This window comes from Mirounga angustirostris, unplaced genomic scaffold, assembly GCF_029215605.1.
Source record: "Mirounga angustirostris isolate CCGP_5_RB_7025 unplaced genomic scaffold, mMirAng1.0.hap1 SCAF_6, whole genome shotgun sequence".
NCBI classification, from domain to species: domain Eukaryota; kingdom Metazoa; phylum Chordata; class Mammalia; order Carnivora; family Phocidae; genus Mirounga; species Mirounga angustirostris.
In genome coordinates, this window is record NW_026991714.1 from 45,781,730 (window position 1) to 45,853,818 (window position 72,089).

General features: G+C 39.7%; 1 long non-coding RNA gene across 1 annotated transcript; it reads left to right on the forward strand.

Annotated features, from left to right (window-relative positions):
• Nucleotides 1-18,429: 18,429 nt before the first annotated feature.
• Nucleotides 18,430-38,092, forward strand: LOC123846182 (uncharacterized). The gene is made up of 4 exons (XR_010412321.1): nucleotides 18,430-18,619; nucleotides 22,317-22,491; nucleotides 34,774-34,889; nucleotides 36,100-38,092. It is a non-coding gene; the product is annotated as an uncharacterized LOC123846182 (long non-coding RNA).
• The last annotated feature ends 33,997 nt before the right edge of the window (nucleotides 38,093-72,089 follow it).

Sequence of the window (72,089 nt, forward strand, 5' to 3'; positions counted from 1 at the left end):
AGGCCAGTCTTGGAGAGAAGGTAATACCTGAGCAGGGTCTTGAAGCACGTGTTGGAAGGCGGAAGGAGGGGTAGAGGGAGGTGTTTCAGGCAGAGGGGCAGTGTGGACAGAGGCGTGCGGTGTGAAGGCACATGGGACTTCTGCCCAGTGGTGAGGGGAGGATGGCTGGAGCAAGAGGTCTCCTGTGCGAAGGGCATCTGTGTACAAATTACACAGTTTGGACTTTGTTCTGGAGACAGGAATCTTCAGAGAAAATGACATAATCAGATCCAGGGGCCATCTGGGATTTTACATGTGAGGAATCCAAGCATTTGTTAAATGCTTATAAACCAACCTAAATGTAGAAATGGATACATATACTGATTTGTACATTTGGGTAATGGATTAGTACAAGCCAATTATTCCTTAGAGATTAAGAAAGTTCTTAGTAATTAAAACCCTTGGCCTTGGGATATGTGAAGAGCAGGTAAAACTAACCAGGGTTAGCATGTGTCTCATGAATACCAGCTTGAGCCCAGATTAGACCTGTCAGTGGTCAGACCTTGTCTCTTCAGAGCAGCGACAATGGCATCAGAAGACCCAGGTGTGAGTTCCAGGGTCTCATCACAGCCGCCCAGCCAGCTGTGCAGTCTTTGGCAAGACACTCGACTTCTTTGAGTCTCAATTGTTTTACCTATAAAATGGGGGAGATAATTATATCTACTTATCTCAGAGGATTATGGAATTAAAGGAGCTAAATTAAATTAGTTAAATAAGCTAAATATAAGCAGAATTTTTTGGAAATTGTAAAGCATCACATACAAAAAAGTTTGGGATTATGGCTATACTATCAAAAGTGGAAGTCCATTTGATTATCATACCAATAACGAAAACAATGTATTGAAAATTTGTTTTGTGGCAGCAACGTTCTAAGTTCTTCACATATGTGATCTCATCTAACCCTCATAACAATCCTGTAAGGGAGGTCTTTACAGAGAAGGAAACTGAGGCATGGCAAGGTTTAGAATTCTTGAGCAATAGAGCCAGAAGTCAGACCCATGCTTTCTGGACCACAAGCCTCAGCTCTTCACCACTCCCTCTCAATCAGTCTTTAAAAAAAATGCTTGCTTCTTGCTTTAAAGTCTGGGCAACTGACAAGAGATCATCAATATATGGTCATGGCAAAACTACTAAGCTAAAGCTTATGAGTGTTCCTTCTCACTTTCAGAACTAGGACTCCAGAGATGGGAATAGAAAATGGGACCTCTTGCCCTTTATTCCATCTAAGACAAGCTATTATTGTTGACTACAAATATAATATGCTGTGAGTTTTTGTTGTCAACCTATGACTCAAGGAAGAATTTAATATGGATGTCATTTTTTCAAGGAGGCAAAACCATAAGTCTTTCAAATTATGTTTTCTATATTTTGTCCTTTAAAGACAACATAACTCAAAAATAAGGGAGCACAGAAAACCTGGAATGCTTGTTCCTAGTCCCCTTCTCCCATAGCTACAGGTCTAGCTCCTTTAAAGAGTGTGTAAAAAGAGGATTGTTTGTCTCTTTCAGGTCCATGAGATACTGAGGAAACTAAAAAAAAAAAAAAAAAAAAAAAAAAAATACAGCTGGTTTTCCACCATGTTGCTGAGCATTCAAAGACATTATATAAATTGAATTTTTACTCTAGTAGTGTTGAAGCTTTTAAAAGGGTTGGGATACAAGTAGTTATATTTAAGATATAGATATATTAGAAACCCTGGCTTGGTTTATTCACTGGGTTAAATTGAATCCAGTATCTGTTGTTTGTTAATGCAAGTCTTGTTGCATCTCCTAGGGATAATCTCAATGGCTTATATCCCATCTTTCTCTAAATGGGTGTTGATGCTCTAGCAGTGACCCTGGGGACTGGAACAGATGGTCTCAACCAGCCATGGTTTCTGCGCCTAAGCAGCAGATGGCAGAATTGAGCTTGACTTTGTCATTCTTCTCACCTGTCTTCTTTGGTGAGGTTGAAGTACTCTCAAGCAACTCCTTAAAATAGCTTTATTTTTTTAATCAAAAGTAATTTGATTTGTTTCTTCATTCTGTTGGAATTTCATTATATTGCCTACTGTATAATACTTTTTAAAAAAGCTTATGGTAACTCTAGTGCATTTCTACCTCTCGCTTGGAGGTTTTCTACCCTAAAAAGGGGCACCATCCTCATAATTTTTCTTCTGTCCAATGTCATTAAAATTTTCTATTTACCTTTTCCTTCTTCATGTAGTAAATCTAAAGATGAACACCAGAAGATTTTCTTTATGTCCTTCAAATCATTCAGAGAGCTCAACTGGTCTTAAGACTGTAATGAAAACTCCTGCCTCCAAAATAAGTTGAGAACTAAAGTATACTCTGTTGAAGGAGGAAGGATCCTTCTGATGTGGCTTTGAGAAAGCTAGTGTTTTAAAGGACCTGCAACTTGAAGCCAAGGAGAGACTCTGAGGACAAACTATAGGAGTTGAGTGAGGAAGAAGAAATGGAACTTTGTTAAAACAGGAATTTGAAAGCCAGATATTTGGTAAGAGTACCATGGAAAAAGCCAGAAGCCAGTTGGCTCAATTTTGTTAGGAAAGGCTGGAAAGCAGAAAATGGATATTTCATAAAATCTTCCACTAGTGTAGGGGGCCATGACTGGGAGTTATATACCCCCCAAAAGCAAGAACCAGCTTAACCAGTTCTCCATGAGAACTTCTTGAGATCACAAGGGCTTAATAATCAATGTGTATTCTAGAGAGACTGTATAACTGAACACTTATTACTTTAGCAATTAGTAGAACTAACTGAAGTCTCTTAAACTGGTTTAGGGGTAGAATAATGGGTAGAAATAAATTGCAAAAGATTGACACTGAGTGAAACCGAAACAAACCGTCAATAGGTTTACTTATCCATGAAATATAGACCCGATATTTCCTCGTGTCAGTAGAAAATATGTGCTTTTCAACTTACTGACTGATGAAATATTTTATGAAAGATGCTAGGTTAGGAAGGATATTTGAGGAAACCAAAAGGTGGAAGGCACAGGTATCAAAGTGAGGATAGCCAAACAACTAGAGAATTTTTGTTCTGAGACTACCCAAGACCGATTTCTTCCAAAGAATTTATATGATAAAATCCAAAATTAGTAGTTGAATTATTCTACTGCCCACCTGTCACCTTCCTGCCTTCCTTTCTTTTTTTTTTTCGTTCTTTCTCTCTCTTTCTTCCTCTTCATCAATGTCTGTATATTTGCCAGTAGGGATACATGGAATATTAAAACTTAGTATATGCTCTTCACATTTCCCTTTCCAACATGAGAAGTTATCTGTCGCCAATCAAGCATGCTGCATGTCTACACTAAATTACAGTTGAGAGAGACCCTTCATAGCTGCCGCCCTCAGTCTTATTGAGGCAGGCAGTTATTGGATCTCATTTTTCAGACAATGAAACTGAGGCTCAGGATTACAAGATGATTCATCAAAAGTTTCACAACTGATATATGGCTTGACTTCTTGCTTGAGCTCTATCTAGGTTCGCATACCTAACAGCCCCCTGGTGTTTCGATTTGAATGTCTTGTTGACGTGACAAACTTAATGTATAAAACAGAAGCTTTAATCTTTCTTTGTCCCCCTCCACAGTTTCTTCCTGCTTCCATTTTTATCACTCAGTAAATCCCACTACATTAAACAGTTGCTCAACCCATAAACCTAGGAGCATTCCCTGGCTATGTCTTTCTTTCCTTTTGCCTCCCATACCCAACCTATCACCAACTCCTCCGGATTCTCTCTTTAAAATATATCTCCGATCCCTCTCTCACTGTCTCTCTCTCTGTCAAATAGATAAATAAATTCTTTTAAAAAAAAATTTGAAAATGACTGTGCCCTGAAGGGTGGTTAAGTTAGTGAAGGGAATTTGAGGCTCTTATTATTAAGGCATTAAATCCTAGTCAATATTAGATATTTTCACCCTCCACATCACCTTGTTAGCTAATTCTATATTTTCCTTTATTGCCTCATTCAAGTCTATATTTTTCAAAGACCTACCAGTTGGTCTTTCTACTAGCATCCACACAATTCAATTCTCTTCTTTTCAAATTACTTTTAATTTGAGGTTAAGAGAACCACTTTTTCCTTTAACCCATGTTGCATCACAAAATTTAGGAAAGAGTAGCTTCCCATATAGAGGAGGTATAAATAGAGGTACCATTTATTAAGGAGAGGCTATGTAACAAACAAAAAGAATACACCATCTCAACCCTCACAGTAATTTTGGAATGGAGGTGTCATTGTTTCTATTTGTATTAGTTACTTACTGTTGTGTAGCAAAGCCCCCCAAAACTTAGCAGCTTAAAACAACACACTTTATTTAAGTCATAGTTTCTGTAGGTCAGAAATGCAGGCATGGCTTAGTTGGGTCCTGTTTCAGGGTCTCTCACATGCTAGACTAAGGTGTTGGCCAACGATGCAGTCATCTCAAGGATCATCTAGGGAAGGGTACACTTCCAAGCTTCTGGTAAATTGTGCTTCTGCCTCACATGGCGATTAGCAGGCCTCAGATCCTCACTGGCCATTGGTCATAGATAGGGAGAGAGGGAGAAAGGGAGAGGGAGAGAGAGAGAGAGATGGAGGGAGAAAGAGAATGAATATGGGAGTTTTGTCCATAACCTAATCTTATAAGTGATACATCATGACTTTTGCCATATTCTATATTCTACTCATTAGAAGCAATACACTAGGTCCAACCAACCCATGAAGGGAGGAGACTTCCCAAGGGTATGAATACCAGGAGGTCATCACTGGTGGCTATTTTAGAGGCTGCCTACTGCACATTGTACAAAGAGAGAGTGAGATAAGTTAATGGTGAGATTGGGAGTCAAACCCAAGTGTGTTTGACCCAAAACCCACATTCTTTCCACTGCATTTTGAGGCTATACGATATCCAACAAATGATTGTTGATGAAGATGATTCTACCATCACAAATTTGTGCTATAAAATAGAACCAAGTATTTCTCATACCCATAGACTAAACTACTAAACTTGGCTATTCATTTAACAATGGCCTACCTTTGTTCTGAAGAAATGTCTAGTTAGATCATCACTATAGTAGAAAATCATAAGCAACAATGCTGAGAGCACAACCTAAGAGCAGGGACTATGACATGCAAGAAAGACATCTAATTATTACTGCAGAATCATAGGAAGGTTGATATGGCTTCTGTCCAGATAAATACTGTTGAGGAGGAGAAAATTTTTCTCTGCCCTTTAGATTCTTAGGCGGGGAAATTGATATAAGATAGATTGACAGAAGAAAAACACATTTAATTCCATACATATTGGAGCCCCATAAGAATATGATAGCCATAGGCAATCAGGCAATTAAGGCTTATATGCCATCCTAAGCTAAGGAGAAGGGAGTAGGGGTCTGAAACTTCAAAGGGAAGGAAGACAATTTATAGAAAGATGGCAAGAGCAAATGTTTGGTAAACAAATGTTTGCCATGCCTTGTGGAGATAATGGGACACAGACAGAATTTGATCTCCACGTCCTGCCAAGATTTCCCCCAGCTTACCACACTTAGCTTACAGTCTGTGGTTATCTCTGCCAGTAGTTCTCTTCCTGGACCAGACCTTCTTCTAAAGTCTTTTAGGCAGTTAAGGGGAAGGTAAAAAACTCATCCTGAGTCTTTTGGGTCTTGATTGACTTTGGCTCAAAGTAATCTACATGCCAAAGTGGCACATTTTGGGGAGGCTCATTTTGAACCCCTTCAGTGGTAAATTTAGTCAAAGAGTTATTGCCCCTAGTATTCAAGTATCTAATAATTTCACATATTCCTGCTTGGTTGAGAAATAAGTCTCCTAGGCCTAAGCTTATTTCCTTTATTCCTATTTTTCTGTTTAATTTTTGACTACTGCCCATTGTGCATTTTCTGCACCCTAGGTTTGGGGATAACTAATAAAGAAAAGTCACTCTCACATAATTCATTCTTGCCTTAAAAAAATAAAAATCTTTGTTAGATTTGCTCAGGTAGACAAAGGGTTGATTTAAAAAAACTATTAGATACTGAGTACCAGAAAGGACAGGGAATGACAGGCAGCCTGATCTTCACCCCTTATCTGCTTCTGATTTCTGTCTCTCTGCTTCTACTCCCAGTGGCTCTGGAGGGGGTAAACTGCCAAGCTCTTCTTCCCAGAAGTATTTCTGGCTTGAACTCCAGACATGAAAAGACTTTAGATCCCAACTGTAAAGATTATTTTTCATATCATAAAGCTAGTCCAGAGCTGCACATTTATGTCTGGCTATAAGAAGGACTTGCTGAAATAAAATGGACGTGGCATTGTTTGATGTCAACTAGATGGTCATTGATTGTCATGTACATCTGGTCATCTTGTTCTTTGGATTCTGGGGATGAGAATCCTAATAGATCAGCATTTTTTATTTCACAAACTTTTCCTAACTCTTTTTTAGAACAAAAGTGACAAAAAAAAAAAAAAAGGGAAGACTGCATTTTTAAAATGAACAATATTCTTTTCTACAAATAAAAACGTTTGGGGGGCACCTGGGTGGCTCAGTCGTTAAGCGTCTGCCTTCAGCTCAGGTCATGATCCCAGGGTCCTGAGATCGAGCCCCACATCGGGCTCCCTGCTCCGTGGGAAGCCTGTTTCTCCCTCTCCCCCTCCCCGTGCTTGTGTTCCTGCTCTCTCTGTGTCTCTCTCTGTCAAATAAATAAATAAAATCTTTAAAAAAAAAAAAAAAAAAAAAACAACGTTTGGAAAAATATGCCATTTAGAATATGTAGTAGATTCTGAAGCTTTTTGAAGCTTCTTTGAATTCATTACAGGTCACAGAATATAAGTCCCTCCCCATGAAACTTGGAGAACAGTTTGGTCCCCATAATAACCCTTCAAAGGTATCCTCTCAATGTCAAACTGCAAAGAAACTGCTCTTATCAAATCCACTGAATGGTTTCAAGATTATAGAAATAGAAGAAAGGGCAAGGATTTCATGCTAATCTTCTATTTAAATCTCATCTGGAAGAGATAGCTTCTGTGTAAGTGAAAAGAAAATTAGTGCCTTTTTCTGATAAGTGCCAAGGTACATGAGCCCTTTGTTAGTAGTAAAGACCAGAGAAACAGAATAACCACAGCCAGCTTGATGGAAGGTAACCAGCCCTGTGTAATTTGGCTTTCTTTGAATTTTCCTTTCACAAAACTGCTTTTAAAAAGCACCCCGGCAACTGTGCAGCTAAATTGCCAGGGCCTTTCTTGGACAAGAATGACTTCTGATTCATGTGACCGTCCTGAATAATAAGGGAACACACTACGCATACTTAGCTCTCATGAAGGCACTTTATCACATAGCTTTACAAATCATGATTAAGTTGGGTCGAAGAACACCTTTTCTTTCTCTGCTCAGTGAACATTCAGTGGTATATGAGATACGGTTAACTCATGGGCCGTGGAGCTTGTGTAATTCTCAGTGTTGGCCCTAATATAATTTATGTTGCCAAAAGTCCAGAACTCCCCTATTGACCAGAGTTCTTAAAAGACATAAGTCACACTGGAAGAACTGTGGTGTCTGATCCATCCATCTAGAAGGTACACATATATGTCTGTTATAAATACACACATACGTATATCAAATGAGAAATACAGGTATTGCATTAACATAATGTTTACATGCCTCACTGAAACTGCCCTAATGAATTTTAAAACAGGAAGGGAGTGTGGACATACAGCCCAAAATGGCCATGTTTATGAGTAGATTATCTAATTAATCCCAGAGTATATAGTTGAGACTGTCAGTCTGCTAATTAGTGGTGGACCCCAGTTGGACTCAGCAGGCTTTTTAGTTATGGGCACAGAAGTGAACTTTGGATGATTTAGGCAGAAAAGAGATTTATTTAGAAGATACTGTTGAGCTCACAACACCTTCAGAAAGGTTGGAGAACCAGGCTCAGAAAGGGGTTGGGAGCAGGTGACACTGGGCAGCAGATATCGTCACATTTCCCAACCAGTCCTGCAAGGTGGCATCTGGACTCTGTGGGGTATGTGAAGCTGGTGGTACCACTTCTCTTGGAAAACTGGATTCCAGTCTGGCCTCCCTCTGCCACCAATATGGTAGAACCTCCAGGGTCTCTGCTTGTCCCTGTCATAGTGTCCTAATTTGAAATGTGAATGGGGAAACTGAGGTTACCAGGGGCTTGGGGAAGTATCTAGCTTAAGACAAAGGGACATTCTTTAAATACACAAAGGGTTTAGATGACTGGAGACCAAAACTTTGACAAACAACCACTGTACCAGGCATCCTGTGTTACAGTTTGCCAGAGCATATTAAAAGCCACTCCATACTTCTATAATAGTTCACTCAACAAAATCTGTTAAGCCACTAGAGGATCCAGAGCATAAAACCATGACTTTGATAATCTCTATCTTTCAGGATTTCTTTCTTTCTTTTTTTTTTTTAAGGTTTTATTTATCTATTTGACAGAGAGAGACACAGCAAGAGAGCAAACACAAGCAGGGGGAGTGGGAGAGGGAGAAGGAGGCTCCCCGCTGAGCAGGAAGCCCGACACGGGGCTCAATCCCAGGACCCTGGGACCGTGACCTGAACCGAAGGCAGACGCTTAATGACTGAGCCACCCAGGCGCCCCCCTATCTTTCAGGATTTCACAGGTTGTCAAAGCTGTACAGATATAAATTATAATAAAATAAGAACGTAGTAACAGTGTCTTAGTCCATTTGGGCTGCTATAACAGAATACCACAGACTCTATGGCTTATGAAACAAACACTTATTTCCCACAGTTCTGAAGGCTAGGCAGTTCAAGATCAAGGTGACTATGGTTCAGTGTCTGGTGAGGGCCACTTCCAAGTTCATAGACGGCATCTTTTCTTCATCTTGTATCCTCACAAGGCAGAAGGGGCCCAGGAGCTCTCTGGGGGTCTCTTTTATAAGGGCACTAATCTCATTCATGAATGCTCCATCCTCATAACCTCATCATTTCTCAAAGGCCCCACCCTCTAATGTCAATGTCATTGCATTGGGGGTTAGGATTTAACATATGATTTGGGGGTAGGGGCACAAACATCTGGTTTATAGCACACTGGTATGAGCAAATGTCTCAAGAAATTTGTCTCTAACCCAGTAAATAAACTATATTCTTCCTGCTACCCAGGAAATTAAATAATTCTAGAATAATTTAATGGGTTAAAGTAAATTATTTAGTTATTTGTCTGCTTGGTGGTAGTTTAGAAGTTTTTCTAACAAAAAGAAAACAAAACTAAAGGGACAGATTATGTTGTATCCTTACTGGAAATAAACTCATTTTTGTCTCCAGTAGAGTAAACTTCACTCTTTTTTTTCCTTCTTGTCCAATGAACATTTAAAAAGTCAGAACACTGGCTTGTACTGAATTTAACTTGGTTTAAAAATACTACACATTTGGACTTCGTTAATTCTCATTATGAAGTTCAATAATGAAGGTTAAAAGCAACTTTTATTTCCTTTTTTTCTGTACAAAAATATATGCACAATAAAGTTATCATCAGTTGTGGTCTTTGCCCAGACATACTTATTAGGAACAATTTAGAAATAAGATCAGACATGTTTTTAACACACTGAAAGGGAAAAAACATTTTATTTACTTAAGACTGACCCATGGGAAAATTGTGCAGGGAAGTTTGCTTTCCGTGCCACTGCCCTCCCACCTCAGTGGTGGGCACTTATAAAAGCTTTCTCTCCCCCCAGGCGCCACTCTCCAGAGTCCTGTGTCGTGGGTCTGACCACAACAGCTCCAGGGGTCCCTCTCTTATGTAGTGTTTGCTGCTGTTGCTACCACTATTTTTATTTAACCAATTCTATATTTTCTTTTTAAAGATTTTATTTTACTTGAGAGAGAGAGTGAGCACAAGCAGGGGGAGAGGCAGAGGGAGAGGGAGAAGCAGACTCCCTGTGGAGCAGGGAGCCTGATGCGGGACTCAATCCCAGGACCTGGGATCATGACCTGAGCCGAAGGCAGATGCTTAACTGACTGAGCCACCCAGGAGCCCCCAATTCCATAATTTTCTCTCCCGAGTTGGGCGTAAAGTGGCATTTAGCTGAAATGATAAACATATTAATTTTATAATAAATACAAAGAGGGGGGCACAGGGGAGCTCCTTAAAGTAATTATGCCCAGTGCTCTTTCTTCTGTCTTCTGATAATAAGAGTTACCATTTCCTGAATGTTTTGACAGCTTGCAAAACCCTGTATGATTCTTACGCCAACATCTATGGAAAAGAATGATCACTGATGCTCCCATCATACAGATTCACGAATATTACAAGACTTCTTTAAAATCACATAGATGTTGGGGCGCCTGGGTGGCTCAGTCATTAAGCGTCTGCTTTCAGCTCAGGTCATGATCCCACGGTCCTGGGATCGAGTCCCGCATCGGGCTCCCTGCTCCGCGGGAAGACTGCTTCTCCCTCTCCCACTCCCCCTGCTTGTGTTCCCTCTCTTGCTGTCTCTCTCTCTGTCAAATAAATAAATAAAATCTTTTTAAAAATAAATAAATAAAATAAAATCACATAGATGTTGCTGGGTTTTAAATGTACATCAGTAGGATCACAAAGTCATGTATTTTCATTAAGGAATAATTTCATTTCTGAGAACTTGGGTGCTTTTCCTCAAACGTAAGATTATTCATAATAAACTCTGTAAGTGTATATTCTTTTTTCTTTCCTTGATTTTTAAGTCTCTCCTTCATTTTTTGCTTTCAGTAGATCTCTTTCTGTTCACTTGCATCTTCTCTTATAATTCCTTTCCTTGGTATATATATAATGGTATATGATGAGCCAAATTTGGAGTAGCCATTGGCAGATCAATTTAGTTTTTATAAATAGGCACTGCCCTGTATGTCCTGGATACAAAAAACAAAAAATAAAACAAACAAACAAAAACTCAAAACAAAACAAAAACAACACACAACAAAAAATCCTAACATATGCAATAAGTACTAAGGAAGAGGATGTCTATCAGCTTCCTGGGGCTGCTTTAACAAATTACAACAAACTGGAGGCTTAAAAACAACAGAAATTCTCACAGTTTTGGAGGCCAGAGGTTTGAAATCAAGGTGTCAGCAGGGCCATGCTCTCTGAAGGCTCTAGAGAAGAGTCTTTGCTTGCCTCTTCCTAGCAGCTGGTGGTTGCTGGCAGTCCTTGGCAGTCCTTGGCTTGTAGATGCATCACTGCAATCTTTGCCTCCACTGTCACGTGGCCCTGTGCGTGTCTGTTCTGTATCTCTTCTCTTCTTGTAAGGACACCAGTCATTCTGCATTAAGGGCCCACCCTACTCCAGGAAGACCTCATTTTAACATAACTAATTATATCTGCAATTACATCTCTTTTCAAATAAGTTCTGGAGGTTAGGACTTTACCATGTCTTTTGGGGGGGGACACAATTTAACCCATAATAAGCTGCTAACAACTTAGTTAACATTAATTTTCCTTCTTATTCCTTAGAGATTTCAGTTGGTGCTGCCATTACTTTTTAAAAAACACACATATGAAAAATAGCCATAAAATACAATGATCTCTATATTGGAAAAAAAAAAGTGCGTTCTTAAAAAATTAGTATCTACTTATGCCTGGAGCTGGGTGTTGTGGGGGAAGATACAAAAGAAAGAAAACTGCATCAACATCACCTGGCAACTGGTTAAAATGCAGATTCTCAGGATTCACCTGAAGAATCAGACTCTGCATTTTAGCAGGCACCCCAGTCTGCAACAAAGAGCAACCCCAACCCCCCTCCCCCCCCACCCCCACCAGGGCAGTGATTCTTAAACTCTGTTGCATATTAGAATCACCTGGGGATCTTTGAGAAAATCCCAATCCTCAGGATGCACCCCATGGAAATTAAATAGAAATTTCTGGGACTGGGATCTAGACAACAGCATTAAAAACCCAAACAAGCCATTGTGATGCCAATGTACAGCTATCGCATTGCTTCTCAAACTTTCAGGCACATATAGATCACCTGGGGCTCTTGCTAAAATGCAGATTCTGATTCAAGGTCTGGGGTAGAGCCTGAGAATCTGCATTTCCAACCAGTTCCCAGATAATGCTGGTGCAATTTCATGTCTCTCGTTTCCTGAGCGGTGCTTAGCTCCAGGTACAAGTGTATGCTAATTAAAGAAATTAAATATTTTTTAAAGGCAAAATTGTCGAATTACAGAATTAGTAAATATTTCAGATATGAAGGAAGAAATAGTCTCTAGCAATGTTTAATTTGTAAATACTTCAAAGAGATTTTTCTTCCCCCCTTCAAACTTGAAGAAGGCAAAAACACTTCAGACAAGATGTCTTTTGTTTTCTCAGGATTCTCTATGAGAAAATAGACTCAATAAAAGATAACAGCCTGGGTTGTTTTCCTGTGCCTCTTACACAGTGGCTTTAAGTTTCTTTCTTAGGTTCCCTGGGTACAGCACTCGGGGATCGTTCCCAGACTGTATTAAGTTCCTGTGGAGTGATTATTTCATTACGACCCACGTACGCAGACCAATGGTTTGATAAACAACAGATCGCCTCAAACTCTTTATTAAGGTTCATGGCACTAATGCACTCTTTTCTGTTTCATTGGAAATACATCGCAGATTGGTGTGAGAAATGCTGTTTGGGATAAGAGCTATATGATTTCTCAGTCCCTGATCAAAGTTTAAAGCATTTGAGTTGATTAAAAACAATATTTCTTTAAATAAAATCCACTGCAGACAATCACAGACCTTGGTGGGGTATGTTTGTTTTTAGACATTCTAGAAGTGAGAGCCTAAAACTATAAAACCCTCTGAGGCTGTGATTCATTCTTACTTCCCTCACTCTCACTGCTCCGAACCGTCATGTCTCTTCCTGTTCCTTTCCCCCCCTCGTTTTATTCTTTTTTAATTTTAATTTTTAAAATTTTATTTATTTATTTGTCAGAGAGAGTGAGCACATGTGAGCGCACAAGCCGGGGGAGTGGCAGGTAGAGGGAGAAGCAGGCTCCCTGCTGAGCAAGGAGCCTGATGAGGGACTCAATCTCAGGACCCTGGGATAGTGACTTGAACTGAAGGCAGACACTTAACCGACTGAGCCATCCAGGTGTCCCTTCCCCCCCCCCCGTTTTAAAGGTACTTCTGCTTTAAATCTGCCTTAAATCAAGGATTGTGTGATTCATACAGGTTTATAAAGAATCCAAACTTGATCTATTAATAATCTACTCAGCCCTGTGTGTTCAAATACAGCCCGTGCCTTGTACTCTGTTGGTTTTCCCCCTCCTCTATTTCTCCCTCCATCCCTCAAGGCATTCCTCCAAGTTATTCTGTTTGTCTAGGTACTGACATCTAGTATTCTATCTGTTCTAAGTACTGAGCACAGAGCTTAAGTACACTGTGATTAATAAAACACACATTCCCTGACACCTTTCTGAGTTTTCCTTTTTACTGAACTCCACATGTACTTTTAGTGAGTACAATGTCATCTAGGATTAAATTGCTCTTTAATTTTTTCCTGTGAGTTATTTTTGAAATGCTAAGTAGATCAAAGCCTTGTTGAAGATTTTTGCATTGATGATATTCACACAGAAAGTGCATCCCTGGACCGCTGAAGAGGCTCTGTAAAATGACAGGGGGTACTGTCCTAACTTTTAGGGTCATGGAAGGCTTATTGGAGAAGACGACATCTAAGGCAGTAGGATGAGTGGGAGGTATAGTCAGGGGAAGAATGGAATAGGGAAAGCATGGCAGAGTGTCAAGTCCTATTTCATGTTCAAGAAGAGGTATCTGCAAAGAGAAGAGAAATCACGGCATGCCCCCAAAGTTGCACAAATAGTTCAGAATCACCAAAAATTAACTGCAAGAGGGTAGACTTGAAAAAGGAGGTATGCCATAAGGAACATACAGGGGACAATACGAGCAGAGCTTGAATGTCAAATTGTGCTACAGACACAAAATTCTGTAAAGTAAAAGTAAGAGTTTGCTTGTTTTTCCAGCAACTTACACAACTAACAAAATGACACGAGATAGACCAGAGACCAGGGAGAGTTGGGTGGTGTTCATAGCAGAGATTGAATTGTGGGCTGATTTAGATAGCCAGAGAGGAGAGCGACAGGACTTCTGGCCAGGAAAACAGCCTGAACAAAGGCCAGGGGTTTGTAGTCACGTGGGCCTGCCTGGTACAGGGATTTCTGCTCAAAGGTAAATGACATGCAAATTTGCCTAATGATACATTGTCAAGGCTGAAGCAGGAACACTAAACCAGTGACTGCCCATTCAACTACCCATTTCCTAGAAAACACAATTATTTATTATGCCTGGATGTCCATTTTCTTGAGTTACTGAATACCTTTTCTTCGCCCTTTCATTATTTTTCATTAATAATCAGATAGTGCTGGCATCATTTATATCCAAGTTTGCAGCTGCATAGACCAAATACATTTTACCGAGACCAGTGAGTTATCTACTGAAATAACAATGATCCTTCTTCATCTATGTCATCATCTATTTGGGTCTCAAAATATTATCATCATGATCATTATTCTTACTCTTATGCTTTCTTTTAGATATCATTTTTAAAGATCTTTTTATGTTCAAAGCCCTGTGATAAGTGCTTTATAAGTTGTAAGAGACACAAAGCATTTCTATATGTCTAGCATCCCTTCTTCAGAAATAATCTGTCCCTCTTCTTGTGTGTGTGTGTGTGTGTGTGTGTGTGTGTTTGAGGGACCAGCCCTTCTTCATTTTAACTCCATGCAGTCCATTCTATGCATCCACACCACTGCCCTTCTTTTCCCGTAGGATTTGCGGTTGTGGTAGCCATAGCCTGGATGAATCCACAGGTGGGCACATATCCCAAAATGGACTGAGCCATGCCAGGGCCTAGACTCTTGCTGCAGTGTTTGGAAAAGACATACTCTCCTTTTGGTGGACTCCTTGGGTGGGAAAGCCACTGAAATCTGAAGCTGACCAGACCAACTGGCTCCCATGGGAAGAAGATCTACTCAACAGTGAAGTCAACACATAGGAAAGCAGAACCAAGAGAAGGAGACAGAGCAACACTATCCTCAAGACATTAAATTCTGAAGTCAGCCATTTCTGAAGGGAGCATTCTGCTGGGCTTTTAGTTACGTGGCTCAAGAAATTCCTATTGAGTTAGACTTTTGTTCCTGGTCACAGAAATAGTCACAGACTTTTTTTTTAAGTAAAAAGCTCCTGTGTTTAACCACCAATATTTCCAAGGATGTGTCCTGGTGAAATGTCAATTTAAAATAGAATCACTCTCCACCTGCCCCCTGCTTCTGCCAGAATTCTTCCAGGACTCACAGGGGTGATTAGGGGTTTGAGGCACTCGCTCAGTCCAAACCCCAACCAACACAGCGTCCTGGCTCTTTTCATTTGGAACTCGTGAGCAAACCCTTTCCACCACCAGGTGGGAAGCCTGCTGGTACCAAAAACAGTTTTGCTCAATTCTATTCAGGGCTGAAATTGATGAAATGGCCCCCTCCGGTGGTGAGAGCAGCTGCTATGTTCTCCTTGAAGAAGCTTCCTCAGGTGGGGGACCTGAGATGAACCTACTGGACTCCACGGTCTCCTAATACTTACTGTGTTGATAAAAACTGTACAGCTGGAAGGCAGTGACAATGGTGGGACTCAGGTGGCACCGTTCAAGGTGGCACCCCAGTTTGACTGACTTCTAAGTACGAGGACGGATTTCCTTATATCTTGGGAGAGTTAATTTCATCCTCCGTCACAAGGGGAAGCTCACCAAGTAAGGTTTTCAGGAGTATGCACGAAACCAAACAACCCTAACACAGTAGACTAACCTCTGGTCAGTCTCTGTCCTGCAGAAGGGCAAGATTAAAATGGACGTACTATATCAGAAGAGCAAAAAAGTGCAGGCTCTTTGAAGTCCCTACACATTTGGCCTAAATGCTTCCTGGCTTGTTTTTCAATCAGCTGATGTGAATGACAAGTTATAAATAATCAGGCGACCAGCGTGCCTTGCACTAGAAGAGATGACCTTTATGTTTCCCGAACATCTATTCTAGTGGTCTCTAGGGAAGCTACCTGGAATTAGAAGAGAGTTTACCATGGGTGTTAAAAATAACTCTCCTTCTTTTCCCTCTTAAATGTAATGGCACTTAGTGATACTATAGTTCTTGAGACAAATTTTTTAAAATGTTTTCAGAAATAATATTAACTTGTCGTTTTGTTGTCAGATTGGCAGGGCCCAACTCCTAAATAAATAAATAAAATTATTTATTTAGTTTGAAAAAGTGACTTTGTAGATGTCACTGCAGTGTGAGTTCTTGATCTTTTAATCTCCTTCTTGTTCTAAAATTTTGATGGACATGTATTGCTAATGGGAGAGATACAACTCACACCAAATAGGTACCATTCATCCTTCTCTTTTGGAAAGGGTCCCCTGGCTTTGAGTTATCTGATTTTCCTGATATTTTTGTCTGCCCCCTGCTGGTCCTTCATCTTCAGCAAGCAGCTTAAACATCACTACACCCTCCCCCTGGTGATTCCATTCAACCTCACAGCTCTACTTAACCATTCATACTGAGTCCTGACTTCCAGACCCATCCATAAAACTGATTTCCAAACATCTACCCGAATATCCCATGGACACTCTAATATAGTAAAACTGAAATTAGTGTATTTCCTCCTACAACCTAGTTCCAGTCATTTCTTATTATCAAAACCTGGGAAACAGACCAGAATCTTTCCTTTCCCACTCCTTCCTCAACCAACCGGTCACTGTATGCTATGTTATCCGCTCCTCCCATGTGTCTGGTCTTTGTCTTCTTACCATCCTCACTGACGTTGCCCTCATTCAGGCATTTATCATCTCTTACTTGAACTACTGCAAGAAATTCTGCTTTGAAGTCAACCTACGTGTTGTGACTTTTCCAAAATGCAAATCAAATCATGTTCTTCTCCTCTTAACACAAGGGGTTGTTCCGTTTCATACACATACATTTAAATACCTTGGTGCATTATACAAGACCCTTTCCATCTGGCTAATGACCACCTCTCTGGATTATTGCCACAATAACACTGTGTACCAAACAACCATAAAATCTCAGCGACATATTTAGGAAACATTTATTGCTCTCTTGTCTGGAGTGGTCTGCTCAGTCAGTCTTTTTATCTTGGCTGGCCTTGGCTGGTCTAGGGCGTACTTCGCTGGAATGATTGGGGCAACTTGGCCATGCTGCCTGTGTCCCTTGTCCTCCAGCGGGCCAGCCTGGGCATGATTTATGGAGATGACAGAGGTGCAAGAGAGAGCACAAGCAGAAACATGCAAGGTTTCTTGAGGCCTAAGATTTGGCACACTATCACGTCTGCTGAATTTTATTTGGCAATGAATGTCACAGGACTGGCCCAGATTCCGAGTTCAGAAAACAGATTCTGCATATTTAATGGGAGGAACTGAGAGTGGGGATGGGGAGCTGATGCCTTCATTGTACTCTTCATCTTTGTCTTCACTGGCTGTACAGAATGGATAGGAGTCTCCTGAAAATGTCCAGCTCTTTGTACTTCTGTTTCATTTAGCTCCTGCTATACCATCTGCCCAAGATCCCCCTACCCCAGCCCCCAGGACTGGCCCCGGTACACACTAGCTTATCCCTCATGATCTGGCTCTTTCCTGACCTCACTCTGCCTCCTTTGTGAGCTCTGTCTAGCCCTTACTAAGGTCTACATAAGACCTTAACTGTTTTTTTGTCCTTAATTTTTTATATGCTTGTTTCCCCCTAGAGACTACAAATCTATTCAAAGCAGAGACCATTCTTAATTACTTTTTTACCCTTACAGACTAGGATAGTCCTTGTCAAATATTAAACACTTTATAACTCTTGGTTGATTAGAAGTTTGGAAGTGTAGCAAGTATGTGAGTTACAGGGTGCCTGGGTGGTTCAGTTGGTTAAGCGTCCAACTCTTGATTTCAGCTCAGGTCATGATATCAGGGTTGTGAGATAGAGCCGAGTCAGGCTCCACACTGGGCATGGAGCCTGCTTAAGATTCCCTCTCTCTCTTTGTCCCTCTGCCCCTTCCTCCTGTGTGTGTGCACTCTCTCTCTCTCAAAAAAAAAAAAAAATATGAGTTACAGAATCTATTCACTTGTGTTTGGATCCACTGAATTGCTAAAAAGAAGTAGCTCATGAAGATGATTGGTTTGGGAAACAGCTTTTGGGTAACATTTAAGAGAAAACTTTTTTGGGAAATAGTATATTTTTTAAGTAGAGAGGTGAAAATGAGAGGGCCAAGACATTTCCAGCCCCTCTTCTCTAAAAGTTCACCCCAAATAAGGAAAATAAGAAAGAAAAGCATACATTTACAGGAATTACAGGTCTAAGATAGCATGGAAGGAAAAGTCTGGAAGATGAAAACGAGATTGTTGGAAAGTCTGGACAAGGAATAGAAAGGACTTCCAGCTTCCTGTGCTCACCTGTCACAGTCAGATGACTACATATCTCCCATTCCCTCAGGAGAAGTTTGTTGTCTGGAGAAACTGAGCCAGAGAGGTTTAAGACTTGGGGCCCCGAAAGAAGAAGAGTGGAATGCCAACCTGAAAACAGGGGAGTGTTGAACATCTGCACGTGGAATGGTGAGCTTCAACCCCTTTGCCCCCAGGGTAAAGCTCCAGAATGCCAGTCAGGCTCATTTTTCCTTAGAAAGGCTGAGGATCCTTCACTGAAGAACCTAGACTTCCCCAGAGAAAACATCTTCAGATACAGATATTTGGGGCCTTTGATACACAATTGATTGAGTCCCCTATGATTCTCCCACACTCTGCACCTCTCTAAGCCCCACTCATGCCCACAGGGCTTCCAGCAAGGTGAAGCTAGGGAAAGCCCCGAGTGGAAAACCTGAGGAAGCACTTCCTCTAATCATAATGAGCACAGTCCTGACATTGCATGTGTGCAGTTCTGAGTACATGTGCGCCCCCTTACATTTTGTGTCCCAGGCATTTTGCTTGCCTTACTAACTCCTGGCTCTGGCTTCCAGTCGCTTTATAATGCCCCAATATTATATATGCAGGGACAACCAAGGATTGCCAGATATTTAAAGGAAGCTTTTAATATCCAAGAGAGACCCCACGACAAACAAAGGGAAAAAAACCCTCAGGAAATGGAGCTAATGCAAGGAGAATGAAAAAGCTTCACAGGAACTATAATTTTAACATCCTTGGAGAGAGAAGAAATGTTGCATCTATTTAAAAGAAAAAGAGAGTGGCACAATGAAAAAAGAACAATGAAGAGAATATAAACATGATCTTGGAAAGCAAAATAAAAATTGCTGGAAAAGCTGGAAGATAAAATTGAAGCCTATCCTGAAAAGGAGAACAAAAAGACAGAAAGAAAAAAAAAAGGAACATAGGGAAGAAATGATAAGAAAATCAGAGTCAACCCAGCATATTTGATATCTGATTAATAAGGATTCCAAATAAGGAAAGGAAATGATCAAAAGTATAAGAAAATGTAGATGCCCAGGGTTTATCACTGGAGAGTTCTGATTCACAAGGTCAGTAGGTTGAATTAATGGATTAACTTTATATCTTCACTGCAGCATCTTTAAAGCACACAGTATGAAACACAGACGAAGCAGGATTCCAGAACCGATGAACCGATATTTGATTTGAAATGTAGAGATTGGTTGTGGGAAGAGGGTGTAAGGATGGGGATAGCTATGTTTTAAACTTATTTTGGAAGTGGAAAACAGCTACACATCAGTGTTCAGTGATTACAGGAAGTGGAGACAATGCAGCTGCTAAATGAGTCCCTTAAATATTGACATGACTGATTCTAGTGTGGCTTGTTTAGTAGGAAGTGGGAGAGAAAGCAAAAATAGACCAAAGCAAACATTTGCTCAAGATAAATGAAGAGGAATACATCCTCTCCGTGCTCCTCCTCCCCTATGAAAACATGGCCATAAGCTCCTGACAAGTTTTTTGCCTCACGTTTCCATTGTGATGGCCGCGGTTGTGACTTAGCACATTCTAACGAGTTTTATTTGTGCTTATCTGTCTGACTAAATGCTAGAAAAATATTTTATGCTTACATTGTCACAGCTCTTCAGGGATGAAGGTTAGTGCTCTCCTTCATCGGAGACTGGAAAGCAGTATTCAGCTGTAGAGTCTCATTAAGATTATTTTCAAAACGCAGTCGCAAGCGAGGGGTTCCATTCTAAAGGTTATGGAACTCTATAGAGGTTACCACAAAGTTCGTGGGAGAAATTGAGGCAGCCATTTAAGTAATTTAAAAAGATGTCATTTTCCTGACGTTTTAGATAATTGAGTCAAAAGTCAGCCCTAAGTCTGAGGTAGTTGGATGGCTGCTTACTTCTCTACTGTGCCTTTTATGTGTAATGTGGGCAGCTGGGGAGTTTAAAATCTCCGTGGAGAAATCTCAAAGCAGGAACGGAGAGCACATGAAAGAAGTTTCTTTTGTCTCCCTTTTAACAAGTGAGGAAAATGTGCCGTAACAACGAATTCACTCAAGCTACATGGAATGTTAGGTAAAAGATTTTTCTCTGTCAAGTAACATAATTCATGATATCCCATCTCTACTGACTGAGAAACTATTTGTAGAGACACGTTAGGTAGAATTGTTGCAAGCACATTGAGAAAGGTCTACTCTTATTGTATTTGTCTATTTGTCACTGTGCTGAATAGATGTATTTAGAATTAGATTGGGTTTTTCTTAAAAATCAAAATTATAGGCATTCACTGAGTGAAACGATAAAAATTCATATTCTTTATTTGACTTTCTATTTCATTTTTATTTAGACTACACTTTCCTTTAGGATTATGTACTTAAAATGAACAATGTATTGATTCTGTTGTTAATATTTCTATCAGAGCACACAGTGGTAAGCAGAAATATTCTGTAACAAATACATTCAGTAATAAATTCTGAGAATATATTGGAAGTACTGTCCTAATATGAAATCATGAAACTTAAGCAAACTTTCAAGCCAGCAAGAGCTGCAAATAAAACAAAATATTACAGTCGACCCTTGAACAGGGGGGTTAAGGGTGCACAGTGGACTCCATGCAGTCAAAAATCCATGTATATCTTGCCTATAAATCCCCAAAACTTAACTACTAATAGCCTATTGTTGACCAGAAGCCTTACCCATTACAGAAGCAGTTGGTCAACACATATTTTGTATGTTGTATGTATTATATACTACATTCTTAAAATAAAGTAAGCTAGAGGATAGAAAATGTTATTAAAATCTTAAGGAAGAGAAAATACATTTAAAGTATTGTACTGTATTTCTCAAAATAAATCCGCATGTAAATGGACCTGTGCAGTTCAAACAGGTGCTGTTCAGGGTTAACTATAATTACCCATGTCATAAAGTCCAACTCTGGGTCATCTGGAAACTTCCCGTAGGTTTATTCAGCCACATCTTACCATAGCTATTCAAATGTGAAAGAATTTGCTATGCTTTTCCAAAGATTCTCCTCGTGTTTATTAACAATGACAGATGTGTGAGTCAAGCCTGGACTAATAATATGCCAATTACAGAAGGAGACCAGTGTACTTTAATGCTTATTTTATTTTTTTAGAACCTATTTAAAATTTTTAAAAATGTGTGGTGAATACTGATTAACTTTGGCAAATCATAAGCTGCCATCCCTTTCTAACTATATTTAATATGATACTCTTAGGCAATAAACTGGAGCAAAGCAAAAAGGAATAATTCTTTTGGATAACCAGAGACGTGTGTGTGTGTATTTACTGGATCTTTTTGGAAATCATCAAAGATAGGATAACCTTTCTCCCTAAACCTTACTTTCTTTCTCTAGGATATCTGGCACAAAAAGTAAGATAAAAAGTAAAATAAACGATTTTTTATTCTGTGTAAATTTTAAGAATTGTGCTTTTTAAAAAGGGTCTGTGTTCTTCCTACCATTGCTGTACTTCCTTGCCTTTTCCTCCTGCTTTGCTATTGGCCAAAATTGCAATGAAAAAAAAAACCCATCTCAATGAAAAATACCATCTCATGTATTGGAGGCCACGTGGCAACAGCAAAGAGGGACTGGGGTTTATTAACATATTAACAAATATTCCGTCACTATATAGTTAGGCACTTAAAAAACATTGTCTGATTTAATCTTCAAAACCAACCTGTAAAGTAACAATTGATTCCTCCATTTTACAAATGAGAAAACTGAGACTTGAAGAGTTTACATAAATTTCCCCAAGATACATAGCAAGTGAGCAGCAGAATTGTCACGGGGAACCCAGACTGCATGATTCCAAAGTCCATGTTCTTTCTATTTTATCACCCAGACCTCGGGATCGTGAGGAAACCTGGTGGATGGGAGCAGTGCGGCGCAAGGAACTGTTCCTGACCATCTGCGGTGACAGAGAGTTTGCACCAGAGCATACTTCTGCACACGACTTTCTTTATTGTGAAGCTCTTGCCTTGAAAACAACTGTCAACTGCACTCAAAATAGCGTGCAGGTAATTGATTTCTTTTCTGGAACAAGCCCTTTATCACAGCTCATTACAAATAGTTTGAGGAACGGCAGGGGTCCTCGGACCACACTTTGAGTAACACTGGACTTAAAGAAAAGACAGTAACTGCAGTGAACTAGTGGGGTCACCATCCAACGAACGGTTCTGAGCCTCTTTGGAACTAGAATCAGTTCGATTGTATCCCCTGCCCCTGCCTAATTTGTAGCATCGTTATCCATTGCAGAAATCAAAGTGCCTACTCTAAGGAAGCTCAGTATTTCCCACATAAGGCGAGAGGAATGGTTCTGAAATATAGACAGAATCCTGGCTTAAATCCTGGCACTTTCTGGAGCTCTGGTATGAAAGAAAAAGCAGGGTTTATGTTAGAGTCGTGAGAGCTTTGGTAATTAGGATGGGCTGCGGAAGGAGTGCCATAATGAGGTTAATAGCATAGTCCTGAAACCTAGACCATGTTGGTTTGAATGTTGAAAGGCTCTACCTTAAGGGCTGTGTGAATAATGTGAAGAGCTTAGCACGGCCTGGCAGAGGCGCTCAGTAGACGGCACCTCTATTATTAGGATCAGCTTTACAAGGAAGCGGATCCATATGTGAAGGCGTTGGATGTTAACTGGTAGAGCATCTATTCACAGTACATGAAATGCCATCTTAAATTACAATTTCTTCGCATCTTATAGCCTTTACAATCTTCCTGAAGCCAATTTTAAAATGCAAATACTCCGGATATCTTATCTTCGGTTAGTATAAATAGAGGTCAGTTTCATTTCCTACTGTGTCATTTGCAAGTTTTCAAAGTAACTACTTCATTCCTAATTATAAAAGAAGTATCTACATTTCTGAAAAAGACACATCTGAGCATCTGAGCTCAGCTCATTAAGAATTAGCTTATGTCACAGTGTTTCCCAAATTATGTTTTACTTTATCACAGTGTCTGACATATGCTCTGTTTAAAAAAAGAAAAGAAATCATATCAAATAAAGTTGGGATATACACATCCCAAGATTCATGAAGCACATCAACATATTAAAGACCTGAAACAATCTTACAGAAAAGAAACCTTTGTTTACCCTTGAATTTCCCAAACCAATTTGATCAGAGAACACTTTTGGTAGGCAGCACCTATTCACAGCGTGATTTAAGACCACCCGCTGCCATAAGAGATTATTTTAAAAACTTAATAGTTAATTCTGTTGGGACGGTACCTAGATTAGGCACTTGGAACAAGGGGATATGAAGAGAGGTTCTTAAAAGGGGAGGCACGGAGATGATAGTGAACTCTGTCCTGCATGGAAAGAACAGAGAAGAGAGACTCGTGACCTTCTGCCCTTTTCCAATTTATTCACATACTAGCCACTGACCTGTGTTTGCCGCTACATCACTTAACCTGGCTAGACCTCAGTTTTTCCCTCTATCAAATGGGGGGCTAATGCAAGGTACTTTTTAGGGTCTCATCTAGATCAGCTATCCTGGTCTTCAGTTTAATTTTGTTTTGGAAAAGAATGCATGCAAGATATTTTTTACATTGGTAGAAGTAGTGGTGGTATAAATTTGTTTTACCTGTTTAGAGGTTTTAATTTTCTTTCAAGGATTCTAAGCTGTCCCAAAGGTCAATAAAAATGTTTGATATAAAGCATTTTAGTAATTTTTTGTAGTTTGAAGATTGTTACTTGTCATAGCTCAAAGTCTCTACCTAGATGTGACTTATTAAATAAACATTGAATTAATATTAGGGTTTTTTTTTTTTTTTAATAATGGGAGTTATTTTAGTGGCTAGATCAACTCATGATTTCATTGCCTCATCTTTTATGTCTACTCAGCTTACTGACAAATTGAATGAATCTTTAAACAATGGGAGAACTAGAAGATGCCTCATGCTCAGTGGCTAACTGGAATAACTCCATAAACCAGCAATTGTATTTCACTAATGTGTTCACTGTTGACTCAGGTTATCATGGTCTTAGGTGGGATTAATATATTTTCACAAAACAAGGCCTGCATGTCAGGTGGTCAACTTTTGTTATGAGATGAGCTGGAGAGGATTCAGAAGCTTTATGGACTTAATAGCCATAAAGTGAGTTGGCTGACAAAGGAAGACAATAAAAAGAGAGATTTAGAGGGCATTACTAGCCTCTGAATAATAGGTATGCGTATCCCTGGATTTTTAGAAGTAGCAGGTGGTCATGAGTCACTGTTTTTAAACTTGCTCACTTTTTTGTTACATAAGGGAGGTATTTTGGCAAAATACATGTTTATATTGCAAAATAATTATTCGTCCATTATAGCAATTCCAATGATATTGCTTTCTTTGGACATAAAGTATATATCAATATTGCCTGTAGCTAAATTTAATACTGATACTACAACAATTATCTTTGCCCTCAACAACTTGGGTTTTTCCCTCCTTTTAATTCCTGGGGGAGAAAAACTCTTCCTGTCAAATCAAAGTGGTTTTTTTTTATTATTATTATTCTTATGACAGCATGATTATATAGAACACGAGTAGGAAATACTTTGAACTTGTTGGATAATGACATGTCAGTGGTTATTTCTGATGAACGTCTCAAGAATACTAAATAGAATTAAAATTCTTTACTAATTTTCATTTAATATTCATTCTTTAGAACTGCAGTCAGCCTGGAGAAATAAAGTCTTCACTCAAATATTTATCTTTCATCTTTGTAATTTAATTGATGTATATCTGTTATCTTCAGATCTCTAAGGGGATGACCATACCTGACCTTGGACAAAGGATATTGGGATTCAATACCTTGATGGTGGAGTTTAGAGAAGGTGGTGGTTATTATTCAGGGCTAACAGCTGTAGAGCTCACAGAGAATTCATTTCCCTATGATTTTCTTTCTTTCTTTCTTTTTTTAAAAGATTTTATTTATTTATTTGAGGGAGAGAATGAGAGAGAGAGAGCATGAGAGGGGGAGGGTCAGAGGGAGAAGCAGACTCCCTGCTGAGCAGGGAGCCCAATGCAGGACTCGATCCCGGGACTCCAGGATCATGACCTGAGCTGAAGGCAGTCGCTTAACCAACTGAGCCACCCAGGCGCCCTTCCCTATGATTTTCTAAGAAATACTGCTCATTTTAGTAAAATTGTCATTTTCCCAATTATACCTCTTTTCTTGTTAGGTGTTAAATTGTATTTAGACTTTTATGGCTAAATAAGACAAGGATTTCAAGTGGCAAGGAGGTAAGTGATGAACATACTTTTTTAGTTAAATGAAAATAAAGGAGTTTGAAGAAATACATAAAGGTTTCCAGCAACTTTAGGAAAGCTCATTTTTAATATCCTCAAAACTTGAGGAATTGAATATTACTAGACACAGTCTAGGTCACGAAGTAGGGCTTTCCTACATTTAGCCATTTGGACATGTCTGTTTTATCACGAAATCCTTTCTGTAAGGGTTTCAGGCAACAGGATTAAAATCCCTGGAGCCTAACAGAACTGAAAAGGGGTAAGAGAACTTCAAACCACTGGCCAAGGAAAATCAAACTAGCTAAGATGAAATAAGGTCTGAGGAGGCTCTAAGGTTTAAGACACAAAGGAAATCTCCATCTTTTAAAAAAATTCCAAAGACTTGCTTTTATGCTAAGCTTTTGAGTTAAGAATAAAGTCCAAATGCAATGCAAAAACTGGAAAAAAAGGAACTCGTTTGGAAATGTTTAAGGAGATACGTGGAGACATAGACTTCAATCTTCACAGTAGTTTGGAATGTTAATACGAAACATGTATTCCTAAATGTGCAGTTTGGGAAGGGAGAATGTACAGTGGATTAGAATTTGCTGTAGCACAGCCTTGGACTTTGAGGAATAGAAGACCTCTATTGTGCCGTTTCTCCATCCATGAGTTTTGCCACTGTGTACAAATCACGTCACATGAGTGGCCCTGGCGTCCCTCATCTGCAAAGTGACAGGACTATAGCGATTATTTCATTGATCTTTCAGGCCATTTCACCCCATTATTTAAAAACTTCATGATTTTTTATGGCCAGTTTTGTTTTAGACACTATTTTTCTGATTATAGCTCATTTGAGATATAATATTTTTGTACTTAAATTATGGTATCCTTTCAGTCGTCTGAAGAAATACATAAAGGTTTCCAGCAACTTTAGGAAGGCTCATTTTTAATATCCTCAAAACTTGAGGAATTGAATATTACTAGACACAGTCTAGGTCACGAAGTAGGGCTTTCCTACATTTAGCCATTTGGACATGTCTGTTTTATCACGAAATCCTTTCTGTAAGGGTTTCAGGCAACAGGATTAAAATCCCTGGAGCCTAACAGAACTGAAAAGGGGTAAGAGAACTTCAAACCACCGGCCATCAACCCTGAGAAACACCTTACACTTCCCAGAAATCCTCACGAATTGTTTCATAGATACAGGCCTTGATCTCATCATCATTCCAGGAAAAAACAAACGAAACGTGCGTGTCTGAAATAAGTTTGTGACTTCACCACGACTCCTGAGATCGTGCTTACGTTAGGGAAGCTCAAGTGCGAAAGACAATGAGGATTTCCTTTTATTTGGCAGGACAAATCAGTTTATAGAGTAAATCCATTGATGAGGAAGCGAAAACAAGCCTCCTTGACCCTGACTGAACTTCCTCCTGCTATTCCCCCCCAGGGGTGAGGAGAATCGAGCTGACAGATTCCCAGCAACACAGCCAAGGACACGGAGAAGGCAGCTCCAGGGGCCCAGGGGCAGCAGCTGCGGGAAGGTCCACGTGCGTGCGCACGCCCCCACTTTGCAGGCCACCGGTGGGAAGACAGTACGTGCGGCAAAGCATCCAGGGGCCTTGCTCTCCCTGTAGGCTTCTTCCTCTATTACATAACGTCCTAACTCGGCTTCACCAAGAACCCAGATGGCATTTCTTTAGCTGTGAACTGTAAGCCACTTGGGTGCTTTCTCTAGGGGTAAAACGAAATGGGGGTTCGTGAATTTTTTTGCCATGCCCCCCCACCCCCGCCCCATCCAGACCAAAGGATTACATAGCCAAAGGAAAATCACCAATAGTGATTGTTTGTGCATCAAGTCTTTTGCTATCACTTCCCCTTAAAAGTATCCGACTCGATGGCTCAGCTTCATCCCCTTTCTGTTCTTTGGTTTCTTAAGATTCAAAAAGCTCTTTATGTTCAGGGAGAGTCAGGAGGAACAGGAGGGAAAAATAAGGTAGTGGAAAGAAGAAAAGGAACTAGATTATCTATAAACTGGGCAACCGGAGAGGAAGTTGACAAGAATGAATGGGTTAAGAAAGTACTCTTCAGGGCACCTGGGTGGCTCAGTCGTTAAGCGTCTGCCTTCTGCTGGGGTCATGGTCCCAGGGTCCGGGGATCGAGCCCCGCATCGGGCTCCCTGCTCAGTGGGGAGCCTGCTTCTCCCTCTCCCACTCCCCCTGCTTGTGTTCCCTCTCTCTGTCTGTCAAATAAATAAATAAAATCTTTTTTTTTTTTTTTTAAAGAAAGTACTCTTCATGGATCAGACTAATCAAATCAGTTTTAAAAGCAGGAGAGTTCTATTAAGTTACTCCCCAAATATTTATTGACGGCTGCATGCTTGCTACATACAGCCTGAAGGGGAACTTGAATCTAAGACCCCTTCCCTCATTTCTGAACAGGTTCAACACTTCACCTGCCCTCCCCTTGGGTTCAGCCACCACAAGGAACCCGCACCCCATAGGCTGCTACCTCTGCTGGTCTCCCCAGGCTGCTGTCCTCAGCTTCCCTGGCTCTTCTTATTACTGCACAGGTTCTTTGCTTCTGACCCTGGTTTGGGTCCCATTCTTGTCTTCTACCATTTCCTTAAACTTGATGACTAGATTAGCAACCCCTGAAATACGTTCTCCTTAAAACCTTGTTTCTCCCTTCTGTCACATTCTCTCACTTGTAAAGGATCTGCTCCACCGTCAATGTGAAAGCACTCTGGTCACTATGGACCTTGTGTCTCCCCTCCATTCATATGTTGAAGCCCTAACTGTCAAGGGGTTGGTAGTTAGAGATGGGAGCTTTGGAGATAAATGGGTTTAGATGAGATCATGTGGGTGGGGCCCTCATGATGGAATTAGTGCCCATATAGAAAGAGATACCAGAGAACTTGCTCTGGCTCTCTCCCCCTGCACACACTGAAGAGAGGCCCTGTGGAGGTCCAGTGAAAAGGTGCACATCTGCAACCCAAGGAGGGAGCGCTGGCCAGACACCACCTTGCTGGCACTTTGATCTTGGACTTCGGGTCTCCAGGACTGGAAGAAATAAATGCCTGCTCTTTAAGCCACCCAGTCTATGGGATTTTGTTATGGCAGCTTGGGCTGACTAAGACACGGGCACAGCCCTTGGCCCATGTTAGGCCTTAATACATATTTATTGAATAAACGAATAAGAACTCGGGAGTCTCTGTGGCTCCTTCCACCCTCTTTTTGGGTCCTGAGCCATAGATTCAGTTACCCTCTACTCTCACCCCACAGCAACCAGCTCACCTACAGACTCTTTCATATCCTTCAGCTTTGGAATCCCAGCTGAACCAAAGCCCTCATTTCCACTTACCTGGGAGAGGAGCTCAGACCACTGCCCTCCCAATAGCTTAGCATTCATTTGGTGCATAAACGGAACATTCCAGATTGCCTTGACTTGGTTCTGTTAAACAGCTTAATATTCCCATGGACCATAACTCTCTCAGGTAAATGACCCACCCACGTTTGTGGCAATCTTTCTGGACCCTCTTCCTTTTACTAACTTGCTCTCATTTCTTTTTTTTTTTTTTAAGATTTTATTTATTTATTCATGAGAGACAGAGAGAGAGAGAGGCAGAGGGAGAAGCAGGCTCCCAAGGAGCAGAGAGCCCGATGCGGGACTCGATCCCAGGACCCTGGGATCATGACCTGAGCTGAAGGCAGTTGCTTAACCAACTGAGCCACCCAGGCACCCGTAACTTGCTCTCATTTCTATTCTCTCCTCCATTTCCTACATCTTAGCTTTGTCTTCTAGGTACCATTTTAACCTGATCCCTTGATTGGAGGGCTGGTTTCTGATCTCTGATTCCTGATTTATGGCTCCCTCTTGTGGATATTGGTTTGCCCCATCAGTCTTACCTAGCCTGAACTGGCTCTGATCCACCTTTCTTTCTTTCTTTCTTTCTTTCTTTCTTTCTTTCTTTCTTTCTTTCTTTCTTTCTTTCTTTCTTTCTTCTTTCTTTCTTTCTTTCAGATTTTATTTGAGAGAGAGAGCACAAGCTGGGGAGAGAGGCAGAGGGAGAGGGAGAAGCAGGGATCCTGACTCAGGGCTTGATCCCAGAACCCTTAACTGACTGAGCCACCCAGGCGCCCCTACCTAATCCACCCCATTCTTAAGGGAGGATAGGTTCAAATCATGAAAATATAAGAATATACTATACTAGAAATTTGATTGAAGTATATATGAGTTGTTAGGAAGTTCTAAGTCAGCTTGGCAGAGTCAGGTGTGGCTCAGGTGTGAGAGAAAGTGGGAATTTCTCAGGCAGACAAGAGAAAATTTAGGTAATAGACAAAATGCACTTTGGTAATCAGGTAGATGAGGCTAGGAGAAAGGGAGAATCCAAAATAGAGTTCAAGGCAGGTTTCTGGTGTTGGCAACTGGGTGCTGTCCCTCATACTAGAAAACATTGAAAGTCAGGAATAGGTAGGCACTCCTCTTGATTTAATAAAATATTTCTTTGTAGGTGAAACTTACTACTATAAGTTAATATACATAAATATTTTAAACACACTTGAATATTTAAAAATATTATTTATTTTAAAATATTTATTTAAAAATTATTTATATTCAGATAATTGGTCAAAATATATTCAGATAATTGGCTATTATTAAAGGAATTTCTCTAAAATCTTTTATCAAGATATAATATTTGACTTTAGTATGTTCTTAGAATAGTAACTATATGTATGTGTATTCTTCTCTAACATGGACTTTTAATATATGACCCTGCTTCCTTAGTCCAAACTTATGAGATTCATTCACTTGCTCATTCAGCTAAAATGTGGTCAGCTTCTTTGAGGTGCATGCCCTGTGGGATCCTATGATGGTGTACACCATGATAAGTTGGCTTAGTACAGGTGTGTTAGAGAATTTGCAACAGTGATCCTGGCTTCTGTTTTGTAACACTCTGTGCACTATTAGTAGCTTTTGCAAAGTATATTTTATCTCAGAATTGATGGAATTAATTGTATTAAGAAAATCTCTGGGGGCGCCTAGTGGCTCAGTCGGTTAAGCGACTGACTCTTGATTTGGGCTCAGGTCATGATCTCAGGGTTGTGAAACTGAGCCCCCCACCCTGGCTCCACGCTTAGCATGGAGCCTGCTTAAGATTCTCTCTCTTCCTCTCCCTCTGCTCCTCCCTCCCCTCCCCCTCACACTCTCTCTCTAAAAAAAATAAAACAAAATAAAAAATTTTTTAAATTTTTAAACAATTAAAAAAAAGCTGTCAGACTATGCCATCATTGAGTAAGATGATCACAGGTTTTGAAGTGTTGACACACCTCAAGCACTTAACAAAGTTAAGTACAAAGATATGGTAAAAGAGTAAAGTGGATTAGTTAAATGTATGTTCTTTCAAAGTACTCTATTTGATGTGAATTTTTCTTGGCAGATGATGTAGTTTTACTCAACTTGAGGCAAGTAATCTCCCTAGAAGAGAGGAATATCTCAAAACTAGAGTGCATTATCCATCTCACCTTATCACAACACGGATTTTATTATTTGTGCTTAATTTGGAATTGGGAGAGGTTGGGGATCAGTGACTCTTAACCTTCCCTACTTACTGAAATCTGTAGGACTTAGCAAGTTTCATATTATTAGTAGAATAAATAATTTACAGGGGTGCCTGGGTGGCTCAGTTGGTTAAGCGACTGCCTTCGGCTCAGGTCATGATCCTGGAGTCCCAGGATCAAGTCCCGCATCAAGTCCCGCATCGGGCTCCCTGCTCGACAGGGAGTCTGCTTCTCCCTCTGACCCTCCTCCCTCTCATGCTCTCTGTCTCTCATTCTCTCTCTTGCAAAAAAAAAAAAAAAAAAAAAAAGAATAAAGAATTTACATATATATTTTATCTTTTAATTTTTTAGAAAGAAAATAAGTCTCAGAGGAAAAACTGAAGTTGTTTTTATTTTCAGCTTAGTTTTTATTGAAGAGGGCTAGCACCCATTTTAAATGACAAAGAATCTTACGTTGCTCATGAAAACAGTACAGAAAACAAGCGGAGATGCTGGATCCTGTTACAGGGATGCTAACTTTGTTGTTTGTTTGCTTGCTTCAACTAGACCCTGAAGGGACCAACCATGAGAAAACAACTCACTGTGTGTGTGTGCGCACGTGCGCCTGGACACAGCTGCCTCCCCCGAAGTCTTTCATGGATGCTCCGAAGTAAAAAAGACAGTTGTTAACAGGGAGTATTTGGTCCCCAGCCGCAGTATCTTTCACACATTGGGGGGACTCAAAAATTATGTGTTGAGTGAATGGAATCACATCTGCCAGATCATTTTCCGTAGTACAGAAGACAGCTACCAAGTTTCTGTTCCCTTGAAACCAATGTCACCTTCATTAAAATCTAATTATTATAGACTTTGGCTTTTCATTTGCAGAGATGATGCCCAGTGTCTATTTTTCTGCTGGGCATTATAGCTGGAGCTGATGAAAGAGAATGATTAGAAAGACACAGTCAGTCCCTGTCCTCAACTGGCTGACTGTCCCATGGGAATGATACACGAGGTGACAGTCATGAAATGGTGTAATGATAAGGGGACCCAAGTGACTAGGAGAGCAAAGGGGCCCTTGGCTTTCAGGAAGTAGAGCTGGGATTGGAGCCCCAGGGAAGGCTTGTAGGGGGGCAGGAAGCCCAATGGTTCTTTACTTTTTTTTCTTCCTTTTTAAAAACTTTGTGAGATGGAAAATTTCAAACATATACCAAAGTAGAGAGATGATTTAACAACTATTTACAAGTGGCAATTTTGTTTCATCCGTACTCTCCTCACTGCCCCCAAGCCCTCAATGGACTATTTTGAAACCAATTCCAGACCTCATATTATTGTATCCATAAATATTTTGGTATGTATCTCCAAGAGACAAAGATTCTTGTTTTTATTTAAAAAGTCGTAACTACAATCCTAGTGTCTCACCTAAAAATCAATAATAATTTCTTAATATTTTCAAATATCCACTCAGATTCAAATTTCATCTGTCTCAAGATTTTTTTTCGAGATTCAGAAAGGTCCACACACTACATCTCATTGATTTTGGAGTATATTTTGAATGGCATGAAGAGTCACCCAAGGGAATGTGCAACACAAGTAGGTAGCAGCTTTTTGTGTGTTTTGTTCACTGCTTTGTTATTGTTGTTGTAGTTGTTGTTCACCATTTTGGTCACTCAGTGCCTAGAACAGTAGTTAACACATAGTAGGTGCTCAACAAATACTTATTGTATGGGTGGATGAATGGGGTAGGAATGCATTTCAAGCTCAGGGAGCAGAAGCGAGTGTGAAAGTCTGAAGACCTATGAGATCACAATATGTGTGTGCATGTGTTCACACCACCAAGTGATTCTCTGACACCAGCTGGGTGTCCTACAATTCAACTCAATTCTGACACTATCTAGCCAGAGATAGCATCAGCTCCCACAATTTAAGGGCTCAGCCTCAAAGACTGCCTAGCATCAGCTCCCACAATTTAAGGACTCAGCCTCAAAGACTGCCTCATCACTTTAGCCAGTCACAAAGTCAGATTGTTCCCTGTGCTTCTGACCAACTGGCTAAAGATCAGACGCTCCCATAACCCCCTCCTAGGGTTTGATTCATTTGCTAAAGTGGCTCCCAGAACTCAGAGAAACATTCTACTTACTAGATCACCAGTTTATCATAAAAGGATACAACTCAGGAACAGCCAGTTGGAAGAGATGCATAGGGCAAGGGATGTGGGAAGGTACGCAGAGCTCCTCTTCTCTCTAAGCAAGCAACTCTCCCCACATTTCCAAATGCTCACCAGCCCAGAAGCTCTCTGAAGCCTGTCCTTTTGGAATTTTATGGAGGCTTCATTTCATAGGCACAACTGATTAAATCATTGGCCATTGGTGATTGACTCAACCTTCAGCTCCTCTCCTCTCCCCAAGGGTGGAATTGAAAATTCCAACCCTCAATCCCCAGGCAGCCAGCCCACCTCCAAATTTAGGTTAATAAAAGTCATCTTATTAACATAACAAAAGACCTCTTTACCTCTGTCAACACTTAGGAAACTTAAATGGGTTTAGGAGCTTTGTGCCAGCAACAAGAGAAAGACCAAATATGTATTTCTTATTATAAGGCACAATATTACAGCAGTGCATTTTGGGAACAATCCATTTTATATGTGGCTGGAGCATAGATTTTGGGTGATGGAAGGAGATGTGACTGAACCAAGGTAGGGGTCAGATCATGCAGTGCTAAGCAGAGTGATTAGAACTCTTTCTGAGGACCTTCAGGAGTGAAGTACCCTCATCTTGGAAAGGTTGACTACTAGTTATACCTGAGGGACTAACAGAACCCTTACAGATGGTGTCACACTCAAAACAATATCGACCAGGCAGGGGCGCCTGGGTGGCTCAGTCGTTAAGCGTCTGCCTTCGGCTCAGGTCATGGTCCCAGGGTCCTGGGATCGAGCCCCACGTCGGGCTCCCTGCTCCGCGGGAAGCCTGCTTCTCCCTCTCCCACTCCCCCTGCTTGTGTTCCTGCTCTCGCTCTCTCTCTCTCTGTCAAATAAATAAATAAAATCTTAAAACAAACAAACAAACAATATTGACCAGGCAGGGAAAGTTAATTAAAGAGAAACTACATATTGATTGCAACGTCCCCCAAAAAGTTCTGGGAGAGATCTCATCCATAGCATAGTGAACCTCTTCAAATTTTCTCTCCTAGGTCTCTCTCCTGCTAAAATCTGTGCCATGAACTCAGTTCGCACAGGCTCTCTTGAATCCTTCACCTTGTATCCTTCCCTCATCTGTTTTGTTTTCCTGTCTTCTGATATAGATCCAGATGGGCTTCAGGCTTTGCCAGTTTCCCTGAGCCTAGCAGGCCAGACAGAAGTCTCCTCAGCTCTCTGGGAGGCAGTTTTATAGTAACATCTTATCTCTGTCACTCTCATGTGACACAAACTTCTCTAGATCCTGCAGCACCTGTTTGAGTGACGGTGAGATTCTGACTAATGCTTTTTTTCCCAAGTGTGCAAATCCTAATTATTACACTTGAAATCAGGTCTCTTTCCTTTTCCACCAGAACGCAGCTCAGCCACATACTTGAAAATTCCATCACCAGTGCCTTGATGATCCGTGCAGTTGATTTGAATGTCACTGCTCCAGTCTCAGAATTTCACCTGGGTGCCTCCACAGGAGGTGAGCAGCACCCTGGGGCTCTTCTGGAACACAGGGGGGGAGACGCTAGGCAGGCGGGGAGCTAGGCTGGGGAGATGTTAAGGAGAAAGCCGAGAGAAGACTCCCAGGAAGCTGGCTCCTGGCAGAATTCAGATTTTAGAAATGCCTAAAAGTGTATCTACACAGGATTATACTTGATTTCTGGGGGCTGGATTGTTTTAGATGAAATTTAGAGTAGTTAGTGGTAAGATGGTGTTACATGTTTTGGGCCAGTCACTTTATATTTATGTACTTTATAACCTACTAATTTGTATTATTGTATCGAAACCTGATACGTATTTTAGAATTTTATTTAAGCACCATGGGCTTCTTATAAGAAATCTTTGTAGACCAATGATAAGGGTTTGTTTTTTTTTTCTTTTCTAAGCAGCCGCCACCATACTATCTTTGCTTTTGTTAGATTTCTTTTAAAACCCTATTTAGAAACATGCTTATTTTGAAAAACCTTTGGGAAAACTTGCATACTAAAAAATTCTTAATATCACTGTGAAAGACACCAAAAATATCCTCTGATGAATGGCTCTAAGGAGGGTTTCCTTAGATTTTAGAATTAGCATAAACTTGAATTGCTTCAGTGTGATATATTACAAAAACAACCTTTTTGCAACCCAGTTGAAAGTTAAAGGATCATTCTCAAAGGAATGTTAAAGGAAACAGATTGGTAAAGTACTAAATTTGGAGTTTAAAAAACTTGTACATTGCAATAAAATCAATAAACGCATGAGTTTCACTGCTTGCCTTCCACTATCAGTAAGTCCTTTTAACACTTTAAAAAGATATCCGTGGGCGCCTGGGTGGCTCAGATGGTTAAGCGTCTGCCTTCGGCTCAGGTCATGGTCCCAGGGTCCTGGGATCGAGTCCCGCATCGGGCTCCCCGCTCCTTGGGAGCCTGCTTCTCCCTCTGCCTCTCTCTCTCTGTCTCTCATGAATAAATAAATAAAATCTTTAAAAAAAAAAAAAAGATATCCGTATTCAAACTATTAGCAATTACTTCTTAAATTTATGTTAATCAATGACACAGTTCGGAAAGAAAGAATAAGAGGTGAAACAGACCAGTCATAAGCCTCGCGGACGTGCCCAGCAATTCTGACGATAAAGTAGAAATTCAAGTGAATTGGTAAACTGTTAGAGCACATGACTGATTTCAGCTGTCCCTTTGCTTCTCCCCCAGGTTCACAGATGACGAAAAGTAGCTTGAGCATGGTTGGCAGCAGAATGGACACTAGAACATCACCTCTACCATCTCTCAGAGCTGTGTTTTCTTTTTTAGATTACGACTCTCCGTGCTTCTCTTTGCTTTGGAAACAGTTACTCCAAATATATACTGATTTGTGAGTTTTTGAAGGATCAGATCTGGAAGGAAGTTGCAGGACATATAAAGAAACTCAGATTGTATCCTAAAGGTGATGGGGGATTATTGATGACCTTGGTATTGTAGAAAGGCTCTCTCTCCCAAACCTTACTATTCTTTGTTTGGGTCCTTTATGTCATCTCTCAATCTCTACATCTCCTCATTTCAATATTATCTCATGGTATAAATGATAGAATTGCTAATTGTATCATGTGGAAGTTGGTTCAGAGGTTCCTACATTTAGATTTTAGACATACTTGTAGCATATGTGTATACTTATGGCTTTGAAGTCCTTCCACTAAAAAGGGAATAAATCGCAGAATGGTATATGGCTTCTGGCAAGAATACCATTTCAACTGTGTTTTTTCAGCAACGCTCTTTTTTCCTGAGTCTGGTATGAATTATGATTTCCAACACTGGATTTATTTTTATAGAAAGCTCAATTTATCTTAGAAACTACTGTTAACAGCAGTGAAAGCTAAGGCCAAATATTGATGCACACTGTTTTAATGGCAAGCACTCTATTTTCCCAACTTTCAGTACAGTTCTGTAGCATCCATTGAATACTCTAATGTTGTCACTGAAGATGATGAGAAGATGGTGAAGTGTGGTTTAACGGAACTGGACTTTCTTGAGGTAATCAAAAGGGTTGACACAGACCTTGTAAGTTAACAGTAGGTATATCAACCTTCTTCCATTGTTTTTTTTTTTTAATTTAAATTCAATTAACCAACTTATAGTACATCATTAGTTTCAGATGTAGTGTTCAATAATTTATCAGTTTCGTGTAAGTCTCAGTTCTCATCCCATCATGTGCCCTCCTTAATGCCCATCACCCAGTTACCCCATCCCCCAACTCACTTTCCCTCCAGCAACCCTCAGTTTGTTTCCTATAGTGAAGTCTTCCATTGTTTTTTCACTCTGGATTGTGTTTGAATCAGCAAGGCCTAGGAAAAGGTAATCTTATTTATTAATCCTCAACCACTCATTTTCATTGATTAAATAATAAAAGTCTGAAACTCCTAGAGCTACCTGTAATAAGGCAAGCACTGTGCTGAGCACTTTATGTACACTCTCTTCAATAATATGGAAATATATATACTCTATTCAATGTATAGGACAAAGGAAGGATTCAATGGCAAATATCGAACATCTGCATTCAACATGACCTCCGCACAAAAATGGATGGGAATGGAGAAGTAGTGATTTCCTGAGCTGTGATGGACAGGAAGTCTATGTTCACAGACACAGCTCTCTGCCTTTACGGGGTTCATTTCCAATCAGGGAGGGTACAATAAGAAAATATGTGCTGGAATTCATCCTCATTCCTGGTTGATACTCTCTAGAGGGAGGGTATTGTGTAAAAGCAACTGAAAATGGTAGCCTCCTTTCTGTAACAGCCTGCCCTAGCTCCTCATTTATAAGGTTGGCCCCAGCAAACTTGAGAAAGGAGACACGTTTGTTTTAGTGTCCCGTCCTCTCTTTCTGCCCTCTGCTTCAACACTCCTTCCTCTTCTGTCATCTCCTAAGGCCTACTAAGGAAGCCCTTCAGCCCTATTTTTCCAGAAGCTCATTTTCAGTTCATGTGTATCTAATCCTTACTGGTGGCTTAACCAGAAAGCAAATTAAATTTTTCCTCTGGGAGGCACTGATTCCAAGGGGTTCCTGAAAAATTATAAACCTTTACCACACAAAAGAGGAAATGCGAATGGTGACTTCAAGCACCGAGGTGATGGGTATTGGGCAATCTATCCAATAACTCTGAAATAAAACGAAGTGTCACTCATTAAGTGACACTGGTCACTGGTCATGTGACAGTGTGAATTAGAGCCACATTGAAGTCCTGTCAGGGTATTGAGGGGACTTTGAATGAGCATGTGGTCCCTCTGGAGGCTTGTAGACACATCGATACCTGGACTCCCTGGAGAAATGGCTTTTTTTTTTTTTCTTCTTTGCACAAATTTCCACAAAAGAATGTTACAAAGAATAACTAACTATTCCATCACCACAAAGTCCAATCTACCATCATTTCTCTCCCACATGGGCTGTCCCGGTAGTGCCCCAAACCACACTGACTCTTTCCACTACCACCCCTTTGCCACTGAGTCCCCCTTCCTCAGCCCCATGACCCCACATCTGGTAACCTATTTAACACCCTGAACCCCAAGTGATCTGCAAATGTTAATTAGATTATGCCAGTTCCGTGATTAAAACCGTTTTGGGGGCTTCCCACTGTTCCTAGGATGAAGACCTACTTGCCTGGCCTGCAAGGCACCTCATGGTCCTGGCGTAGCCTTAGCTCTCCCCTCCAGCCTCTCTGGTCTCCTTTCATACTTTCACATGTACCATCATGCTCCTGTTACTTTACGACTTCGCACAGGCTCTGCGAGCTCCTGCAGGCTCTCATCTGTGCTGCCCCAAACCCATCATCACTGTATGGTTTAGACCATATTTTTGGTCCATTGCACCAATCACATCACTGTTTCTCTTTTTTATGTATTTGTGTGCTGATTTGATTAACATTTAGACTATAACCTCTATGAGGTGAGCACCTGGGTGTCTCTTACTCATAAGTATATTCCCCACATCACAGAGAGACCACAGTAAGTTCACAATGAATATACACCTAATAAATGCATGAACCATTCCTTTTTATCTAACTTTGGGTTGAGCCCACTTTTAGTCATTGAAAGCAGTGGGGAGCTTCTGGCTCTCCCTTTGCTTTTGGATATAATATACTATCACTTTGATCGAAGTGCACAGATGCCTCATTAACATGGAAACTGGGCAGTATAAATTAATTTTTAATGTTACTAGATTAGTTCATTAACATATGTTGTTAATTTTCTTCAATTTCTTCAATTTGTTAATTATCCCTTATGCTTAGACTCTGATTTGGTAACTGGAGTGTTAACTCTACTACATAGGAGTTTAGAGCCCCTAGAATTTTCCATATTAGAAAAAAGAATCTCTTCCTTCCTTCCTTCCTTCCTCCCTCCTTCCCTCCCTTCCTCCCTTTCTCCCTCCCTTCCTCCCTTCTTCCTTCCTTTCCTTTTTCCTTCCTTTCCTTCTTTCTTTTTCTTTCTTTCTTTCACGCTCTCTTTCTTTTCTTTCTTTCTTTCTTTCTTTCTTTCTTTCTTTCTTTCTTTCTTTCTTTCTTTCTTTCTTTCTTTCTTTTGCTTTCTTTCTTTCTGTATAACAGCAGAGTAGAGAAATATATCAGCAAGAGACAGAATAAAGAAATAAATGTTAGAATGAGTTTAAGATGGCAATAAAGAAATAGGAATTAGTGATAGTTTTCAAGAAAGCACCAGGAATCCTATGAGAGATTTTTATTTTAAAGGAACAAGATTGTTCTTTAAACTGTACCAATTTCTCTTTATTGAATCTCAATCCAGTACAAACCCATATTGTATCCTGACCAAAGTTTCTCCTGTGCTTAGATCTCAGAGATTATTGCCTGCATCTGAATGTGTGTTTGTTTATTTACTAAGATTATCTGTAATTTTTTAAATAAAAATAACCATTTATAGAATACCATGTACCAGACACCTTACATCCAGTATCTCATTTGGTTCTCAGATACAGGTTATGATTATTTTCTCCATTTTACAGATAAGGAAAGTATGGTTCAGAGAGTTAGGTAATTTGCCAGGACTCACAGCTTTGGACAAGTCCAGATTCAAATCACAAGTACGGCTGATTCTAAACCATGTGCTCCTGTCTCACTTCCTCTTTAAAATGAAACCCCAACATTTGCTAAGGTTTAAGGATTTCCCCCATTTTCACAGGTAAAATCACTTAAAGCAGTGGGTCTCCAAGTGTGATCCTCAGGTCAGCAGAATCAGCATTTCCAGGTAATGTGTTACAATCACAAATTCTCTGACTCTACCCCAGACTTAGTGAATCAGAAACCGTGGTCTGGGTGGGATGGACCCAGTAATTTGCATTTTAACCAGCCCTCCATGCCGGTAGGCTGCACACAAAGTTTGAGAACCACTGCCTGGAGGCACTGAGAACTAAGCAAGCTTTATTGCCATCTAAGCTGGTAACTGATCATCTGGCTCACACATCATACTGGCTTTCCAGATGCCACTCCTAGAGAATGTTTCTCGCTCTTTTTCAAGATCCCCAGCAAAGCAATCAGTGCATGGTGACCTGAAAGTCTTCCACGGACTTTGTTTTGGTTTGACATGGTGCCACATAAGCTTACACTGACTGGTTAAGTAAACAGGCAATACTGGAACAAAATTTAACCTGGATGTTGTGGTGGATTGCAAAAGGTCACTGTATGTTTTGGTTCACGTTTGTATGTGTGTCTGCTTCTTTCGTCCACAACAGGAAGCGGAAGTTCTAAACTACCACGAAGCCGCCTCTTGGTATTTCCGGCCTTGCTGAGACCAGAAAGTAGCGGAAGAGACAAGTCTTTCTTGTTAGAGTTCCAATTTGATTTCCAAATCAAGGTGCACAGGATCAAAGGTCTCTTGAGTACAGATCAGAGTCCCAAACTTTGATGCTTATCTAAACAAACAGCTTGGAACTCTGCTCTACTAGTTGTAACATAGGCAGGTGACGGAGATAAAGAGATAAACCAGCTGCTAAGGAATGAGGGGAAATTCCCACCTAAGAGCTGAAAGCAACAATATTTGAGCATGTGATGGTCTTCCTTTTTAATTTTCTAAGGTATGGTGATCAACACCTTTAGTAAATTGAAGATTGAAGTTCTTAGAACTTTTTTTTTTTTTTAAGATTTTATTTATTTGACAGAGACCCAGCGAAGAGAGGGAACACAAGCAGGGGGAGCGGGAGAGGGAGAAGCAGGCTTCCCGCTGAACAGAGAGCCCAATGTGGGGCTCGATCCCAGGACCCTGGGATCATGACCTGAGCCGAAGGCAGACGCCTAACGACTGAGCCACCCAGGTGCCCCGAAGTTCTTAGAACTTGAGTAAACTAGGAGGAAAAACGATTTCCACAAATGGATTTTTTCATTACGACAAAAAATAGCAGAGGAACTTTAAGAAGTTACCCTGCCAAGAATTTTGGCTACAGTTGAACTAGTTAATATACTTCTGTTATATGATCTCTAAAATAAGTTAAAACATATGGAAGTATTAGAAACAGAGAGAAAAGATCATACCATGTTTTCTATTTATTATTTAGCTTAAAATGTTCTCTTTCAACTGTTTTTTGTTTCTATAGGGAAAAATAATTATATTCACACTACAAGAAATCAAGGAAATTTAGATTATTTTTAAAATAGTGAAACTTCTAGATGAGTGAACCTGGAAGATAATCTGTGAGTCACACAAGTGCATTTGGTGCATCATTGGGCAAACTGATAAAACCCATTCATCTTAAAAGGAGATGAGGAATTTCTCCTATCACCAAGGCTTCACTTGGTAAGTTAGTCCCACCACTGTGTACAAATGAAATGAAACTAGAGGAGTGTTTTATTTTATTTTATTTTATTTTTTAGAAGATTTTATTTATTTATTTGAGAGAGAGAGCATGAGAGGGGAGAGGGTCAGAGGGAGAAGCAGACTCCCCCCTGAGCAGGTAGCCCAATGACGGACTCAATCCGGGGACTCCAGGATCGTGACCTGAGCCGAAGGCAGTTGCTTAACCAACTGAGCCACCCAGGCGCCCCTAGAGGAGTATTTTAATCATATTCATGGTTTAGAATCTTCAGAACCACCAGTCTGGTACTTCTGTCTGTTGAGTTTTAAAGGGAGTTAGTTTTCAGTACCAGCCTTCCAATATCTGGGCTAAAATAATCACATTCACACTTGTTAAAATGTACTCACAATCAAGTGATAAAACAGTAGCGTTCTCCCTACTTTATACCTAAAGCTTGAAATTTCTAATCAATGTCTCCACTTTGCTGCATGCACGAGTGATACTGTGTTGCTTAGAGCTTCCTGAAATACTTGTGCACCATATACATTTCTAATCTATATAAAAGAACACTGATACACAAACGATGTCTTTTCCTTTAGCTTAAAATAATAAGTAAATTTCTGCACAATCTGAGAACACAGACACTTCTAATCTTGGATGAGAAGCTCTGGATTCTAAATTGAGCCCTGTTAAGAAACTACTCTTTGCGTTAGATCTCCACCTTGTGGTTAGATATTTAAAATGTAGATCCCTTTGGATTTTATGATCCTGGTTTATAGATTCTTTTAAAAAGGAAGTCAGGATGGACATTTTCTGAAAATACCTTAGTTGAGATGATGTCTGAAAATAACTGAGACTTACAATTGGGTATTTAAAACTGTATCATTCAGATTTAGCTTATTTCCAGATGATTTTCCCTACTGAGGCACTTGTTTGCCATTATTTGTTAAGAAATTAGTTTTGGGCTTCTTAAGGATTGAAGAGACTTTCAGGGACCATCTGTTAAGTTAGTTCTGGTATTGAAGGAATCACTAAGGGGAACCTCATTAGTGTATCTTCCCACGCCTTCTGTAAACTCCAATGGGTGGTTAGAGATTACAACCCCAGAAGACTGGACAGAAACACAAGAAATACTCTAACACATGGTTTAACTTGGTTCAAGAAAACAGACAGTTGACAACTAGAACATCCTGTGATTTCATTTTCTAAGTTGCCTCCTCACAACATGGAAAAGCTGTATGGCATCTGCTGGGTGTATGGCAGCTCTCTATGCAGCTTATAGACCATGTCAGTCCAGCACAAAGTCCTGCTAGGGCTAAGCCTGATGTGCTGGGACCAGGACTAGAGCTCTTCGGATTTACATAAGGTGTGATTTACAGAATTTAGTTAACAAAATACAATTTATTTTATTATACTGACTTGTTTACATGTTATCATTTTTTTTTCAAAGCTATCATATTCTCTTTTATTATGTTATGTTAGTCACCATGCAAAACATCATTAGTTTTTATGTGGTGATCCACAATCCATTGTTTTCATATAACACCCAGTGCTCCATGCAGTACGTGCCCTCCTTAATACCCATCACTGGCTAACCCATCCCCCCATCCCCCTCCCCTCTAAAACCCTCAGTTTGTTTCTCAGAGTCCATAGTCTTTCATGGTTTGTCTCCCCCTCCAATTCCCCTCCCTTCATTTCTCCCTTCCTACTTCTTCTTCTTTTTTAAAACATATAATGTATTATTTGTTTCAGAGGTACAAATCTGTGATTCATCAGTCTTACACAGTTCACAGCACTCACCATAGCACATATCCTTCCCAATGTCCATCACTCAGCACCCCCATCCCTCCCACCCCCCACCACTCCAGCAACCTTCAGTTTGTTTCCTGAGCTTAAGAGTCACTTATGGTTTGTCTCCCTCTCTGGTTTCATCTTGTTTCATTTTTTCCTCCCTTCCCCTATAATCCTCTGTCTTGTTTCTCAAATTCCTCCTATCAGTGAGATCATATGATACTTGTCTTTCTCTGATTGACTTACTTCACTTAGCATAATACCTTCTAGTTCCATCCACATTGTTGCAAATGGCAAGATTTCATGTTTTTTGATAGCTGCATAATATTCCATTGTATATATATATATACCACATCTTCTTTATCCATTCATCTGTTGATGGACATCTTGGCTCTTTCCATAATTTGGCTATTGTGGACATTGCTGCTATAAACATTGGGGTGCATGTACCTGTTTGGATCACGACATTTGTATCTTCGGGGAAAATACCCAGTAGTGCAATTGCTGGATCATATGGTAGCTCTATTTTCAACTTTTTGAGGAACCTCCATACTGTTTTCCAGAGTGGCTGCACCAGCTTGCATTCCCACCAACAGTGTAGGAGGGTTCCCCTTTCTCTGCATCCTTGCCAACATCTGTCATTTCCTGACTTGTTAATTTTAGCCATTCTGACTGGTGTGGGGTGGTATCTCATTGAGGTTTTGATTTGGATTTCCCTGATGCCGAGCGATGTTGAGCACTTTTTCATGTGTCTGTTGGCCATTTGGATGTCTTCTTTGGAAAAATGCCTGTTCATGTCTTCTGCCCATTTCTTGATTGGATCATTTGTTCTCTGGGTGTTGAGTTTGATAAGTTCTTTATAGATTTGGGATACTAGCCCTTTATCTGATATGTCATTTGCAAATATCTTTTCCCATTCTGTCAGTTGTCTTTTGGTTTTGTTGACTGTTTCCTTTGCTGTGGAAAAGCTTTTTATCTTGATGAAGTCCCAATAGTTCATTTTTGCCCTTGCTTCCCTTGCCTTTGGCGATGTTTCTAGGAAGAAGTTGCTGCGGCTGAGGTTGAAGAGGTTGCTGCCTGTGTTCTCCTCAAGGATTTTGATGGATTCCTGTCTCACATTTAGGTCTTTCATCCATTTTGAGTTTATTTTTGTGTGCAGTGTAAGAAAATGGTCCAGTTTCATTCTTCTGCATGTGGCTGTCCAGTTTTCCCAACACCATTTGCTGAAGAGACTGTCTTTTTTCCATTGGACATTCTTTCCTGCTTTGTCGAAGATTCATTGACCGTAGAGTTGAGGGTCCATTTCTGGGCTCTCTATTCTGTTCCATTGATCTACGTGTCTGTTTTGTTTACGTGTTATCCTTAACTCCTGTTGTTTGTTTTTCTTTTCCCCACACTGTAAAGCAAATGGTGACTCTACCTTAAAATCATACCCAGAATGTGAAACTCCTCTTCACTTTCATTGTTCATAGTGATCAGACTGAGCCTATCAGAACGTAGTCAGATTCCCATCACTCCTCTGCATAAAAATCTTCCATGACTCCCTTTTCACTTAGAGGAAAAGCCTTCAAGGCCCACTCTACCTGGTGGGTGTTACCTCTCCAACCTCATGGCCTCTGACTATCACCTGCCCTCCTTCTGCTGCAGCCACACAGTGACCTCCTTGGGGGTCTTGGCATAGAAAAGCCTTTGGATTACTGCTCTGTCTGGCTGGGGTGCTCTCCTTTCTGACACTCACAAGGTGTGCTCCAGGGTTACTCAAAATTCATGCTTTTTTCCTGGCCACCCTATTTAAAACTGCAGTGCTCTCTCTATACTCCCAATCCCACTTCACTGCTTTTTTTTTTTTTCCTTAGCCCTTATCCCACATACTACACATTTTATTTATCTCATGTATTATCCATTTCCTCCATTAGAATGAGGCTCCACGAGTAGGGAGTTTGCTTGTTTTGTCCTCTCCTAGTGCTCACAACAATGCCTGGATCAAGGAGGGTAACAGTAAATACTTGCTGAAGGGACAATTTTCTCACCCGTTTGTCTTTAAGTCCCTTAGGTTCATGTCTTATTTGTTTGCATTCTGGGCACTTCACACAGCGCCCAGCGTTTAGGTTTTTAATAAATGTTTGGTGGATAAATGAAGGATTGTTGAAGTGCCGTCCTGAGAACTCTCAACCTATGGAGCATATAAACATGGAACGATTGCATTTTTTCTTATTTCTGATTTCTGTTGAACTTGCCCTTAAACACATCTTGGCCAGGGTCATTCCTGTCAATGTGATTATCAGGACAGTCTTATTTGAGTATTTCAGACTGTTCATTTTAAAACTTCATTCTTAAACTTGATCTAAAGCTTTCCTCCTCCCTTTTCCTGACACCGTCTATCTGGTGACCTGAAAATTGAGTGTATGTGGACTTTCTTACACACTTTCTTCTTTCTTTTCCTTTTGGACCTTCCTTTTCATCTCTCATCAAACTCCAGACTCCCACGGGTTCTCGCAGTGCTTACTGCCGCCAACTCAGTGGGAACTGGTGACAGAGTCATGGTTTACAGCACTGTTTCTCAGACTTTTATGTACATGTGAATCTCCTACCAGTCTTGATAAAAAGCAGATTCTGATTCAGAAGGTTGGGGTGGGACCTGAGACTCTGCATTGCTAATAAGTCCCAGGTGATGCCGATACTGCCTGGCAGAGGGTGACACTTGCGTGGCAAGGGATCGAGGAGTCCTCTGCTCATTTGGATTTCACCTGTTTCTGTCTGATGTTGGTGGCCTCTGTAGGTATGGTGGTCTTTGCATAGGGATGATTGGTGGCTTGTAGGGGTTTCAGTTTAGCTTCATTTGGGGCTGTTCATTGCTGCCAGGAGTAAAAGCTCTAAACATTTATCCAGGTTGGGCTGCTCGGGCAGCTCCCAGGGCTCCTGTCCCTTGGCTAATCTCTGTGTAACCTTCTTATGGAGCCAAGGAATGAGACGGATGATAGTACATATCCTCTATGGGCCACAGAGAACTGTGATTGGGAAGGGGTTGCCCCTATCCTTCTCCTAGACACATCACAGAACGATCTCATTAAACCTTCAGATGTGGCCTCCTACTTCTGGAATCTCCTAATACGGGAACAAATGTTACACAACCCTTTATTCTTCCCCAGATTAGGGAAGAGACTGTAAAGGCAAATATGCTACAGGTCTCTTCTCTGCTAATGGCCTCCACCCTGAGAATGGTCTCACCAAGCTTGGCCTCTGTAGTGGGATGAATGTAGACCTCTGGACTTGGCAGCCCAGTGTGGATCTAGCTAAGAAGTGATGCCTGTTTCTGCAGGCACCCTCTCTCCTTTAGGGATTGTCTCAGAGCTTTCCTCACTTGCCTTTTGGAGGGAAAACTTCCCTCTACCCCCTCCCCAAGAAGGTGGGAGGATGGCCCCCTTCTCACGGACACTTGACCCTCAAACCATGAATGATGACCTTTTCTGTCATCTTCTTCTTATAGGGTCTCATAGTGCCCCCATCACATGGACTTTGCTTCCATTTTTGGTTCCTCCTTTTCTCCCTGTTTCCCTCAGGCTTCAGCATGGACTCCAAATTTAAAACTTTGATGGTGGGTGGAGGTTTCAGGAAGCAAGGACCCAGGGATGGGTAGGGGATGATGGTCCATCCCCCTTGGTCCCTGCCCCAAGGATGAAACAACAGCTGAGCACCTCCTCCCTCACATATTGGTCTTTTCCTCCTTTCTGTCCATATCAGAGAGTTGAGCTCTGCCCCTCTTTCTCTAACACAGTCTCAACTGACAAGTGCCAGCACCTGCCCTGGCTCAAATTCAAATCTCCACCACCACCGCCACCACATATAATCACTTCTGCATCACCTCCCACCTGACTCCCCACCTGTAGTCTCACCTTCAAGATTTTGCACAGGTTACAGCCAGTTATATTCTGCTCTGAAACTTCCAATAGCTTATCCCCTTACCCAAATCTAAATGAAAGTCTAGACTTTAAACCTGTTCCTAAAGCTATGCATATCCCTGCCCCAGCCTCCCCTCTCTCCTTTTAAGGCCTTCATGCCGCTCCATCAAGACTCTGCTCAGGAGAAAGTTGAAGAAATGGATGGATTTTTAAAAATTATGATGGCACGGGGTGCTCGGGGGCTCAGTCAATTGAGTGTCTGACTCTTGCTTTTGGCTCAGGTCATGATCTCGGGGTTGTGAGATCGAGCCCCACTTTGGCTGTGCACCCAGAATGGAGTTTGCTTCAGATTCTCCCTCCTTCTCCCTCCCCCTCCGTCCCTCTGCCAGCTCACATGTGAGCTCTCTCCCTCTCAAATAAATAAACGAAATCTTAAAAAATAAAAAAATAAAAACTATGATGACAGCTTTCTCTCAGGTGTGGTGGTAGTAGGGCTGAACTTGAATGCCGGCACTTCTGGTAGCTTGCAGTGTGGAGGCATGAAGTGCCTTTTACTCTCAGCTCTGGACGTAAGACTTAAACAGTATTGTGGGATGATGGGGATGGGGTCATACTCCATATCCTGGCACAGTTGAATGAATGAACTGAAACAACCCAGCTCTCTCCCTTTTCATTTCTTCCTCCTTTCCCAGGAGTGAGCCAGTAGAGGACAGCTTGTGATAAGAGTAGGATGGTAGAATTGATATGAAAATGAGAGGCTCCAGAGCTTTATGTAATCTGTTAATGACACAAACTTCCTTGGCTCTGTTTCCTTGTCTGATAAATGGGGGAAGTGGTGCTTATCTTTTGTGGCTGTGAAACCACATATGTAAATATGAAGTTAAATGCTCATGTACTAATTATGGAAGCAGCCCAAGTGTCCATCAATAGATGAATAGATAACAAAGATGTGGCATATATATATATATATATATATATATATATATATATATATATATAAACAAAACAAATGAACAAAGAAAAAAGAGAAACCAAAACACAGACTCTTAACTATAGAGAACAAACTTATGGTTACCAGAGGGGAGGTGGGGTGGGGGAGATGGCTGAAAGAGGTGATGGGGATTAAAGAGCCCACTTATCATGATAAGCACTGGGTGATGTATGAAAGTGTTGAATCACCATATTGTACACCTGAAACTAATATAACATGTTAACTATATTGGAATTAAAATTAAAAATAAATAAATGCTCATGTACTTAATAATTTCAGACCCATAGTGAGTGCTCCATAAAAGGTAGATATTTGATAAATTATAGTATTATTATTGTCACCGCTGTTTTTTATGACTTTGAAGGTTATATTTTATCTTCAAAATTTAAGTGTTCTTTAGACAGAATATATTGAAGAGAGATTTTTCCCCCCCTCAAAACAGGGATAAGTTCTATAATACTTGGAGTTAGGCATTAGAGAGTGATAAATTGGAGAGTGGTACCTGTTAAATGGAACTATCTATATAGTAACTAAGGCTGAAATGTTACCAACGTTAAGCTTAGAATTATTTACTCCTTTGGATGATAGTCACAACAAAGTTATAAATAAACCTGTAAAATTGGCAATTAGATGAATTTCATGGTTTTTTTTCAGATCTTAGGTATGTTGCTTAAATTTTAAAAATTGAAACTCAAATTGACTTCTAAGAGTCCATACAACCTACAGTTTTTAGCACCTATAAGCAAAAATATACCATTTGAATTAATATTAATACTGCCATTATAAAAAACATGTTAGGGACGCCTGGGTGCCTCAGTCTGTTAAGTGGCTGACTCTTGATTTCAGCTCAGGTCATGATCTTAGGGTCCTGGGATTGAGCCCCGCAGGCTCCGGGCTCAGCGGGCAGTCTGCTTGAGGATTCTCTCTCTCCCTCATCCTCTGCCCCTCCACCCAGGCTCTCTCTCTCTCTCTCTCAAATAAATCAATAAATCTTAAAAAATGTAATAAAAACATTTTAGAGACTATTTCAGATGAAGAGCCTTTACAGTTTATTCGGGAAACTTTTTTAACAACTATAGTTCCATCTTAATCTCTAAGTGTCATCCTGTCTTATTATCAATGCAAATATTTTAACTTTTAAAAAATATATAATAAAATGCCTCAGACAGGCATGTAGTGTCTTCTATTTGCAGGATAATAAAGGGTTGCAAATATTATATTGTTAATCATTATATGCTCATTAGAGAACTATTGTGAAATCCAAAATTGAATTTCAGTTCTAGGTAGGATATCTTGAAGTTACAAGTGAGTTGCACTGGGTCAAAATGAGCATACACAGCTTTGAAGATAAATTTTTAAAAATTATTATGCAGAAGTTTTCCTTGAGCTCCGAAGTCTTATCATACCATGGTTTCAACAGTAAAAACAACTGATACTTATTGAGTAAAACTACATACTAGCTACTGTATCAGGCATTTTAAATATACTTAGCCATTTAACCTTCAAAATATATGCCATAAGTAGCATCCCTGTCCCCATTTTACAGATAATGACACTGAGGCTTTATGAGTTTCAGTGTGACTTGCCCAAAGTTATACAGCTTGTGAGCATCAAACCTAGGATTCATGCCCCTGTTTGCAGTCTCAGTAAATGGAAAAATATAGGCTTGATCTAGCTACCCTTGCAACTAGCTAAACATCCATAAATTAGGTAGATAATGAAAATTAGTGCTAGAAGAAAGTCTGATCTTATTCCACTAGACTCACTCATTCATTCTTGGATAAGGAAGTTCTGTCCAAGTGAGATGAATAGTTTTCTCTAAGGTCACACACCACTAGCAGTACCAAAGCCTTCAAACATTTGTATTGAGAAAGAGAGAAGAAAAAGAAAAGTTTATAGTCCTAGGTGGTTTCACTCCTAAAAGGTATTATGATGAATTTTTTTAATAAAGATTTTATTTATTCATTTGCGAGAGAGCAAGAGAGAAGGAGAGAGAGAGAGAACACAAGCGGGTGGGGGGCAGAGGCAGAGGCAGAGGGAGAAGCAGGTTCCCTATTGAGCAGGGAGCCTGATGCTGGGCTCAATCCCAGGACCTTGAGATCATGACCTGAGCCGAAGGCAAACGCTTAACCGACTGAACCACCCAGGCGCCCCTGAATTTTTTTTATAGTGAAGAATCCTTCTATGAAGAGAATAATTCACCCCCATTTGTATCTTTTTGTTTTCCCTATTTTGAACCTAATGGATTCATCATATACTTCAATTATTTGTTCATGGAGATGAGGATCATTAGCCCATGAATTATCCATAAAATTTTACGTTCAAAGCTGGGTTGTCCAAACCTTTCTTTCTTCAAAACCTTGAGCATGTAAACCCATGATGATTCACATGGCTTAAAGTAGTTATGAATTAAGCAGAGATTTGGCTCCAAGTGTTGCCAAATGGTTTCCAGGTCAGTGAGCATTACATATTAACAAGGTGCAAATTAGGTTAAGCCAACAAGCCCACTCTTTTGGGTCCAGCTTTGTTTATTCTCCCCTGTTGGCAAGAAAACTGGAGTGAAACTATTTCATATGTGTGAGTAGCCAGCCATTGTGAGCATGTGGTAACATGAGCCTTATCTCTGAGACCATTGGATTGGACCATTGCAGATTGGAATAAGCGAAGAAAAGGAAGCCGATAGCAATTGTTGCAGTGATTTTGAATTCATTGCAAATATAGTCGAGTAAGAGATCTTAGAACTTCAGCCAACTTATCTTACTGCAGCAGGTGCAGCTGTACTTGATCATGTCAGCGGCCTGAACACAAGAATGCCCAGCTCTAAGAAGACAGAAAAACTCTGAACTGATTTAACAGATGAATTAGAAAGTGATCATTCACATTGCCAAATAATTTTTCATTTTGTAAAAGACTATGGTAATTAAGTTCCTAATAAGCTTTCTCAGGGCTACTAACATATAATTTTTAGAAAATTAAAATTATGACTCAACATGCAAATATAAAATGAACACATGTCAAAGATTTTATTCACTCTTTATTAGTGAGGGAATTGGGAAGATGTTAAGACTGGGTCAAAGATATTTATAGGCAACTTAATAAAGAACTGTTAGGAGAAGATTACTGAACTAGATACAAAAAAACTAGTTAACATCCTACAGGGCAATAACCATAACCTTTGGGATTATCTGTTCCACAAAACACCTTATTTGCATCTCTACTAGACAAAAAATCTATACAGTTCATGGTAACATCATTAAATTTGGGACCTTTAATTAGCAGTAAATAGCAATTTTTTAAAAAGATTTTATTTATTTATTTATTTATTTATTTATTTATTTATTTATTTATTTATTTGTCAGAGAGAGAGAGCAGGGGGAGCGGCAGGCAGAGGGAGAAGCAGCCTCACTGATGAGCAGGGATCCCGATTAGGGGCTCGATCCCAGGAGCCCAGGATCATGACCTGAGCTGAAGGCAGACGCTTAACTGACTGAGGCACCCAGGTGTCCCAGTAAATAGTGAATTAAACAACGACATCTCCTAGATAATCCTTGGATGGGCCTTCAGCCATATGATACTGACAGGACTTGCCATCTACTTTTTTTTCTTTTTTCCAGTTTTGGATACTTTTCCTTCACAAGGCATTTAATTTTTAATAATTGTATGATTTTTTTTGTGACATAGGCATAACATAAATATATATGTAATGATATGGAAATGGAACTCAAATTATTAGATAAAATAAGAGTTGTGTATAGAAGAATGGAGAGTACTTAGAGGAACCCTTTGAGATGAGGCAACATGGTCTGAAGACCCCCTTGGATTTACTACTACTGTTTATCAAATGCTCCCTGTGTGCCAGGCATGACATTAGATGCTTTGTAAGTACTATATCTAATACTCATGTCATGACTGTGAAAGTAACTCTTATGATAAGACAACTGATGATAAGGGAGCCTAGACAACTTACCTGAGGTCATATAGCTAACTAGGTAGAAGAGCCATGGTCTAAACCCTTGATTGTTGGGCTCCAAACTTGTGCTTTATACTCTATACTCTGCCATTGTCAGCATATCATTATGGGGGTAAAGATCTTAACATTTAATTTTTTTATCTTATTTTATTTAAATTCAATTAATTAACATATAATATATCATCAGTTTCAGAGGTAGAGTTCAGTGATTCATCAGTTGCATATAATACCCAGTGCTCATTTCATCAAGTGCTCTCCTTAATTCCCATCACCCAGTTACCCCACCCCCCTCCCCACCTCCCCTTCAGCAACCCTCAGTTTGTTTCCTATGGGTAAGAGTCTCTTATGGTTTGTCTCCCTCTCTGGTTTGATCAGATTTTATTTTCCCCTCCCTTCCTCTATGATCCTCTGTTTTGTTTCTTAAATTCCACATAAGTGAAACCATATAATTGTCTTTCTCTGATTGATTTATTTTACTTGGCATACTACCTTCCCATTCCATCCACATTGTTGCAAATGGTAAGAGTCCATCTTTTTGATGGCCGAGTAATATTCCATTGTGTATCTATACCACATCTTCTTTATCTGTTCATCTGTCGATGGACATCTGGGCTCTTTCCATAGTTTGGCTATTGTGGACATTGCTGCTATAAACACTGGGGTTTTAAGCATAAATATTGACTCTCAATACTTGTCTCCATATGAAATCTGGAGCTGATATTTAATGGAGATTTGCTGGTGGCCACTGTGCAATTGCCTTGTTCTCGTTGTCTTAATCAACACAACAATTCCATGAGGGGGGATTGAAAAGCACCTTTAGTTTACAGGCAAAACACAATGATATTTAACTAGATCACTATTTGTTCTACTTTAGGAATCTTTAAATGTCTGGTAGCATAGTGTATCTGTAAAATAGAGTGTCTTCCCCTTTCAGAGTTTATAATCCATGAGAGACTGTGTAAATGTAAGAACATTTGACATTTATAAAACTATGCAAATATTGAACAGAAACAGATTAAACAGAAATGTGAATCATGTACCATTAATAGCTTTCCTAAAGCACTGTGAACATTTCATTGAGAAAAATGTATCATTGGTAACTTCTAAATTTTGGAAAAAGCATTTGCTTGCTTTATTATTAGAATGGTGCAGTGACTAGCTCAATAATTTGGACTTTCTGACTCCTAGCCCTCAATTAAAGAAGTGGTGTTATATACCCTGATGTCCTTCCTTCCTTCCTTCCTTCCTTCCTCCCTCCCTCCCTGCCCTTCTTCCTCACTCCCTTCCTTCTTCCCCTCCTTCCTTCTCTTCTCCCTCCCTCCCTCCCTCTTCTCTGTCTTCTCCTCTTCCTCTTCCTCCTTCTTAATCTCTAGGCAAGACAAAATACTCAAGAAAGATGTTTTTCATATTCATATTTCATTTTCTACTTTTTTGTAGCTAATAATCCCAAATAGTTATCATGTTAACCTATTACGATCCCCTTCCCACATCTTGCCAGAAGAGAATGTTGGAACTCATGGGTAGAGATATGTAGACACCTATGTTATTGTGGGAAGCTGAGCACATCTGATTTAAAATTTGTGAGGTTGAAATGAATACATGTGTTAGAAATCTTGTCGGGTCTTTCTAACCCATTAATTGCAATCATATAGATTCTATTCTACATATCTATTGGTGTGAGAATCTTACTGGATCAGTGCATTGGAGAATCACAGAGTCAAGAGATGATAGTGTCCAAATTCTCTTTCAGGGAAGTTATCTCTTTCACAACATCCCTGCTGTACAATCGTCCAATCATCAGTAATTGTCTATGCCTCCTTGGACTCGTAATGACTAACAATGTGTTAGTTTTTCTAGGACTGCCATAACAAATTACCACAAACTCAGTGGCTTAAAACAATAGAAATTTCTACTCCCACAGTTCTGGAGACTAGAATACTGAAATTAAGGTGTTGGCAAAGCCATGCTCCCTGTGAAGCCTCTAGAGGAGGATTTTTCCTTCTTCTGGTTATATCTGGAGATATTCTTTAGTTGGTGGCAGCAAAACTCTGGTCTATGCTTCTGTTGGTGTCTCTCTTCCTATGGCTGTCTTCCCCTCTTATAAGGATACCGGTCATATTGGATTAAAGGCCAACTCTAATGACCTCATCTTAATTTGGTTACATCTGCAAAGACCCTGTTTCCAAATATGGTCACATCATAGATACCAAGTGTTAGGACTTCAGCATATCTTTGGGGGGAGGGGGCTGGGTCACGATTCAATCCATAACACACAGTGTAACTGAAAGAGCTAAATGATTTGCCTGGGTATGTCGCATTGCTCATACTTCTGTTTTTTGGCTTCTTGGCTAAGAATCCTTTACCTCTATCCAGTCCTGAAGCCTAGCCCATCATTTTTTCATTGTGATCCCTCCCACCCCATTTGCCTGACCTGGTATTGCAGGGAGATCCCAGACCTAGTCTTACTCCAGACTTACCCCAGACAGTCTTAATAATTCCAAGAAGTTTGTTTTATTGTTGGATAGGTTAAACTGTTAAAAGTTCTTTTTTATCTTTGGTACAAAATATGAGCCTGTGTAACTTCCAGCCTTTGGTCCTAATTTTTTTTTTCTGTAGTAACACATAAAACCAATACATTTATTCTTACAAATAATGCCATATTTTTATATCACTATAATTTACAAAGAGATTTCATATTGTCAAATTAAATCTCAACAAAAATGCTTGTAGATTAACAAAATGAATCATCCATGGTCATATGAACTTTGAGCTGCAAAACTTGGATTCCTTGAAAGTCAGCTGACTTTAGGGACAGTTCTTTATATTATGTCTTAATTGTAGTCCTCTTCCTTACCACACTCTTTTATTTATTTTTTAATTTAAAAATTTTTTAATTAAAAAAAAGTTGTGGGTGGGGTTTTTTGTTGTTGTTTTTTAAGAGAGAGAGAGAGAGAGAGAGCATGAGCGGGGGAGGGGCAGAGGGAGAGAGAGAAAATCTCAAGCAGGTTCCACACTCAGTGTGGAGCCTGACAGGAGCTTGATCTCACAACCCTGAGATCGTGACCTGAGCCGAAATCAAGGGTCAGTTGCATAACCGACTGAGCCACCCAGGCACCCCATTACCACACTCTTTTAAGTATTTGACCAAACATTTACATATCCTAGTTTCTAGTAGTCTCATTCTTAGTTTTATTCCTAAGATCAACTTTTGTACAAATACTCTAAGAGATATATATGAGAATGTTCTTGGCAGCACTATTCAAAAGAGCAAAAACCTAGGAAAACCTAACAGCCCATTGACAAGAGAGTGGACATGAGAGTATTTTTATTCAGTGGAATATTATTTAGCAGTCAAAATTATTGAACAACAGCTTTTAGGATGGATAATATAAATATAATGTTAAAAGGAAAAGTTCCAAAAGCATACATTTAAATATGATATCCTTTTAAAAGTACAAAATAAAATAAAATGAAAACTATACTCTTAGGCTTACTTGAAGATGAGAGCTTATTATAAAAGACGAAAGGAAGGGATAGATAAACACAAGATACAAGATGGTGGTTTAAGTTAAGTGCAACAGGGAAATGCACGGTAATGACCACATACTAGTATCCAGTTACTATTGCTGTGTAACAAACCACCCAAAACTTAGTATCATAAAACAACTATTTAATAATGTTCACAGATTCTATGCATCAGAGATTGGGACAAGAAACAGTGGGGATATCTTGTGTTTGCTTCGTGATGTCTGAGCCTCAACTGAGAATACTGGAAGGATGGGCTGACTGTTTGGTAGTTGGGAACTGGAATCATCTGGGGATGTCCAGCTGTTGATGTTGGCTAATGGCTGGAACACCTATTTGTGGCCTCTCCACATGGATTCTCAGTGTGGGCTAATTTGAGCTTCTTCACAGCATGATGGCTGCATCCCAAGAGCAAGCATCCAATGGGAGAAAAGCAAAAGTGCATGTCATCTTTATGATCTAGTGTAGTTCTATAGTGTCACTTTTGCCAAACATTATTGGTCAAGGCAGTTACAGTGGTCCAATTTCAAGAGGAGGATACATAGACCTCACCACTGCACCGGTAGAATTCCAATATCATATTGTAAGAATGGGAGCTATTTTTGTGGCCATCTGCCAGAGATACCTTGTGGCCACTGCCAGAAGTAGAAGTAAGTTATTGCCAAGTTCTTATTTTCTTTTAGGGTGGTGAGTTCATGGGATCTTGCTACATCATTAAAAACAGACAAGCAAACAATCAAGCATAAAAATAAATAATTAAGAACATTTGCGGATTAGTGAAGAGAATGTGTCTTAAACCAAGTATTATGATTACTATACTTTTGTGTCCTTAAGTCCAATAAATAAATAAAACAAACCTGAAGCTTATATTCATCTCCCTTAAAACTTGGATGCCCCAAATTTCTTTTTTTTTTTTTTAAGATTTTATTTATTTATTTGAGAGAGAGAGAATGAGAGACAGAGAGCACGAGAGGGAAGAGGGCAGAGGGGGAAGCAGACCCCCCGCTGAGCAGGAAGCCCGATGTGGGACTCGATCCCGGGACTCCAGGATCACGACCCGAGCCGAAGGCAGTCGCTTAACCAACTGAGCCACCCAGGCGCCCCGGATGCCCCAAATTTCTTAAATGTTCCTCATCTGATGTGCTTTTAAAGCTTCTCACCATCTTGGTCATGCTCTTCTGAACATTCTCCAGTTAATCAGCATTTGTGTTAAAGTGTCACAACAAGAGGGCAAAGATGGACTCTATCTAATGCAGAATACAGTGGACTATTTACTCTTATAATCTGTATAGATTATTTCTATTAATACTAAGATTTACATTAACTTTTTTAGTAACCATCTCACATCATTGGCTCATACTGAGCTGAGGTCTGTTGAAATCTTTGCATTGTTTTTTTTTATGCCATGCCATACCATACCATGTTTTTCACATCATTGAATCCAGATTTTCTCATCTTGAATTTTTAAATTGTTTTCACAAGTCTGAAAGTCATTTACATTTCTCTGTTTAATTTTAAATAGATTGTTTTCAGTCCATTTTTCAGAACTTTGAAACAAAGTAGAATCTCCATTGTATTATCTAGTGTATTAACTGTCCTCACCAATTTTGTAACGTTCACACGTTTGATTAGTATGCTGATTATGTTTTGATCTAAGTTGATCAGTGGAGGGCAAAGAGTAAAACCCTGGTGGGTTTAGGATGTTGTGATTTGTTTTTAGTGAATCCAGGCTCTCTATCTTTCCTTTAAAAAGAAAAAGATTTTATTTTTTGAGAGAGAGAGAGGGAGAGAGAGGGAGAGAGCATGAGCAAGGGGAGGGGTGGAGGGAGCAGGGAGCCCAACATGGGGCTCGATCCCAGAACCCTGAAACCATGACCTGAGCTGAAGGCAGACACTTAACTGCTTAATCAACTGAGCCACCCAGGTGCCCCCAGACTCTCTTTCTTTTTAAAGGGTAAACAATTCATTGACATATTTCTCATTTCAAGAGAAGGTGATTGTTTTATTTTGCCAGTCTATGGTTTTCAGAATCTATTTGAATTGATTTCCTCATTCATTCATTCACTCATTCATTCATTTCACAGACACTATACTAGGTAAGATGCAATAAAAGTAAATAAGTAAAAAAAAAAAAAAGCAAATAAGATGTAGCCTTTAACTTCAAAGACCTTGTATTTTGTTTCTCCTGCTCCCCACTCCTTTGGAAATCAGGGTTTTGGGTATCTTAGGTCTTCTGGCACAGCTCCATCATTTCGCTTAAAGTGCTTAAAATGGGATCAGATTTATGAATGTTATATTGGGAAGACAAGGGTAGGGTAAGAGGGCAGGAAATTGCCACCTCACTGAACAAGTCTTTGTGGAGAAGATGGAATTTCAGGAAGTCTTAAAACACTTGATGAATTTTGTTTAAATCTTGACTGAATTTTGTTAGATTTGACATAATACAGAAATACAGTAGAACTTAGAACTAATTATTAACTTGGTCTGAAACACATAGTAAGTGTAAACATTTTTACCGCTGTTGGAATAAATCTTAGAATGTGAGGACTAGCATGCATCTCTCACTAAAACTAGTTTTCTTTAAAAAGGAATTAGCCTTATTAAATTTCCCACTGAAAGTTTTATTTTGATATTCTGTATGTGCACGTAATACGAGGCGTAAAAACTTCTGGAAATAGTGCCTCAGGCATTGAAGAAACAAAGTTTACACATTTTATTGTAGAACCCACTTTTTTCTTCAAAGCAGTAATTTGTACTGCCTGGTTTTGCTCCATGATTGTGCTAATAAATCTATAGGGATAAGAAATTGAGATTTTTACTAGAAGTGAGCCAAGTGTAACTCTTTCCCAAAACTTAAGTGTTAGCACTGTCATTTCGCTACTTAGATGGACTTCATTTTACCACTCAGTTATTCTTTCCAACCCCAATTTTGCCCTTTACGCCAGGTATGTGGGGGGGGGGCATTTTGCAACTGTTTTCTTACTTGTCTGCCCCTTCCCGGTGATCTAGCAGTTTGTTCTTTCAAAGTGGAAGGGGGCAAAAATAGACTGCCATGGTTCCCTTTCCTTAGTTTTGTTGTTTCTCTTCTCAAAGACTAGTATTGGCCAAATTGAAGGTGGTGAGAAGCATTGAATTTGGGATGGCTTTAGTGACAAAGTAGTTTTTCTTAGGGTTTCTTAGAAGCAATCAGTCATTGAGAGATTCTTAAAGAGAAAGGAAACAAATAATACAAAGAAGGTGGACATGGTGAGGCTGTAGAAATTGTTGCCACATATTCAAGGATATTTCTTCAATTACTATGCTATTGAATAAAGTCCTGGACTGATTTCTCTGCCTCCAAAGAAAGACTACTCTTTTAATTTTTTTTTAAAGATTTTATTTATTTATTTGAGAGAGATTGAGAGAGCACGAGCGGCGGGAGCGGCAGGCAGAGGGAGAAGCAGACTCCCTGCTAAGCAGGGAGCCCGATGTGGGACTTGATCCCAGGACCCCGGGATAATGATCTGGAGCAGACGTTTAACCGACTGAGCCACCCAGGTGCCCCAAAAGTCTACTCTTAATATTATTTCTTTTCTTGGTTTTTTTGGGGGGGAAAGAGGGTAAGGGGATGTGGGGACCAGAGGCAGGACCAGGAGGGATGTTGGAGAAGGAAAGGACAGCACGGAAGTAGGGAAAGGAAGGGGAGGTGGAGGTAGGATGCCTTGTATATCTGTAGGAACTGAAATGAGATTTCTTATTAAATTCCAGACTTGGGGGGGTGCCTGGGTGGCTCAGTCGGTTAAGCATCTGCCTTCGGTTCAGGTCAGGATCCCAGGGTCCTGGGATCGAGTGCCGCATTGGGCTCCCTGCTTGGCAGGGAGCCTGCTTCTCCCTCTCCAGCTCCCCTCTGCTTGTGTTCCTTCTCTCGCTGTCTCTCTCTGCCAAATAAATAAATAAAATCTTAAAAAAAATTCCAGACTTGGAGTGCCTGGGTAGCTCAGATGGTTAAGCGTCTGCCTTCGGCTCAGGTTGTGATCTCCAGGTCCTAGGATCGAACCCTACGTTGGACACCTCGCTCAGTGGGGAGTCTGCTTCTCCCTCTGCCTCTTCCCCTGCTCATGTGCATTCTCTCTCTCTCTCAAATAAATAAATAAATAAATAAATAAATAAATAAATAAATCCTTAAAAAAATTCCAAACTTGAAGGCAATTTGGGGAACATATTGATGGCCAATACCATGTCACACATTATGGTGTTGGGTATTGTAAGGCAAATTCAGAACTTCTGAAATTCTCTCTATTCTACTATGATAGAGAAGGAAGATGGAAAATGGCTTTGAACAGGCTCCTTTACTTGGTCAGTGGGAAGGTGAGCAGGGCATATTGGCAAGTTATGATTCACTGATTTATAAATTATTTACTAAAATTAAATATATACTTCCTTTTTGGACATAGCATGAGCTCATAAACTTGAAAGATGACATTTGCCTTTCAGAAAGCCTCTTATAGGGGCGCCTGGGTGGCCCAACCATTAAGCGTCTTCCTTCGGCTCAGGTCATGATCTCAGGGTCCTGGGATCAAGCCCCGCATCTGGCTCCCTGCTCCGCGGGAAGCCTGCTTCTCCCTCTCCCACTCCCCTTGCTTGTGTTCCCTCTCTTGCTGTGTCTCTCTCTGTCAAATAAAGAAAATCTTAAAAAAAAAAAAAAAAAGAAAGCCTCTTATAGAAGTTGATACATACATTTATTGTTAATATATTGACTATGGTAAAATTATGGTAGTAAAGCTTCTGTCTTATAACCTACTCTTTTCAAGTGATTCATCATCTGTTGCCTTAGCAGATACACTGTTTATATTTAACTTTCCTATCCCATGTTTTTATCCTTTATTTAGTCTTTAACTTACTCTCAGAAGTCTCCCATCGTCGACTGAGGTTTTTAAGACAAGAAACAACTCTTATTATTTTTCCAAAGAAAATTAATAATAAAGGGGTACCTTATATCATCAATCTTTTTTACCCTTTTTCCGAATAATGAATCCATTTGAAAATCTATTGAAACTATGAGCCTTCTCTTCCTAAAATATATATAGCCAATTTTGCACACAGTTTCAGGGGGGATAAAATTTCCTTAAAGGTGCAGGGGTCCCAGCTTAATATACTTTACTTGGGATGTGGGGCAGCAAGAGTGAGCGTGAACTATATTGTTAGGGACTAGGCATAGAGATAGCTCTGGTACAGGAACAGCAGGAGACAGGTGTTGTACATTTTTGCACAGAATATTTCTTGATGGTGTGGGAGCTTCTTTAATTAAAATATGATGAGAACAACTGGCCTCCAGCTAGCATTGGCAACACAACAAGAATGTCAATAAATGCATCACAGAAGAAAACTTCCAGCCACAGCTGTTTCTAATGGAGACTCCGAGTCTGTAGCCCTACAGACAAGAGCTTCAACTTTTCCATTCTGCTCACACTTGCTGTAGCATCTTTAATGTTGAAAATAAACTGAGAACTTCCCCAGAATTGTTAAAAATACCACCAAGGGCATTTAGGCTTTGTAAAACACTGGAAAAGTCGTTAATTCCAAACAACTCATCACATGTCTCGTTGTGAGTCACTGAGCAAACAAAAAAAAAACGAGCTCCAGGACTCATGACTTGGTTGTCTCCTTTAACTAGTAGACCCCAATCCCACTGGCAGCGTGCAAGGGCTTGGCTCCAGGAGGCAATGCCCAAAGTGCAGGGCAGGGAGCCCTGGCGAGCACATAATGGCAGCTCCCGAGACAAACACATGATGCGATGCATCCCAGATGGGTCAGGAATGATCCTGGGACAAGTCAGAACACGGGGCTTCTGGTTTTATTCCCCACATTTGGCAGTCGCCCCTCTCTGCTCTCGGTTTCCTTAGCTTTAAAATGGGACTAAAGTGAGAGTGAAGCAAGAAAGTAAAGTGTTCTGAAACCTGCAAATCATTAATCTAATGGAAGGCATTATAATTTCTCCACTTTCACATAATTGGAAAATGACGGTAAGTAAAATACATCCCCCAGTGCCTTTTCTAGTGTCGGTAACCTACTTTGAAGTCAGAGGAAGCTCTAAAGCAGGCACAATGTGGGAACTTATATACAGCAGTCCCCTCTTATCCATGGATTTGCTTTCTGCTTTTTCAGCGGGGAGTGGTCAACTGTGATTTGAATCAGGTAATCCTCCTTCTGAGGGATCCTCGGGTCCAACGTGCCTGCGTCACTCCCCTCACTTCATCTCCTCACATAGCCACTTTATCACCCCATATCATCACAAGAAGGGTGAGTACAGTACAGTAAGATGCTTTGAGAGAGAGACCACATTCACATAACTTTTATTCCATATATTGATCTGTTTTATTATTAGTTATTGTTGTTAATCTCTTACTGTGCCTGATTTGTAAATTAAACTATCATGGGTAGCTCTGTATAGGAAAAAAACATATATTGGGCTTGAAACTATCTACGGTTTCAGGCATCCACTGGGGATCTTGGGACGAGTTCCCGTGAATAAGGAGGGACTACTGTATACTTATTCCTATTCCTGGTGGGGAAAGAAGGGCTTGAAAATGTAAACAAATCATGTAACTACAACACATTCCCCTTATTCTTTTCTCATAATGGAGCTGAGTAAAATTTGTTCTACAGTCTTGATTAAAAAGAAAGAAGTGAGCAATTCACCTGAACGGAAAGGGAAGAGAATGAAATTTTTGAAAGTTCATTATGTGCCAGACACATTACATATTTTATCTCATATAATCCCTACAACCACACAGGAAGAAAGTAGTATGTTTCTTATTTTACAGAGAAAGCTGCAGCCTGGCGAGGTCAGGTGGTTTTCTTACCACTCAGCTGGGTATCAAATCTAGGATTTAAATCCAAGCCTGTCCAACTCCAAAGCATATGTTCTTCCTACATACATACCATGGTCCACCCTAAGCATTTTATTGTGAAAAAAGGACAAATTTGATTAAACACAGTAAAAGGAATAGGCCAGTTCATTTACCAATTCAATAAGACTTTCTTAAATATGTATTATATATGGGACACTGACCTAAGTACTAGAAATACAAAGATACAATAAGAGAGCACTTGTTCACAACAAAAGCTTCTTGAATTCATCTACATTGATCAAAAAAGAGAACTTCATTTAAAAAAAGATGGAAGCAACTCCCAAGCATGATTCAAATCTTTTTAACTAACAGGGAGCTTTTATTTCATGAAGTCTCTCAATATATTAACATAGGATCATCTAAAACTAAGAATTTCTTCAAAGATCTTGAGATCTCCATCTCCAAACCTCATGCCACATCTGAAGTTTTAACTGGAGTGATTTCATACACCTTCATGGTCAAAAGAGAGTCGTCTATCATGTGGGCTGACAAAGACTACTCAAATGTCTACGTGGCAGGAGCCAGGAGAGTCTTGAATAATTAGATTCAGGTTCAGTAAATTAAGATTAAGATGTCCCTGAATTTTGAACCACTATGTTGTGAGACAATGTCTTATCATGTCAGTTGAGCTATATTTAAAAAAGTATTTCTTTTTTTTGGTGCTGACCGTGAATATCATCACTGCCTAGACATTTTGGACTTTGTTTCAGAAGGAATTCCAAATATTACTTATAAGAAGCCAACTCTAATCTCTTAATGACAAAATGTATCCCCAACCACTGAGAATAAGGTAAAATGGCAAAACAAACGCAATGCTTTTTACTTGAAGGATCTGCCAGCAGAGGGCAATATTAGTTTTCACACTTTTCCTAATACCTCTACTGAACCTAAACCATTAAGTATAAAATAGCTATTTTAGTAGAAACCTTAGGTTGTAATTTGTTGTTGTTGTTCTATGCAAATAAAACTAGTAACATAGTAAAAGCAAAGATAAGGCATAATGTTGATTATTAAAATTCCACCATCTCTGATAAGAATTAATGAAAACTAGAAAACTCACAAGAGGTCTAGATATTTGTTGATTATAATGCAGGTGGGAGGTTATCAACTCTTTATGGTTATTTTCCTAGTGTTTAACATATAGAAGGTTCTCAGTGACTTTTCATTGAATGACTTATGAGTAAATTAATGTTGATCAAATATATACATATGTGGGTTGGGATGGAAGCTGAGGGTTGGATGAAAACTTCTCACACTTCCCTCTCATTAAGAATTCAATCATTTTTGTGCATGGTTTCTCTGAATGCTTCCACTACCACCTTGGAAAGGAGTTTGGTCTTTCTGAAAATTTTAGGGCAATCATAAATCAATGAGCTTAATCTTCATAGCTTTGCATTAGTGGAAGATAAACGCTATTCCTGAATTTTCTGTAGGAGAGTTCTGAGGCTTTTATAAGATTGGCAAATATTGGACTTATGAAAAGTAAAATTAGGAAAATTAAAATATTGTTGATTAATTGCTGGTTGAATTAAATGAGCCACTTGATAGAAATAAAGTCACAAAAACTGAAACTATGATTTTCTTAAGGCTGAATTCACTTGAGAGATATAACACAAATTGTGAGTCAGTGTGCATCTGGATGTCTATGAATCTTATTTTGTCAATTTTGGTGTGCAGTTATTTTATCATTGTTTATTTTGTTCCTTACATAGGGTGACAGCAGCAATGTTGGGAGTTTGAATTAGTTGGCATAATGCCATTTTTTCCCAACATCTGTTAAATATGGTTCTAATTTTATACTCTGTTTCAGCATATAGCTAAATATTTAGCATTAAAAAATGTCCTTTGGGGATGACTGAATGAGTTTTGATGCTTCCAAAAATTCATTGTGCATTTGTGTTTAGAGAATCAACTTTAAGGCATAAACTACAAGCCCAGTGGGAAGAAACCTTTTTCTGTGCACTCTTGATGTTTAGTTTTTTGGACAGCCTCTAAGTCACAGCAAAAGAAATTTATAGAGATGCTTTAAATGTAGTACAGAAAATCGTCTACTGAGAGACTTGGGATTAGACGCAGTGTGAGTACAAGGATTTTGCTGAAATTTTGTCGATCACATCTCAGCAAAGTTTTCCCACTCGAGTCATTTTTTTTTTTAAAGATTTTATTTATTTATTTGACAGAGAGAGACACAGCAGAAGAGGAAACACAAGCAGGGGGAGTGAGAGAGGGAGAAGCAGGCTTCCCGCGGAGCAGGGAGCCCGATGCAGGGCTCGATCCCAGGACCCTGGGATCATGACCTGAGCTGAAGGCAGACGCTTAACGACTGAGCCATCCAGGTGCCCCCTACTCAAGTCATTTTTAGGTTAAGGCAGCTCGAGTGCCATAAGAAAGTAACACAGTTGATCTATCATCAATAAGATGTTCTGTGTAAGTCGTTTTTCTAGAGAGGGATTTAGGTGTATGCTATCTTGGCACACTCTTCTTATACCACATCGACTAATGGCCACAAGGCCACAAGCCGGTTTTGGGCTGGAGTCACCAATGCCACAGTCAAATGAAGTGATACAGATGCTGATGACTCTGGTTTCATTAGCAGGCTGTTCTGATTGAGATAGCAGTTGCAATTTATTATAGATAGGGCTTTTTTTTTTTTCAATCACAAATCTCTTCTTTTTTTTTTTTTTTAAAGATTTTATTTATTTATTTGACAGAGAGAGAGACACAGCGAGAGAGGGAACACAAGCAGGGGGAGTGGGAGAGGGAGAAGCAGGCTTCCCACCGAGCAGGGAGCCCGATGCGGGGCTCGATCCCAGGACCTGGAATCATGACCCGAGCCGAAGGCAGACGCTTAACGACTGAGCCACCCAGGCGCCCCAATCACAAATCTCTTCTATACTCAGTGTTTCAGTAATAACCCTGTACTTTCTAAGCTTTGCTTGAGCAGCAGTGATTTGCCACATGGCAGCGAGCGACAGTAGCATTATTGCTTTAGGGTACATTTTCAATGTTTATTTATGCTATATAATGCCTCTAGTCTGATTTCCAATAGGCCCAGTAGAATGTCTTTCAGATGTTCAGTCTTTGAAGTTTAAGACATTACTCTGTTGGTAAAATATTCTCGCGAATTACCATGAATTATTTAATTCACCTCATTGTATGAATGACAAATGACTAATAAAAATTACTTGGATTTTCTTGATGCTATGATATTCATGACTCATTAAAAACGGTTTGGGGGGCAACTTTTGCTATTTGTTTTATTTTTTAAATAACCTTTTTATTTTACAATAATTTTAGACTTGTAGAAGGATAATGCAGATAGAGCAGAAAGAAAGTTCCTTTATACTCTATATCCAATTTCCCATCTTTCATTGTTATGGTAGATTTATTGCAACTAGTGAACCAATATTAACTAAATATTAACTAAACTCCACCATACTTTACTCATATTTGCTCGGTTTTTACCTAGTACTCCTTTCCTGTTCCAGGATCCCATGCAGGATAGCATTTGCACATTAGTATTCTCTGACTGTGACAAGAAGTCTTGAGGGGGGTTCTTAGATAGAAGATGACAGATGCTATTCTCATCACATCATATCAACAGTATGTGCTATCAATGTGACTTTTCATTGTTGATGTTAATCTTGATCACCTGGTGGAGTTAGCACTGGCCATGTTTCTCCTTTGTAAAGTTATTTCCCCTTTTCTTTACTGTATTCTTGAGGGGTAAGTCACTACGTGCAGCCCACATTTAAGGGATAGGTATTTATCTTCCATCTTTTTGACATGGGGTTATGCATATATATTATTTGGAACTCTTCTGCATGGGAAAACAATCCTTATTTATTTATTCAGTTATTTATTTGTATCCTAATTGACTCAAGGATATTTATTTCATACTGTGGGGTATAATCAATATTATGTTATGTTTTTGCTCAAATTGTTCCAACTTTGGCCACTGGAAGTTCTTCTCAGTTGGTTTCTGTATCCCTTTGATATATCTCACCATTGTTTATGTGTGTTCGTGTATCTTTGTTTTGTTTTGCATTTCCTTCATTTATGGCCCTGTAAGATGCTCTAAGCTCATCTTGTATATTCTCTGTCCCAGAGTTAGAATCAGTCATTTCTCCAAGGAGCTCTGGTTTCTTTTATTGGAAATTGCCATTAGAAACAAAGATTTGGGCACTAGGTTTACTCACTGCTATTCACATGCCGTGTTACCTGTCATTGTTTCTAGGTTCTCGCAACTGACAGAGCGAGGAAATACATGTGTGTGTATTAACCTGCATATATACACATCTTAGTAAGTATTTTTACATACATCCATAAGTACTGTAATAAGTCAAACTTGGGTTCAATCTATTTTTTTTTTGGCTTTTTTTTGGATGTTCTTTTCTTTATTTCTCAAAGTAGTAAGAAGGATGTTGAGTTCCATGGGTTATGGATAGTAAAGTTGTATGCTCTGTTGTGAGCTTCGGTCAGCTTGGCTCCTGTCATCTCCCCACGCCAGTTCTCTCTCAGGTAGAATTCAGTCCTTCTGTCCTTCCACATATTCAGACGCTTGACATTTACCTGGTATTGCTGGAGGCTGGGAAGTCCAGATTGAGGTGCTGGCTGGCTGGCAGACTGGGTGTCTCCATGAGGACCACTTCCTGGTTCCTGTGTTAGAGTTGGAGACATTCTGCATGTCTCCAGCTCTAACCTGTTATCACAGTTTCACACTAGCCTCCTTTTTACTTAAATTAAAAAAAAAAAAAAAGATTTTTAACTGAGTATAGGCTGAAAATAAAAAGGAAGGAAAGAAAGAAAGAAGATTGGTTTTCATGATACATTCCCTTATTTCTTTAAAGGAACCTGGAATTATTTATTATATGTTGGTTAATGTATTTTGAATATAACTAAGGTATTTAAATAAAAAATTAAAGGCAGGAAGCTGAATCTAGTTTACTATTGAAGCCAGCACCTTTCCCATTCATTAATTGGTATAGGAAAAAAAAACACAAAAACATTGTGGAAGGTTGTGACCAGCTGTAGTTCTTCTGAAAACAGAAGAAAGAGGATTAAATTATATTAGAAGAAATACAAGGAGGAAATATTCTGATAAAGAGAGTTGCTAAATGTTAGAATGTAAGATAAGAAGTTAGAATTTTTCCTCTGTTTTTTAAAATTAGGACAGGGCGCCTGGGTGGCTCAGTTGGTTAAGCGACTGCCTTCGGCTCAGGTCATGATCCTGGAGTCCCGGGATCGAGTCCCACATCGGGCTCCCTGATCGGCGGGGAGTCTGCTTCTCCCTCTGCCCTCTTCCCTCTCGTGCTCTCTGTCTCTCATTCTCTCTCTCTCAAATAAATAAATAAAATCTTAAAAAAAAACTTAGGACAGATTCCCAGCTGTCTAGAATAGTAGGTGTTTTCTAATTTTCAAAGCTCTTTTCCCTCCCTGAATTCTGACACTCTTTACATCTGTAATCAAAACCTTAGCCTAGGAGAGCCCCTACTCTGAAGATGTGGGAGGAAGGTGTGCAAAAAGAGAAGAAATATTTCACCCTTAAAAAAAATCATACTTAGAATAAAGGTGAAAATAGAAAATGGGTTATATCTACTACCTGAGCTATACTTTCATAGCTTTTCATATTTTTCAGTATCAAGTAAATCCATATTGGAACATTAATCTTCCTCTTTTTTATAGCCCCTGATGGCTAATAGAAACTGGTCACAGGTGCTAATGGATGTTTCCTTCTAATCCATAGGTAAATGGCTGGATATTCACAGCTTTATACCATTCCCTTTTTAGACTTAATTCCCTTTTTAAAGAGCCATTTTTTAAAACTTACTTCCTGCTAAATTGTCCTCACTTCTACAACTCTTTATCTATCTGGAGGTAAGTAAAGATAAGTTTCACATAAACAGAATGGTTTAAAACAAGATGGTTTGAACAATTATTTTGGCCTTGTAATGATTAATTTTCTCTACAGAATATTTATTTTCATAAAAATGTCACATTCAGGCTAGTAATAAAATTATTTTGCATGGTGACAATGTAGTGTATTGGAAAGAGTCCTAAAAGACCTAGGTTTTACTCCTGGCTGTACCACATACTACTGATGTGATCTGGGGTAAGGTGTTTGACGTTCTGAGTTTAGTTTGCTTATCTCTGAAATAGTTAAGAAATACTTATCTTACAAGGTTATTTTGACTATTCATCTATATGAATTCACCCGTGTGCTAAGAACAGGGTTAAAGTACTCATGGGTACTTAATAGTGTACCCATAGATGGCTGTTACTATTATTATCATTATACATTCAGCAGTTCATTAGACATTATTGAATTCCTATGGTGTGTTGGGCATTACGTGCTTATAAAAATGAATTGAACACAGCCCTTATTCTCAAGGAATTCATAGCATTGTGGGAAAAATGTAAAATTATTTGAATTGATAAATAATGAGGAAGAAAGCTCAGAAATAGGCTTGGGGCAGGAAGAGCTCATTCAAAGCCAAAGAAAGCTTGATACACAAAGCAAACCAAGAAACCAAGACCATAGTATCATTTCTTTTTTCCTGAAAAGGGCTATACGGTATTGGTCTTATTATATTAATGATGAGACTCTGAAATATACTATAAAGCAATTATATATCTCAAAGTTTCATCATTAAAATTTTCAATTTTATTGTAAAATAATAGGGAAAATGCAGACAGGAAGCAAAAGGAGGAGAATCAAAGTGAAGGGGAGTAAGATGTGAGAACCACAACAGATGATCTGACTTCTTTGTGTGAACTTCATCTTCAATTTCCTCTTCTGTGAAATGGGGATCATTCTTTTAGTGACCACATAGTTTTGGGATAAGGATGAAAGGTTCATACATGTAAAGCCCTTAAAACAGTGCATGGGACATAGGAAGTACCAATTCATCAGGTATGGGGGAAGAGGAAAGGTTATAGGTCCAAAATAGATGGCCAGTATGACTTCAGAATTTTATGAGATCTTAGACCAGTCACTCTCTGAGCCTCAGGTCTCTCTGCAAAATGAAAGCCATAGGGTAGAAAAATGATTTCTACAATCCTTTCCAGCTTTTGAATTGGGATAAAGTTGCAGAAAAGACGGGGTGGATATGGCCAAGGTCCTGACTTTATGGGGACAGAGACTCCCTGTGAGAGAGGATGGAGGCCTGAGAGGACATCTGGAGGGGGTCGTTCAGGATAGATTTTAATTTCTTCAACATTTTTTTCAGAAAGTGAAGTGGAGGTATTTTTGGTTCAGGCTCCTTCCATTAAGTGTTCAGCTAGGCTTTTAACGATTTTTTCCCAAGTAGCATGAGGACAGCTTGTAGGTCTCTTGGTCTTTATTTTGGGAGCGGGTGGATCCCTGAGATCCTTATAGAGAAGATCACAATTGAAACACAAACCAGAATCACGAATCCTCGAGAACTAGGACACTGGCTGAACCAAAAGGGAGGCTCCCTTTTGACCAGCTACCAGACACATGGTGCTTGTGTCTTCTCCCACTCACTGAGAGCGTTTTCTCCTCGTTAGGCAGCTGACTTCTCATTCCATGACAGATGATGGGAATTTCAACTATGTAAGGAGTAGGGGACCAGGCCCCTGGTGCTTTCTTCCTTCTGGGGCTGTCCCCCTTGCTGACCTCAGGCTTTGTGGTTCACAAAAAGTAAAAGCAGAGTGTTACATTCCCTGAAGTATGCCTTGACATAGTTATTCTGTGCTTTCTTCTCTTGACATTAGTACCAAAAGAGAATAAGAATGTAAACATCTGTTTCATATAAGCTAATTCTAGACTTTTAACTTGATTAGTATAAGAGAATATTTGATGTGATTAATTTTCCAGTTACAACACAATGGCTTTCTGTTCCTTTATTGCCTTCTTAAGGGAGACAAGAGAAGAAAAAAATAACCTAACTTTCTTCTTCTTCTTTTTTTTTTTTTTATTTCATAACAGTGCCAAGTATAACCATTATGGTTGGTGCAAAACTAATCTACTTTTAATTCAGTTGTAATAACAAGTTACCTATCCTGTAGAAATGTGCTAAAATAAACATAAAATAATGCTGGGCCTCATTACATAGAGAACCAAACATCATGGGAAGGATCATTCATTGAGGATAACATCAAACCATCTAGTGATTTGCAGGAGGCAGTTAACAATAAAGCAGTGTATGTATATATGACTTTATAGCAATCTTCAGGACTCATTCTTCTAAGTCAGTGTTTTTCTGAGCTATGCTTTATCAAGCCTAGTGTGATGAATGCTTCCAATTAGGTGATCACTTGAAATACTTAACCAGCGAGCAGGATCTTATCTTCTCCAGAGAAGGAAGAAGAATTTCAAGAGAGAAATCTGAATCAGAGAGAGGGTTTTAGTATTGACTTTGCTATAAATGAGCCACACTACTTTTATTTATTTATTTATTTAATTTGAGCCACACTACTTTTAAAAAGATGTTACCTTTTCATACTCCCCCCACCCCCCGAATGTAACCTTAGTGATGAGAACCTATGTGAAGAGATTTTTGAGAGCTAATATGCTGACTGTTAGCATAACACTAGAAATGTTCCACAATCTGTTATACATCTCCACAAAATTGGCCATTGTTGTATGAATTGGCAGGCAGAGCTCATCTCTTCTCCACTCCCATGTCCTACCTCCTCAGACCTTCTAGGACTTCCTGGGGGAATTTGGAGTGTGGAGCTGGTCTAGGATAGATCTATGATAGGTTAAGTAAACCAAGCCAGCTCCGGGTAAACCAAAAATTCTTTCACTTTTTCCTCTTGTCCCTGTCTCTGACCCAGAGCCTTTAAAGAGTATTTTTGACTTGTGCCTGGTTGGTACTACCTATGCAGATCTCTTCATAAAAAGCAACTGAACAATAATAATACTTTTGATATTGTTCTCACAGTCTCTCCTTGTCTGTCTTATCCATTGCTATTATTTTTAGTTCACACCCTCAAGATCTCCAGCCCAAGGGCAGTACAGGGAAAGCAGTGAGGCGCACTGGTTTGGCAATCAGCAGCCTGGGTTCAAGCCCAGGTTCTACTGTTCATTAACACTGGCCTTTAGACAATTGCTTAAACTCTCCAAGTTTCAGTTTCCTTAGGTGAAGAATATTGTTAATATTATTAATGCAACCTACTCCTATTTTTGTCCTTTTCTCCAATTTGCTTCCCTTACTCTATTTCTCACTCATTGTCTGAATGATTTTGCTGAAATATAACTAATTTTTTTTGATCTTCAGCTTCAATTCCTTCAGTATCTTTCTATGCCCTCAGGATATGATCTAAGCTCTAATCAGCTTTATGCAGCTACAACCCCACAGTGTCTTACCTCAGGCATCCCC